This window comes from Pan paniscus, chromosome 4, assembly GCF_029289425.2.
Source record: "Pan paniscus chromosome 4, NHGRI_mPanPan1-v2.0_pri, whole genome shotgun sequence".
Taxonomy (NCBI): domain Eukaryota; kingdom Metazoa; phylum Chordata; class Mammalia; order Primates; family Hominidae; genus Pan; species Pan paniscus.
In genome coordinates, this window is record NC_073253.2 from 22,076,194 (window position 1) to 22,148,282 (window position 72,089).

The window sequence follows — 72,089 nt, forward strand, 5'->3', positions numbered from 1 at the left end:
CTTGCTTCCCCTTTGCCTTCCATCATGATGTAAGTTTCTTGAGGCCTCCCCAGAAGCAGAAGCCTGGACAACCCACAGAACCACAAGCCAATTAAACCTCTTTTCTTTATAAATTACCCAGTGTCAGGTATGTCTTTATAACAGTGTAAGAACAGGCTAGTACCAGAAGTTATTGCTCTCAGGATCTAAATTGGGAATACTCATTCACACACATCTATTCAGAATCAGCAGTGGAAGCAACCATTCATCATGACCATCCTATCTAGGATATGGTAAGGACAAGGCATCTTGGCTGAACACTGATAAGCGTGGAACAAACCTCACTGGTGGGCCTACAGAAAGGATCAGTGTCAATGTCCCTGAATGAAAATCCTTGCTCATGTGGGACCAAGTGACCTCAGTGGCAGGCAGCGTTGCCAGTTCATGGCCTTCTTTTATGAAGCAACACAATGGCTGCGCCATAGTGGTTTCTGTACCTGGAAACAGTTGAAGCCTACTCACTTCCAAATATACAAAATGGTGGATACTTCTCTGTTGCCAAATCCTTTTTTTTCCCTCCCCTTGAGGGATACCCATTTCTCATTTTTTGTTCTTTTTCCTTCATATAGATGCCATATATATATAGCAGTAGAATGGGGGAAAAAGCACTATATATATAGTGAAAATAGTAATCACAGTGATATACGTATATGTATATATTTCTTTTTCCCCATTTCTACAGCCATATATATATATACACATATATATATGGCACATATATATTTATATATGGCATGCCATATGTATATATACCCACACACACACCATATATATATGGCTGTAGAAATATATATATTTATATATATGGCATGTCATATATATATACACACATACATATATACATATGACACCTCCTGTTTCTCAGCCAGGAAGCCAATCAGCCAGCCTCTGAATGGGGTACCATATATATTTCTTTAACAACAATACTATGGGAACCTGGAAGGAAGGAATGTAAATAGATTTCCAACATGACCACATCATGTCATCTTAACATGCAGGAAAAGTATTTCTATATGCATAGCATATGCACTGTAAAGTTTCTATAGTATTAAACACTTAAAAGTTATGAAAAAATCTGTACTGAAGCAGACATGAAGAATTTTGGTGACCATCACAAGTGAAACCTCAACTCTGTAGCATGTATGTATTTTACTACCTGGGCTAAATACCCACTTGCTGGAGTAATATAAAGGAACATGTGCTATTCTTCACAGCTGACGGTTTATTCTTAAAGCACTTAAATACAGTTACATGTCACTTAACAGGGATACATTTTGAGAAATACATTTTTAGGTGATTTCATAATTGCGCGAACATCAGAGTGTTATTTAGACAAACATAGATGGTATACCCTACTATACATCTAGACTATGTATAATGCAGCCTATTGATCCTAGGCTACACACCTGTATACGACATCTGACTTTTCTGAATACTGTAAGCAATCGTAATACACTGGTAAGTATTTGTGTCTCTAAACACACCCACATGTAGAAAAAGTACAGTAGATATACAGTATTTTTATCTTATGGGACTGTCATCATATATGTAGTCTGTTGACCAAAACATGGCTATACAGCCCATGGCTATAATGGTTTAATTCCTAATGACTATTGGTTGGGATAATGTAGGCACAATGGCTTTTTCAGAATACTATGGACAGGCATAATATTCATATGATGATAGTAGTACCATTGATTTTCCTTATTTTATTTACTCTCATTGGTTTTATTTAGCAGATGCCACAACGTAGGCAATTAATATTAATGGGAGTTTTGAAAATTTGAAACTGGGCTTTCAAGTCAACCAGCTGGTTCAGAAATGGTATTTATGTACACACGCATTCTATGTGATAACAAACCTAATGCAAAATACATTTTTTAACAATGTAAAATCTCACCTAAACCTCTACTCTTTAAATAGCTATCTATTGTACTGTGGAGATTTAAAAAAACATAAAACAATTCTTAAGCACTAGGTCTTACTATGAAATACAGTATGTATTCATTAGAAACTCATGAGGCTTAATAAGGGTTACTCCCTGTTGGATCAACAAAACAAAGATTCTTTAGTAATCTTGGACATTTGCAAACCAGGATAGGTGTATTCACCACAGCAGGAGCAAAGAGTGTGGAACCAAGGTGGTTGCCACCAGCAAGGTTCTAGGCAAAACATGCAGCAGGCCTTTGATTAGTCATCCTCTCACCTTCCTTTCTTTACTCCTTCCTCTCACCAAGTCCACCCTCCTCACACCACCCCTGCTCTGGCTGTTGGTCTGCCTGCTTACTGCTACTTTCTTGTTTTTCCCCTCCTACAAGCTGGGATACTTTCGCTCTCTCTTCTCTATCCTCCAGTAGAAAATACCCATTCCTCAGCAAATATACATTATTTTGAGGAGACTGTTAAATTAGATAGTGAATGCTGAGTTCCCAGATATTCATTGTATGAAACGTACCCTGTAATTGCATTTTGAAAAAGCAGATTATTAAATGAAATAAATATAAATTAATATGGGAATGTTTCTAAGTAGGAAGAGATTTTTGGTATTTTCCCCCTAGTTTGGCCTACTGTCAATGTGTTTTCAATAAATTTAAAAAATAGCGCTCGATAAGCAATAATCACTTTACTTGGAAACTTCGCAGACTCTCTCCCTGGCCAAAAAAATCCCAGTGAGGGTAAAAAGCTGTGCCTTCAGAGGAATTAAGCAATTCAAATAAATAAGACTTAAATACCCACCTTTTTCTTAATAGTAGTTGTATTTCCATGTTATTAGTTTCTTGTGCAGATTTCCAGAGATTTAAAAAAGTTTATGTAAGCAAATGCTACACACATTCATTTCCCCACTTTTTAAACAAATGTAGCATACAATACATCTTTCCCCCGCCATTTAACAATGTATATTACACATTTTTACTTATCGGTAGCATAGAACTTCCTCATTCTTTGAGTTTCTTTTTTTATTGTGGTTGAATAGTATCCCATTATTTGGGTGTGCCATAATTTATTTAAAGTTTTTTATTGATGAACTTTTAGATTGTTCCCGTCTTTTGCTATTGTAAGAACTGCAGCAGTAAATAACCTTGCACATTCATGATTTTGCCCATGTGTGAATATATCTGTAGAAGAAACTCCTAGAATTGGAACTGCTGAGTCAAAGAGTATATGCATTTGTAATTTCAATAAATATTGCCAAATTGCCTTCCAGGATGATTATACCTATTTACACTCCCACCAGCAATGAATCACTGTTCCCATTTCTCTCTATCTTGCCAACCCTAAGGGCTGTCAAATTTTTGGATTTTTACCAATCTGATAGTGAAATATGGTATCTCGATGTAATTTTAATTTGCATTTTTTTCTATGTAGGAGTGATTTGAACATCTTTTCATATATTTATGAGTCATTTGTATTTCTTTTTCTGTGAACTATTACTCACTTTCTAATAGGGTTTTTTTCCCTCTTTGAATTCTATTTTCTCCTTATATATTAGACTGTATTATAAATTGCAAATAGTTTTTCCTAGTTTGTTGCTGTCTCTTAACTTAAAAGAGCTGTTTTAAAGATCAATATGGGTAATTGCATTAGTGTTCCATGTTATTTTTGCCTACACACACAGCTATGGATGAGGATAGAAAGATAGATAGGTACACACAGTTAGATAGTGTATGCATGTGTATGTATATGTGTGTATATTTATATATATATATATATATATATACACACACATACAGGCCCTCTTTTTTTCTTGAAGCATAAATAACACCATGCGGACAATGCATGCATCCACATACAGGGCCAACCTTCCCCATAGAAAAAGGAGGAAGGCAAACATATTATCCAAAAGTGGTTCAAAGTGTTTACTGAGTTGCCTTCTAAGCACTATACATTGACACTGGCACTAGGGATGGGAAAATGACTGAGACATAGTAGGTTTACTCTAAAAGTTTATAGTTTGGTGACAAGGATGGAGAAGTTAGATGTGTAAAGAAATACAATAGGGTAGAAAACATAAAAATTAACATGTGAGTAAATAATTAAAATAAAGCAGATGAAACGTGTATATAGTCAGCTCTCCATATCTTTGCATTCTGAATCTGTAGATTCAAACAACTGAGGATCAAAAACATTTGGAAAACAAAAAAGGATGGTTGCACCTGTACTGAACATGTACAGGTGTTTTTTTTGTCTTATGGTCATTGCCTAAACAGTACAGTGTAACAATTATTTATATAACATTGACATTGTATTAGGTATTATAAGTAACTAGAAATGATTAAAGTATATGGGAGGATGTGCACAGGTTGTATGCAAATACTATGCCATTTTATGTAAGGGACTTGAGCATCTGCAGATCTTGGTATCCGCAGGGTCCTGGACTCAGTCCTTGGAGGATAACACAAGAGAATTGTATAATTATGAAGGCAGTGATAAGGAAGAAGGGATGGGATGAGTGACTGTAACCTATAGTGATCACTAAGTCACTCTATCAATCAAAATTCAGTGCAGAAAAGAGAAATTGCTCTGGGAGCTTCAAGCAGAAAGAGTTTAATACAGGGGATTATGAATTTACAAAACCATGGGGAGAGATGGGAGGAATGGAAGTCAGGTTGCTGACATCTGATTTCCGGTTTCTTGTTGTTCCTTTGCTGCAGCAATTGAGTGGTTAGAAAAGTGCTGGCCACTACCCCCACGGCTTCCACTTCCTGGCGGCCTCTCCCTGAGGACACTGGTGAGCAGTGAGGAGGATGTGGAGTCCAGAGCTGCCAGCACAGGTGACTGTCAGAGCTTGTTTGGCAAGTGCGGCTGCCACTTGAAGATAGCTTCTCTTGTGTTTCAGATTTGTCACAAGTGCATCTCTTTGGCTGCATCCAGAATACTCACAGAACAGCTGCAAGGGAGCCTGGGAAATGTAGTTTTATTCTTTCCAGTGCCTGTAATTCAGAGGGTGGGAATGAATGCCAAGAATTAATACTCAATTTCAGTCACCTTGGAATGAATTTATCAGATTATCAAGCATAAAGCAGGTGACTGAAGAATGGGTACATTAAATTGATACATTTTCACTAGGTCAGGAAGAAGGGATTCTAGAAAATAGGACTTCAAGGAGCCCACTTGGCAGGAGACCTGGAGGTTGAGAGTGGAAAGACCGAGGACATGCAGTTATAAAGCACGGGCAATTTATCTTGAGGAAACGTAAATTGTTTTTCATTATTATATAGGACATATAAAATAATGCTAGAAATACAAATAAAAACAACAAATGATATGATGATGAAGACAGTGTATGTGTAAATGTCTGATCAACTCTAAAGCCCTGACATAAATAATACTGCTGGTAGGTGTTATATTCTCAAGGAAACAGGTTTAGGAAAGTTAGCAACTTGCCCAAGTTCACTCTGCTGCGTATTAGAACTTGAACCGAATCTTTCTCTATTCCTCCTTTCCATTCTTCCTTCCTCCCTCTTTTTCTCCTTCCTTCCTTCTTTCCTATAAATTACTGAGCATCTACTATCTGCTACGGTCTTTGCTTAGATGGTCAAGACAAAACCCTTTCCCTCAAAGAGGCAATAGCCTTCTAGCTTGTCTGATGTTCATTCAGGATTTTTTTTTTCCATTTCATAATACGTACCTCCCAGAATTATATTAGGAGCACTGGACTCTGTTAGGAAACTAGCCCCTTTTATCTTTATTAAGAAGACAGAAACCAAGGAATAAGCCAGTTTTAACCATGAGGCAGTAGAATCTATATTCAGATCTTCAGGACTCAGTTGAGGCAGTCAGTATGGCCTCCTTGTTGGTAAATAGATCATGTGGATTTTATACAGGATCATGTGTAAGGGCTATAGGATTTGACTCATGGGAAAAAAACAAAATGAAAGACTAAAAATGGCTTCAAAATATCACCAGGGTATTAAAGTGAAGCTAACCACATAAAAGACACATGACATTTGCCTGTGAATAGATAGACTGAGCATTTCAGTTCTTATGCTAGTTTTTAGCTGCCAGTGATTCTCGTGGCACCGATCCAAGTTTTCAGGACACTATCACATTTTAAAGTTTTCCTAATGAATTATAATAACATTTCTGTAGTTTACATCAAATTGTGTTGAATGGCATTTTTAGCAAATTGTGTCACTTTGTGAATTTCCAAATTTTACAAAATTTCTTGTGCCAAAAAATAATCAGTGAAAATGATTTTGTGTGAAACTTTTTGAAAGCCAAGTTTAGCTGATTTTGCTAAACAGCACAAGCAAACAATTTATTCAATCTTTCTCCAAGTCCTGTTTCTGTGCCTTGTTCTCTGCTTCTAGGCCCCCCTTCTTTCCCCCTTACTAAGCTTCTTTCACTCTGTTTACTGGCCTTTGTTTCTGCTCGGAGTTTGTCTTTCTCTAACATTATTAGCCCTTCCCATACCCCTCAACCCCTAACTATACCAAGCCTTGGGCGATGGTTTTGGGTTGAGGGTCACAGAGGTCATGGATTTTCCACTCAAAGAAAGAAAGAAAAAAGGGCAAAAGAAATGGTCACTTTTGCTCTCTCTTTTGCCCTTGGTGCTGAGAAATTCATTTGTGAGTACCCTAGCAAGCATGGTTACTGTGGGTTTGAAACAAGCATAGTACTCACCGCAAGAGATGCCATAATAATGCTGCTTAGGATAAAAGAATGTATTTATATTTGTCTGGACTCATGTTTTAAGAACATTTCATGTGCATGGTTAGACTACCTAAGTAGAATTTTGAGCTTGTCCTTCTGATTTATTTCCCAAAGATGGAGAAAATAACGGGGAGTGCAAACAACATAGATTTTGGAGGCAGTTTTTGGATTTGAATCCTGGCTTTCCAACCACTTAATCTTCCTGAGTGTCCATATTCTCTGTTACCAAATAGGGAAAACAGCAACTGATATAACAATAATTAGAACAATAGTTACCATTAGTCAAACAATTATTATATGCTGGGCAATCTGCTAAGTACTTGTATGTATTATTCCAAACCGTGTACAACACTAGGTAGTAGCATTATTATCCCCATTTTATGGATGAGGAGACTGAGGTAAGGAAGTGTTAAATTACTTCTAGGCCACTTAGGTAAGAAGTGAAGATGGGTTTTGTCTAATTCCAAAGCCCAGTTTTTGAAACGTTATACCAGATGGACATGTGTTTTAAATGATACAATAGAGTATCAGATATATAGGAAGGGGACATTCTTTTATTTTGTTTTGAGTTGTTTTAAGGTTAGAAATTTCAGGAAGCATAAGACAGCTCCATTTCCTGCTTTGGCGTCTTTGGAATTTTCTCTACTTATCTCCTGTATGTGGGCACAGACTGGATCACAAGACGGTGGCTGAAGGCTGTGACCTAGACCATGGGAGATAGCCAGTCAATTACCAGCTCTATTTCTTTGACCACATAAAAAATGTGGTAAACTGTCTGGAAAATACCACAACAAACTGCAACTGGGGCACTGCCTTGTCTCAGATCAAAGATTGTAAGAGGATGTTGTGCCCCGAAGGAAGGAATACTCAGGGGGTGGAGGGTGGAGAAGGGGATGGGATTGAGACCAGAAACATCCCCGCCGTCAATTACTCTTCATTATGTTCCTAATGGAAGCCACAGAAGCTTACAGTGACTATTGCAGAAAAGCCACATAATTATAGAGCAGCAGTCTTGTGGCTTCCATGTGTGTTTTTGTGATCCTAGGCTGTATCTAGCCCACGTGCTAATTTCTACCTGCTGAATACAATTTGGTTTGCAATAAGCGATGCTTTCGAGAACTTTCTCAGCAACTCATCTTAAGGCAGGATTTTTGTCTAAACCACGTGAAGCCAGAGAATTCTCACAAACATTTGATGGGTATGTTTTGCTTAAGGAGAATAATGAGACTTCTGCAGAAAAAGTCGTCTGAAATGAACTGTGGCAAGTGCTTTAGGTATGTCTGTAAATTTGGGCTTCTGCGAATTTAGTTATGCCTTTTAGATCACAGTTTGTGAAATCACAGTGGGTTTTTTTCCCTGAGGTTTCAGGATGTTTTTGATGATTTCGTGACCTTTTCCCTAAATAGCACCTATTACTTTGATACAGAATTTTTGAAGTGCTTCACAATCTTTTGCTATTCCCTGGGGTCTAGGCCAACATTCTTATCGTCTCTATTTTAAGATGAAACACAGAGAGTTTAAGCGACTTGCCCATGGGCTCCCAGCAAGTGGGTGTCTGTGCTGGACACAAATTTCTTAAGCTTTTGGCTTTAGATGAGTTCACTGAGCTACGTATTTCTCCCAGCAATTATTTATACACATTATGTGTCTGACCTGGATGTGCTGGTGCTTATTTTCCATTTGCATAATGAGGAATACATCAGGCATCCAAGAAGGAAGGTGGCCTCAACATAAGGGGCTGAGTCCTAATGTGGACCCAGCTTTCTAGGTTCAGGGAGGGTCAGGGAGCACGGGCACCTTGTACTTGGCGCAGGACTGGAATTGAGCATTCTGGGTAGAATCTAGTCAGAGCGAAGTGAAGCCCATGAGCTGGCTATGCCTCCTGACAGAAAAGCAGAGGGGTTGTTTTCTTGCTGGGTCTTTCCAAATGTAAAATACAGTTCAACTGTGGAATCCTTTTCTACCTTTTAGGCAACCAGAGAGGGATCTTTGAGAAATACTGTGGGTAATGAAGCTTATATTCAGGTACAACAATAAATATAGGATCTAGGTGAGGAGAGAAACCTGTTTTTTGTTGTTTGTTTTTGTTTTGCCTCTTGAACTCAGGAGGATATATCATAAAAGGTATTTTTAAAAATATGCAGGGATAATTAAATATCATAGTTTGGTAAGTTATTTCTTTTTAATTGACTTTTATTAATCATTTTTTAGGTTATAAAATGATCTTGTCCTATTATAAGCTAATTCAATAAACTTTAGGAAATATAAGTAGAGGCAATAAAATACAATCACCCTGAATTTCACAACTCAGGGGTAACCTGTATTAACATTTTGGCATATTTTTCTCTTTTTTAAAAAATATGCCTCACTTTGCATCAGGCCCTGTTAACAGAAAGGTGGGGGAGCTGACTTTTTTCTTTTTGACAATAATTATATATTTAAATAAATTATATAATTTATTACCTATTTTATATACACATAGGATTATACTATGCATATTGCCTTATAACCTGCTTTATAAACTTAAATTTAATATATTTTGAATATCTTCTCTCGTTATTAGTCTTCCCCAGTATCATTCCTGATGACTGCATAGCACTTCATTGCATAATCGTGTCATCATTTGTTTAACCAATTCCTCATTGCTAGATATTTATGTTGTTTCCAAGTTTTCCAGGTTATAGACAAGCTATGATGAAGATGTAAATCTTACTTATAACAGCATCAGATCATATATTTTATCTGTATCTTCTGGAAGACCTGAAACATAAGGTTGTCAGCAATATTAATGCTGTATTAATCTTTTAACAGGAAAACTTGAGATGAAGAAATGGCTTTGAGTCTAGCCAGGGCTAAGGTGATAATATGTCAAACAGTAAAGTGCTCATTCTCATTGACTAGAAATGCAGACAAACTCAATAAGCTAAGAGCCATATGTGGCTAAGGAAATATATTTCTCATATAGCAGACTAGATAATGGTAGACTAGTATTTAATTAAGATACTGAATACAACCCTTAACAAGTGTTAAAAAGTAGGTAACTTATTTGTATACATTTAAAGTGTGCTGAAGTAGTTGTCAGGACATAAATGTTTCAGTTCAGTCATCTTTGAAGTGGCCTTCTCAAGGCACATTTCCAAACTAAAAACCAAACTAAACAAACAGAAAACCCCCAACTCCCAAACAATAACTACCAGCACAAAACCTCCCAAAACTCCACATTTTGTTTCCTTCATTTGATTTTCCATTAGTAAGATCTGATTCTACCTTTAAAAATTCTGTAGATCTCACTAAATGTTTTTAAAAAGATCAAGTTACCTCATACAATTTTTTCTTGTATAGGTCCGTATTGCTAAAGAAACACACTTTTTTTTGTATCATTTATTTTAAGCTAAAACACTTTTGTGAACATTAAAAGAAGCCTATTTAAATTTTACCCATTCTTACCTCAGCTTTTTTTTCTCTCCAGATTATTATTATTATTATTATTATTATTATTTTTTTTTTTGCACATATATTTTCTCTGACTTTCAAGCCAGGACTGATGATGACTTGACTGGCAGACATGAATGTCTGGGCTGAAGAGACGTGATCTTAGCAAATTGCAGCAATTCTATAGACTGAAGTAATCAAAAGCATGCATTTTTGACAACTCAGACATTTATAGTTTGTATCTTCTATACCAGGACCCAGAAGTGACATAATGATGTCAGCTTTCCCCCCAGATAGTTTGGATGGCTCTGTGAACATGGTTAGAGAATAACATGTTTTGTTTTCCTTCTCCTTGGGGTGACCATTGTCTCCGGTTAGTCCTGTGCTCAGTGAGTCATTAATTAAACCCAGAATCTTTATAAGTGACCTGTTGCGGCATTGAGGTTTATTCCCAACTTATTCTGCTTCACCGCATAATATTTGGTCAATGTGCCTTGTTTTTACTTTTTAAAAATTTCGCTTGTTCTTCCTTACACCACGAGGATTCATTTTTGAGATGGAGAGCAAAAGGCTAGGTTAAGAAAAACATAGCCACCTCCAGAGTGCAAAAACTGCAATAAACCCATCACCTCTAACAACAGCAGAGCATGAAAAGATAAAAAACAGCCTGCCAAGAATGTAGTAACCACCCATTCACTTTTAAATGCTCTCCACACTTCAGTGCACAGACCTAATTACTTTTCTGCATTCCCAAATCCACTTTGCCCATACTGCAATCAGAAACCTGGCGTTAAAATATTTTAGACTTGGAGGATCAAGACTAATTATGGGCCTTAGCTGCACCTTTTGGTTTTTCTCCCCCATTCCCCCTCCTCTTCTTTGGGTTACTTTAAAGCACGCTCCACTGGAAGAAAGGCTGCCCAGTCCCAGTTGGGGGTGAAGCAGCGAGAGAATAAAACAAAGAACAACTCAACTCAATTCAGTAAGCTTCAATGAAGCTGGTATATTTAATGTGAGCCCAGGGTTAGCCCACAGAATTGTGGCAGAATGCAATATTCTCAACAAAAAAAGATGTGTTTAAGGTCGGGTAAGGCCCCATAAGGCTGTTGTTGGTGTTTAAGCAGTCCACTGAGGTATTTAGCACCAAGGGTTTCTAAACATTCCAGCTGAGAATTAAACCGCAGCTTTACAGTAGCTGCTTAAAGGTTTGGGGGGCTGGGAGCGTCCCCTCCCCCTTGTATTGAAAGGTCAACAAACAGTAGGAAAGATCATGTCATAACAAAGATGAAGTCACCTATTATTGAGTATAGTGACAGCTAATAGCACTATCAGAGGAACTAATCCAAGGTATTAAATAGTGTAATTGTTAAAATAATATCATGGTTATTAGAACACCCAAGCATGAGACGTTCTTCATGTTATGTAACATGAAAGTTTTACAGGTGAGCTTAACTTTCCCATGACAGGCTCTTGCTATAAATATGTAAATATTAGAAAATTGCCTCCGTACTACAATTTTCCTGTAGCATACAGAATGCATTTTTGATATGCAGATGTAATGTTTCATGGCATTTACTAAACTACTTTTGGGTAATTATGCCAAGACTTACACTCTTAAAAAGCTTTCATTCACACAAAATAATTTACTGTGAAAGTTGGTGTTAATGTTTTACTTTGTTCAAGCATTTTTAGTTTCACGGATTTAATAAGACAAATACGCACAAAAAGCACAGTTTCTCTAAGATGAATTCCTGAAACAGCTAAGGGAGGCTGAATGCTGATAGAATTAACTTCATGGAAATTTCAGCTCTAAGTTTGAATTCCAGTGTTATGATCACCTTGAAGGAGTACAAATGTCACAAAAACAGAGGAACCCTCAACATCAACTACCAAAATTCTTCTCTATTTCTTTTAGTTTCCACTAGTAAAGAATCCAGATCACAAGTTGTGTTGTAGGAGATGGTTAAAACCAATAGGATGCTTCAGGTAGTCAGAGCTTGCAGGACACTTAAAAAAAACAATGCAGGCCGGACACGGTGGCTCACGCCTGTAATCCCAGCACTTTGGGAGGCCGAGGCAGGCTGATCACGAGGTCAGGAGATCGAGACCATCCTGGCTAACAGGGTGAAATCCCTCTCTACTAAAAATACAAAAAATTAGCCGGACGTGGTGGCGGGCGCCTGTAGTCCCAGCTACTCGTGAGGCTGAGGCAGGAGAATGGCATGAACCCAGGAGGCAGAGCTTGCAGTGAGCTGAGATTGCGCCACTGTACTCCAGCCTGGACGACAGAGTGAGACTCCATCTCAAAACAAAAACAAAAACAAAACAAAAAACAAAGAAAAGATGCAAGGGGCACATCCATTGGCTCACAACTACCAATTAACCCTTCTTGTTATATAGGTAATTTATTCCTCTCAAAGGCATTAAATATCAGAGAAATCACAGGCCAAAACAGTAATTATCTGCAGGGAATCCAAAGGCTTGAAAGCCAATAATTCTGAAAAAATAAAAACAGAGTTCTTTTCACTGTATAGACTTCATCTTAAAACCTATAATAAGAGCCAGACACTGGCTGTGAACCTTTAAACTTCAAGGTTAAAAAAGAGGTTGCAGAAGGCAAAGACAATAATCATGGGCTTTCTACATAAAACTCTCTGGAAGTGGAGGTCAAAGACCAAACATTCTGAGCACCCGCTCTATTGCACAGTGTCCTGATCCAACGTGGAAATGAAGGGCTGGATTGACCAGAAGTGGGAATGGGGGAAAATATTAAATTATGGAGCTAAAGAATACGACAATAAACTCCATTTAAAAAGCCTAGCAGTTTAATTTGAATTTTTAAAGCTTGAGTGAAATAAAATAATCTTTTCTTGGATAAAAAAGTAATCACAGAATTTCTTAAATGTCATGGCAAACTCTTCTTAAGAAAAGCATTTATTCTTAACATCTCATCTCCTTTATGCTACATTCATATTTTATAAGGTCTAGTCTTGGAAATCTATAGCTAGTGGATTTGGGTATTGAATATTTGACAATGATGCTCTCTTTTAATTGTACTTTCTCTTAATTGTACCCTCATTTTTTTTTACCTTTTTCTATGTTTTTTGCTGTATTAAAAAGAAAAAAAAATGAAGGCCCTAACTCAACCCTGTAATAAATCATTTAAGTTTTATCTAGATATTCCTAGTAGAAATGTACTAGCATTTTGTGTTTCTACCCTTTCAACTCATGGCTTCTTCATATTCTGTAGGGGGTCTTGACTTTTACACATTTACTACCAGTTTCATAGAAATTCATAGTGGTAACACCTACTTTTCACTTAACAAGGTCAAGGCACAAATCCACATGCCTAATTTAAATGATTCCCTTCTTTTTTTTTTTGCATCATTATAAATCCATACCAGATGTTAGGGAAGAAAGAACGTAATTCCTTGTAGTTCAGTTGCTCTAACTACCTCTGATGATTCTCTTGTGGACTTGGGAGACCAGATTTGTGTTTTCTATAGTAAGCTTTCCCAATGCAATAGAACTTTCCAAGATTTCTGTTTTTGTCCTAAGTTAGGTTAATGTTAGAATTGGACGCAGCTGCTGTCCATGACAATCTAAGATACCAAATCAGGTCACTTTGCAGACTGAATAAGAATAAGGTTCTTGGGTGATGTTTGAGGACAGTTGACAAATTTATGTACAAGTAATTGTGCAGCCCAGCTGCCATCCAGCAGTGACTTAGTGGACACCTCCTGGTATGTCCAAGGGGTTCCAACTCCAAGAGATTGGGCTAGATCACTTTGATGCTCCCTTCCAATGCTGAATGTAGTGCTATAATCTGTCCAACTTAGATCAAGGCATTTTATTATACTTAAGAGAGCACTTTATTTTCTGACTTTAGGTGTGTAACAAAATTCTTAAATTACATTTATTTTAGTAATTAAATATAAAATTGCCTGTATCTCAGCTGGCACGAATATTAAAATTCTCATACAGCCAATGCTGAAGTGCCATTTTTAGCATTTCAAATCACTTAACACATTTTAATTCTCTCATGTGTTCCTTTTTCAGGGGTTTCAGCAGAGAAATAGTGGCTACTCCTATTCAAAAATGGAAAGCAAGAGCATAGATAATGAGAATGCTCCTCACAGCCTGCCTGCTCCTCAGAAGTCAGATACTGAACATTTTGTTATGTTAACTAAAACAGAACAAGAGATGAACAAAGTGAAACTCCTCTTGTCGACTTGTGGACAGGTAGAACATCTCAGTGGCCATTTAAGCTACTTAGTCAAATGACTCACTTTCTACCCTTTTCTCTAAGTTGGTGACTCTCATCTTTCTGTTTTCATTCCTGCCCAAAGGTTGAATCATTTTGTACAACTCTCTGCAGCACATTGTTACTTGTATGTCCTAGTGTCACATGGAGCTCAATAAACTTAGAATTAAACTCATTCGGTTTCTCCGTTTGGCACCTCCATTGGGGTGTTTATTTCCTTCCAACTCAAAGGTTTTGCTGGTTTCTGTCCCAGATCTGGATGCCCATCTTCCTTCCTGGCTCAGCACTTACAATTACCAGCGGTATTGCCATTGTCTAAGTTTCCCACATTCAAAGCCCTGAAGGCATTTTTAACTCATTGCTCCCCTTCATGCTTCAAATTATTACGTTCTGAAAATTTTTCCTTTAGAGTTAGTGCTGTGATGTTGTTCCTTTCTGTTCCACAGTAATCAGACAGCCCCAGACACTTGTCATCCCTTACCTGAATTAATGCAGCAGTCTTCCAGAAGTTCTCTGTCTGCCTCTCCCCTCTCTAATTCTGCTGCTAAACAAATGTTTGTAACACCCACTCCTCTGCTCAAAAGCCTGTAATGGCTGTAAATTTCCCAATATCGTGCCTAAACTCTGCTGCTTGAGTTTCTTCTTCCATCTTAATTCTGGAATCATCTTTACCAGGATACCCAAGTCTTATTGCTGTGTAGCCTGGCCTGTCTTGGCATTCTTGATTTTACTAATTCTCAGCTTTCTACTGTGGTCCTTTCTCTTCCTGTTTACTTCCTCAAATCCTAACCACTGTCCAGCCTCTTCCCTGTGAGATTTTTCTGCTTGTTTCCATTCACTTTGATTCCCTTTCATTTGTACTACTACGTCGCGTCTTGTCTTTAGATTTGATGATCATCATGGCAGCTTAGGTAGAATGGAAAGAACCCTGGATTGAAGGCAGATAAACTCAGTTCCAAAACAGATTTCAACAATATATTAACTCTGAAGCTGGAACAAGTCATTTCACCTCTCTGTGTCTTTCTTGCCTTTTCTATAAAATGGGGATGTTAACAAATGAGGTAGAAAATGATAAGAAATGTGAAAGCACTGGCATGTAACAATATCATAAGTGTTATTTAAATTTGATTCTTCAAAATTGTTTTCAACTACTTTATATCTGTTTGTATGTCTTCTGAATTTGGCTTCTGGAGAGTGAGTATTGTGTTTTATGTTCCTCTTGCCTTCTAAAAGCCCTGGATATTGTTATGTAAAAATTTGCAGCCAATAAATAAATCTGGAATAAAACTTGTATTTTGGAAACTTGGCCGAGAGTTGTCCAACAAGACATGTGAAAGCTAGTTCAATCTCAGACTTTGAAAATACCAACAGTAGAAACAAATGAACAAACCACAGCCATCTAAGACTTAAGTCTTGTATAGAGACATCTCACCCACACAGATTCTTTGGACAAAATGTTACAACTTTATATAAACTATTAGACCTGATAAAAATATAAGATATCATTTACTGAATAGTTCATCCAGTTTTCTTATAAACTAAATATATCAGTTGTAAAGAAATAAAATAAAGATCTGAAGACATCCTAACCACCTCTACCCAGTGTAGTTTCTAATAAATATTTACTATTCCTTCATAGATTATTCTTTTATTTATTTAGCATATATATATTATTTTTAACTAAGGGCGGGTGTTGTTCTAGCACTTTACAATTATTAATTCACTTCATTCTCACTATCTACGAGGCAGACAGTGTATTATGGTTTTTTACTGATAAGAAAACAAATGCACAGAGGGCTGAGCCATGTGTCGAGGGTTGCACAGCTAGGAAGGTTGGACCGAGATTTGAAACCACGCAGGCAATTGGCACCCAGAGTCTCATCCTTTCAACCAACAACCTGTGGTGCTTCTTTTGAATCTTTTATGTTTTTGTACTTTTCTCCTTGTTTGTATTACTTTCATCGACCCTTGAATGATAGCTAGCAAAGCTCTAGGATACCATAAATATTACTCACAGTAATCACACTCTGCTCTATGCCTTGACCTGTTGGGTTGGAGGTGGGGCTCTCATACTCTCAGAGGAAAAATCTTCACAGGTTTATGGGGTTGGATAATTAATTTCTCTTTTATGGGAGGGTAGAGGTTGTTCCTCTCATACACAGAGGGTGTTTTGCTTTGCCCCAGAAATTAAGAAAGGAAAGGAGAGTTGACTCAATTGATAGTCATTCTTCTGGTTACCACCAAGAATTTCAAAATGTGTGTAAATGCAGTGTCAGAACAGAATTGCCTCAGGCAACATATTTCAAAAGGTGGATTTGATAGCAGCAAATTATATCAAGTTGGCCAGTTTATTTAAGTATATTTTGCCAGTACCAAACTAGTTGCCTGAATTGTAACTTTAGATTAGAAGCAGTTTGGCAATTCCTAAGGAGAGGACTTAAAATGGCCAATGTGTTCAAATAGCCTATTTTTCTAGAGCTTTCTCATATTTAGGTCGTGGGTCATCATGCCACTGATGTCACATTTTTTCTCCTTTTTTTTCTGTTGGGATATTTCTACCTGCTTCTATTTCACAGTAATATGGATGCTGCAATTTATCACTCAGGTGCTCAGAGAAGTTACCATTACTTCTGATGTTGTTATAGTTTAGCAGGTTTCTTACCTCAGCCTAATTAGTTTGGGCCTCTCATGTAGAAGGGCCTGCTAATTTCTTATTAGCCTTTGCAGTCACATTGTATACTCATAGGAGAACTGATATGGTTTGGCTCTGTGTTCCCACCCAAATCTCACCTTGAATTGTAATAATTCCAAAGTGTCAAGGGCAGGACCAGTGGAGATAATTGAATCATGGTGGTGTTTCCCCCCATGCTGTTCTCATGATAGTGCATTAATTCTCATGATATCTGATGGTTTTATAAGGGGCTTGCTTCTCCTTTCACTCAGCACTCATTCTCTATCCTGCTGCCTTGTGAAGAGGTGCCTTTCACCATGACTGTAAGTTTCCTAAGGCGTCCCCACCAATGTGGAACTGTGAGCCAATTAAACCTCTTTTCTTTATAAATTACCCAGTCTTGGGTATAGCAGCATGAGAAAGGCTTAATACGAGAACCTAGCTCAATGAGCCATTTTTGTCTGCAAAGAATTTTATAAGCAAATAGAGGCTGGCTACTCAGGAGGCTGAGGCAGAGAACTGCTTGAACCTGGGAAGCGGAGGTTACAGTGAGTCGAGATCATGCCACTGCACTCCAGCCTAGGCGACAGAGCAAGACTCCATCTCAAAAAAAAAAAAATAGAAAATAGAGGCTGGGTGCAATGTCTCACATCTGTAACCCCAGCACTTTGGGAGGCTGAGGTGGGCATATTACTTGAGCCCAGGAGTTTGAGACCAGCCTGGCAAGAGGGTGAAACCCTGTCTCTACAAAAGAAAAAAAAAAAAATCAGCCAGGTGTGGTGGCGCATGCCTGTAGTCCCAGCTACTTGGGAGACTTAAGTGGGAGGATCATCTGAACTTGGGGAGGTCAAGGCTGCAGTGAGCCATAATTGCACCACTGCACTCCAGCCTGTGTGACAGAATGAGAGCCTGTCTCAAAAAACAAAAAGAAAGAAAATAGAAATACTTTTAATTGTAAGAAGTATTTTAAAACCCAGATTCCTGTTTTACAAATGTAGATTCTAATGGGGTTTTAAAAGTCACTGTTTTACATTTGCTAAAAATAACCCATATGAGTTATTGGTAGGTTTTCAGTCTAGGCCTACACTTTACTCTTCATAAAGGTAAAAGGGGAGGGTTGATACCTTTTCATTCTTCAGTACATGGAACGGCTGTTGCTTTCATTAATTAAATATCTGTGTAATTCTCAAGGTAAAATGGCTGTTAATAAAAAGCATAGTAGAGGGTATCATTATCAGTCTGCAAACTCAGATGTGGAGGAAATATCGTATTTCTTTGTTTCTTTGGGATAACTACCATCCATCCCCTAGCCATCTTGTGAGCCTGACAAAAAGGATAGTCCCAGATTTAGGGTTTTCTCTTTTGCTGTCTCCTATGTTGTGCAAAGGCCCCAGATGCACTGTGTACTCTCTGACCATCACTGGCCTCTGAGGTAATTACCTTTAAGACATCCATTCTGTCAGTCTGGATATTCACTGCTGATCAGGAGGGTTTTTTTTTTTTGCCTTACTTCTGTACCAGGAATCTTTGCCAAGCCTATGAGACCCTGTGTTTGCAATCTGGTCTTATAAGCCACACAAAGCCCTCCTTTCCTCATCAACCTGGGTCTTGACCTTTTGCAAACACTACCATGGAACAGTGCAGGGATCCTACTCCTCGCAGTAGCCCCTGGGCTTTGACCTCCTTGCATTGCATGGGAACTCGCCCTCTTACTCTTCTCAAAGCCATTTCTGTCTCTTCACAATAAGTTCAAACTTTCACAAAAGACATGAAGAGCAATTGTCTTCTGCAGCTTTTGCTTTTTGCTCTGTCACAAACCAACCTAGAGTTAAGAGAGCCCAAAACCTGGCCCCTGGTAGGAATGGCAGGGGAATGAGGGTGGGAAAGATAAATGAAGAATTAAACCAAAATGATTCCTTGGTTAATAATTCTACCACCCTATGACGTAAATAAACAAATGCTCTTGTGCTAGGCTTCCCTTTACTTATGTTATGTCATAACATCTCACCTCAGTCCCACGAGGACAGATTATTGTCTCCATTTTACAGATGAAGTGTTGTTCAGTTACCCTCCTACAGTGAGCCACGAGGCTGCTGAGGACTAGCCCAGAGTTTCAATTCACTGTCAGACTCTAATGCTGATACTCTCTTTAAAAACATGCCTCAAATGTGAGACTGACCCAGATTTTTCTTTCAGTTCTTTTCTTTTTGAAGAAAGCATTTCCATCCCTAGGGTATTTCTGCCATATTAATAATGTAAATGGAATCTGATGGTCTCTTTTGTCTGGGCTTCTGTGGGCTGCCTGCCTTCCTGAGGCATCACTTCGAAGTCCTAGAGAGGTTTATTCTGCTAATCCCTTTAGGGCAGAGTTTCCCCAAAGGATGCTTCCTGAAGGGGTGTGTGGTATTTCAACCTGTGCTAGGTGAGTGTTCTTAAATGTCAGCATGCTTCTTGATCATCTGAAGGTTTGTTAGAACACAAATTTCTTGGCCTCACCCGCAGAGTCCCTGATTCCATGAGCCGGAGGTAGGGCCTAAGAATTTGCATTTCTAACAAGTTCATAGGGGATCAGAAGCTAGTGGTCCAGAGAACACACTTTGGGAACCAGTATTCTAGGTGGTAATGGCATCTCTAATTTAATTTAATGGCACGAACATGTGCAGTCCAGTAGAGTAAGATGAGTGTTCTCAGGCCTCCATTACTCAAGGGATTCATCTCAGCTCCATATTGATAACTACTGTAGAGGTTAAATATTATCCAGTTTAAAAAGGTTTCTCTCCAACATAGATTATTTAATTTACACCTATAATGAACTGTTCCTTAAGGACAAGAAACCCACAAAACATAAGGATACTGAAATGCAACAAGTTTGAGGAGGAGTGTAGAAATGATAATTATTCTGCAAATTTTCCTCAAGATACTCTTCGACAGTTGCATATGTTGTATTCATCTGATCAAATTCTTGTACAGGAACCAAAATTAGTTTAGTACTGTATTTAAAAAGCTAATGTTAAAAAGAGAAAATATAGCTTTCCAGTTGACTTTTCATTTACAACAGCATACTCCAGTGTAGTTTAATTTCTATCCACATTTAACTGTACTCATATAAAAACATGTTACTTTAAAATTGTGTTACTCAAGAAAATCATGCTCTTTACTACACAGATTGAAGTTCATTAAATAACATAAATTTCTTGTTAAATGTGAAAAACTAAAAAAAATTATTTATATAAAATAAATTGTCAAATAATTCATTAAAATGAAATATATAACACTAATAACTCACTAATCTAAAATAAAAATATACCACTCTTTAGGATATAAGATGCAAAAATTATTTATAATATTGCTAAGGATGCTCAAGAGGGTAAATAATCAGACTTCTGTCCTCTTAATACACGCTGAGCTCTGGCTACCACCCTGCTGATTTTTCTTTGCTATCTTTGTGCCTCTCCCCTGACCAGGCATGCCATTCATGAGCATTTTTTATCTTCCAAATCCTCCTTCTGTTATGAGAATGAATATTTTCTGCCTAGTTAAATTGTGCTGAAATTGACACTTGTTTATGTAATGTGTATTTCTGCCACTGAATTGTGAGCTCTCCGCTAATCATCTTTGTGACCTCCTTATTTAAGATAGTCAGTGTTACACTTTTAAAGAAATGGAGTGCCTTCAGGTCTATTATTCCATTGAATCCCCATAGCAATTCTGTAAGGGTGGTATTTGGCTTGTACTGAAAGCAAAGTGACTACAGAAAATGTCAAGATACATTGCATAGCGGCACTAAGGAGAATTGCAGAACTAATAGGAAACCATGGCATCGAGCCAAAGCAAATTGACAAGCAAAATATAGGTAAAGAAACAGGCTTCACAAAATGATTGTTGCTACAGACTAGGGAAAGGTCATTCCTAGTAACTGGGGTAGCAGGGTCTTCTGGCATACATTTTGGGAGGATGTATCTATGGATGGAGATGCCGTGGGTAGTGATGTCTTCTGTCATCTGTGAGGAAACCTGCCTGTCTTCTGAAGAAAATTGCCTTATCTGTAAATAGACAGATTAATGCTGCACAATTATGAAGGGTTGGTTATGGACACTTGCAATGGGTTGGTTTCATTAGGATGACTTATGCTAACTAGTGCTAGGTAGAAGAGAACAAAATCATGCAAGTAAAAGTCAAGGCAAGCTAAGTTTATTAAACTTCACCAAAGCAAGACTTTTGATATTTATATTTCTTTCTTTCTAATGCAGGGAGACGGTGTCCTGGCAAGAGCCCCAGGATGCCCTGACTTTGTCATCTCTATGACTTTGAGTAAACTTCTTCGTTTCTTAGGACCTCATATTCAAAATGGATTAATGAAATCTGCCCTGTATGGGGTCTTGTGAAAATAATTTGAGGCTGGGTACGGTGGCTCATGCCTGTAATTCCAGCACTTTGGGAGGTTGAGGTGGCCAGATCAACTGAGGTCAGGAGTTCAAGACCAGCCTGGCCAACATGGCGAAACCGTGTCTCTACTAAAATACAAAAATTAGCTGGGCACGGTGGCACACGCCTGTAATCCCAGCTACTCGGGAGACTGAGACAGAAGAATCTCTTGAACCTAGGAGACAGAGGTTGCAGTGAGCCAAGATCAACAGAGCAAGACTCTGTCTCAAAAAAAAAAAAAAAAAAAAAATTTGAAGTAACTTGTATTAAAGTAATTGTATATAAATAATATAAATAAAACACTGAATTATTTATTTTATGCTAAAGATATAACACATTCTAATAACTTAAAATTATATTTTTATTGCTTTGTTTTGTTTTTCTTTAAATACCTACTTCTTGTAGACTAAATTTCTGCTCTGGTCCTCTCAAGTTCTTCCTAGGTTTATATTTGAACATAACTACATGGGTTCTCATGGTTGGGACCTGGCTGCTGGCCTCCTCTGACATCGATAACTTTGTATGCTGCCTGCTATGAACTGAATTGTATTCCCTCAGATTTAGTGTGTTTAAGTTCAATCCCTAGTCTTTCAGAATGTGACTGTTTCTGTATTTGGAGGTAAGGTCTTTAAAGTGGTAGTTGAGGTTTCATAAGATCATTGGGGTGGGCCCTAATCCAATCTGACCGGCATCCTTATAAGAAGAGGAGATAAGGACACAGAACTAGAGAGAAAAGACACAGAAAGACAGGCATCTGCAAGCCAACTGCACTGAAACCTTCATCTCAGACTTCTATCCTCCAGGACTGTAAGAAAATAAACTTCTGTTGTTTAAACCATCTAGTCTGTGGTACTTCATTATGGCAGCCCTAGCAAACCAACACACTGCTCATGTCACAATACGTCAGCAATCTGCCAGGATATACATTTATAGTCCACAGAAGGAAGTTTTGGAGGTACCGACCTGTCTTGATTTTCTCCTATTCTCTGTTGCTGGGACCACTCTGGACTTTTTTCTTTGGTATATTTGGTTTCCGGGCCATCTTTTCATTGAAACTTGAAATAGGTCCAGAGGATAAAAAGTCTATCAACATTAAAAAAACATTTTCCCCAACATTATATAGTGAGTGTGAAACTAAAGAAACCCAAGATTTGGGGAAATTTCTAAGGTCAAGGCAAAAATGTCCAGGCATAGGAATAAGACAGATGGGACTATCCTGCAGAATGATAACAGCATCTCATGAAGAGTTTATCGAAAAGTAGTAGCATCATTAACTTTCAAAATCTACATCCAAATAATATTATACTATTGTATAATAGTGTAAGAACTTAAACAATAACTTCTATTTCCTCTCTTCAATTCTTTGCACTATCATTGTCATATGTTTCACTTTTACATATATTGGTAAATCCCATAATACGTTGTTAATATTTTTGCTTTATTCAATCAGTTATCTTTGAAAGAAATTATCAAATTTAAAAAGTGTGTATATTTACTACTTTTTAGCACTTTTCATTCCTTTGTGTAGGTCCAAATTTGTATCTGGTATCATATTACTTTTATTGGAGAAACTTCTTTTAACCTTTATTATAGTGTAGGTTTGCTGGCAATGAAGTTTCTCATTTTTTTGTTTGTAGGAAAGAGGCTTTATTTCTTTTTCATTTTTGGAAGTTATTTCCCTGGATATAGAATTCCGGGTTGGCATAAAAAATTTTTTAGTACTTAAAAGATAGCATATTGTTTTCTTCTGATGATCACAGTTTCTAAAGAAAAGTGTGTTGATATTGTTTCCCAGCATATAATTTATTTTTTTCCTCTAAATACCCTCAAGACTTTATCTTTGATTTTCAACAATTTGACCTATAATGTATCTATGTATTCACTCCCTCACTCCTTTCTTTCTCTCCTTTTTTCCTCTTCCCTCCCTCCCTCCTTCTCTTTCTCTCTTTCTTTTTTTTTTTCATTCTGCTTGGGGGTCTCTAATATTCTTGGATCTACAATTTGTTGTAATTTTTTAGCTTTGGATCATTCTTAGCCATTATCTCTTTAGATATTTCTTCTGTTTTTGTTTTTTTCTGTTTTTCACTCTATTTTTTCTCTTTGTGTTTTAGTTCGGATAATTTCTATTGGTCCGTCTTCAAGTTCACTGATTATTTCCTCTGCTATGTCCAGTTTGCTGATACAACTGTTGAAGGCAGTCTTCATTTCTGTTGCCATGTTGTTATCTTAGCATTTCTAGTTGGTTTAAAAAATAATTTCCATCTCTCTGCTGGGATTGCCATCTATTTGTAAATATTGCTTACTTTTCCTACTAGATCCTTTAACATAATAATCACATTATTATAAAGTCCTTATCTAGTAGTTCCAATATTTGGGTCATCTCTAGGTCTGGTTCTGTTAATGACTTTACCTCTTGACAGTGGGATTTCTTTCCTTGCTTTTTTATGTCTTGTATTTTAAAACTGAATGCTGAATATGGTATGCAGAAAAACACACAGTGAGGTCATCAGTATTTATATTTAGAAATGGCCATATCTCTTTTTCAGTCAGAACATTAGTATGGGAGGTTTAATCAATCAGAAATAAAGTTTGATTTTTGTTGCTGCTATAGTTAGCTGTCTGCAGTGCAACACAGTCTCAATTCCTCCAGCATCGAGCTTCTACCTTGTTTATAGGGGGCCCAGAATCTGGAGAGTTTTCATTACTGTTCCTGCTCTACTAGCAGCTTTTAACAGGCCTTGCCCCCCTGTGCCATAGAGTGTCTCCTATTGTATTCTTTCCGCTCCTTTAATGGAAGACTGCTATTCTTGTTATTTAATATGAGATTTGTGGTAGGAACAGCAAATTCTTGGTTCTACTGGTCCATCCTCATTCTTAGGCAAGTCTTGTGTTCTTGTACCTCAGTGTGGGGCTTCTCACTCTGCTTTGTATCAGAGGAGGTCTTGGGAAAAAGAATTTGCTGCCCCTCCTCCAGTGGTAGCAGATCTCACCACTGTATGAGCCCAAAAATCTGAGCCAGAGCAGATTTTATGCCTCTCTCTTAGGGACATACAGGTTTTACTTCTATTTCTCCTTCAGTGGTAGTGTACTTTTGCCTGGAGCCAGTGGAAAGGATGGTACCCTTCCCTTAGTGGGCTTTACTTAGTTCAATAGGCCTGATCATGGCATTTGTGGGGGCAGTTTCTTGTCTCTTTGTTAGGGGCAGACAACTTTTGTTTCTATGTTTCTACCTTTTCATTAGTGAGAAGTTTCTTCTTCTTCTTCTTCTTTTTTTTTTTTTTTTGCCTGGGACATGGGACAAGGGCATTTTGGACACCTCTCCTAGAGACAAACAGTGGATCTTTGCCTGGGCCCTGAGAGGGGGCAGGGTTTCCTGTCCCTCGTCTAGAGACTGAATGCTTTTGCTTTCTATGAAATAAGTTGCTGAGGGTTTGGGGCCTCTACTCCACCAAGGGTGACCTCCTGCAGATTTTCTGCTTTGCTCCAAAGCTTTCTCAGGAGTATCTGGTATGGAAAAGAGCTTCCAAGTAAGTGCAGACTCCTCTTCTATCTAGAGCTCCCAGGATTCCAAGCTTTCATGTTAGCCCACATTAGGCCTTTAAAAATTTGTTAAAATTTTAGCTTTCTTCTCACTCACTTTTATGTTTGCCGCCTCTTTCCCCCATGTTCTGCCAAAGGCAAAACAATTCATGTGTCCTGTTTATCCTCAGAGAGGATTGTCACCTTTTAGAATCAGCTACTTCTAAAGGTGGAAGTTTGTCTTTCCAATTCAGTTTTCTGGTGAGATGTAGATGACTCAGCTTTTTCCCATTGTTGGAGTAGGAGCAATTTTTCTTGCAGCATTTACATCCTAAGCCTTACCCCAAACTTGGATTGGGATTTCAAAGGCTGAGTAGCAGACAAGAAAATAGGGATGGTAGGGCAATGGAAAGCATCCTGAATGAAGGCATAAAATGTGAAAAGGTAAAGAGGCGAAAGCAAAAGTTTCTGTCTGTGCAAAATGATTCATCTTTTCTAATTTATTTTGGGAGTCAATGGCAACATGGAATTTAGTTTATAGATATTATCCTACAACCAACTTGACTAGTCCATATCTATCTATGGGAGAGAAAACTGTATTTTTATTATTTAGGATTGTTTTAGTATGGATATACTTGACTTTGATTAATTTGGGGGGCTGTCTGAATTATTGTGCAGTAATTAGGTTGATTGCTGGGTACGGCTTATGGAATCAGTCTTGTTGGTCTGAGCATATAAATTATGCTTCAAAACCATTTTCAGAATTAAATTGAGGTTTTGGTAAGACACATAAACTCTTTGAGGCCAAAGTTTCAGTGTGACAGCTATACTCTTAAATTTTCATGTGTTAATTTACTTTTTTATGCATCTAAACCATTTCTTCCTAACCCAGCTTAAAACAATAAAACAGCAGCAGCAGCAGCAGCAACAACAACAATCCCTGAATTCAGTCTTACGTTTTATTCTTTGACTTACTCTTAGGTTGGGAATAGTAGGCTTATATTCCATGTGACATGTGACATATAATTTGTTTCTATATTTAGACTTTTCTATGACTTTCCTTGTTAGTTATTCTCTATTTTACAGGGAACACTAAAATTGGTCCTGAAAACTGGTGGTTCCCAATAAAGAAATGGGGCACAGCGTATGCCTTTTTTTTTTTTTTTGAGACAGAGTCTCACTCTGTTGCCCAGGCTGGAGTGCAATGGCGCAATCTCTGCTCACTGCAACCTCCATCTACTGGGTTCAAGCAATTCTCCTGCCTCAGCCTCCCGAGTAGCTGGGATTACAGGCGTGTGCCACTATGCCTGGCTAATTTTTGTATTTTTTTTTTTTTTGGTAGAGATGGGGTTTCACCATGTTGGTCAGGCTGGTCTCGAACTCCTGACCTCGTGATCCCCCTGCCTCAGCCTCCCAAAGTGCTGGGATTACAGGCGTGAGCCACCATGCCAGGCCATGTATGCCCTTTTAAGGAAAATTTATTAACAAGATGATTCCAAAATGAAACATTTTGTTGTAGTGGATCGAAGATGGCCACAAAATCCTTGACATTTTTCCTGTTCAGAGGTAGGTCTGTGTCCCCTAGGCTTGAGTCTGGGTGATCGCTGTGACTGCTTTGACCAATAGAACATATGGAAGTGCTGCAGTGACAGTTTCTGGGTCTAGGCCTTGAAAGATTAGAAGGGTATACTTCCTGCCGCTTGGAATTTCCTCTTTTGCAGCCCTGTTCTACTGTGTAAGAAATATAATGATTCCGAGATTGCCCTGCTATGAGGAAGCCCAAGCTAGCCATGTGGAAAGGCAGCAAAAGAATTGCCCAATGTGAGACCTGTACTAATTTCTGACCTACAAAATCATAAAAAATAATAAAATGGTAAGTTACAAGGTTTAGGGGATAGTTTGCTCTGTAACAATAGACAACTAGAACTTTAATCTTAAAAGCTTATGTAATAATGATGTAAACGTCTTTAAAAAATCCTTATTTATAATCATGTAAAGTTAATTTCTGGCAATATCTAGAACCTTCTAATTTGAGTGACTTGGACAAATTTAACATTCTGTTTGGGTATTCAAATTTAACTATTCAAAAAGTGAATTTATATGCTTATATCAAACATAAATGTTAAATTTCTTTAAAAATGTATTTTTGCTCTCTTTTTAAAAATAAACTAAATGAGTTTGACATGGTATTATATTGTATTTTTCAGTAAAATGTAATGTAACAATGCCACAAATATAGATCTTTTCATTCTGTGACTTGTTTGAACAAAAATTTTATAATATATAACATGGGATTTAAAAAGGAGAATGTGGATAATACAGAAAGGCTTCCTCCTTTACTGATAGTGCTTTGGACACAAAAGGAATAATTTGTCCAGTTTATATGTTCATTTTATAAAGCTAAAATATCCAGATATATAGAGAAAATAATTATTTCTAGATTCCCCTCTTTGAATGGAAACATAAGATATTAAAGATCAGTTGATGTCACATGTCTCTATCAGTGGATATAAATTAAAATTTAGTTTACAATGTAAGTGAGACCTTACAAAATATAGAAGAGCATTTTCATGTGGAATTAAAATGTTCCTAGAGTCTTCATTTGAAAAATTATTCTTAAGCATATAGGAGCTAATAAAGAACTGTTTTCATAATGAACATTTTTCTTTTCTTTTTCTGATATTTATGTCAATGGAAAAGAACCCCCCAAATAAGTGGTGCTCCTTCCTTATCGTGCAAATGTGATTCCAGAGCGCATTTCTCTGTCTTAATCACTGAAATTATTTGGTTATCAAAGCCATACACAGTTCATGATTTGACTTTCATCCCTTTCAGACTTATCCATGATATTGGTCTGGCCTTGAAAACATTAAAATGGCCTTTGTTTGATATTCAACATGTAATTTCAGAAAGACGTGTTCATTTTTAAAATTGAGACTGAGTATTTAGTGTGATAGAAGAGTCTTAACAAGGCCTGCAAATAGAACCACATTTTCCAAGGGTCGGGGTAGGGGTGAGGATAGGTTGAGTAAACAATAAAATGACTGAGGGTGTATTTGTGTGTGTGTGTGTGTGTGTGTAGAGACAGCATGTGCAATTGTTGAGTGTGTATGTATATATGTGTGCACACATTCAACTTTCTTCCCCAAAGTGGCTAAAAGACATTCTTTAAAATAGAGGGTATTTAGAAAAGAAAATATTTAAAGTCCTTTTTAATAGAATTATTCTAAATTTGCTAGTTTGGGAAATAATATCTTCCAATCTGCTGTTCCTAATAAAGAGGCAAGAGGCCAGATGTTCTGTGACAAATCAGAATTGTTTTGACAATGGGAGTTGCAGAACCTGGTTTGGAAGCATCTGGACACTAAGAGATTAGATGTCACCTGCCCTCTGTTAACCTAGCCCTTCTGTATGAAGGTATTTTTCTACATTAAATTCATATAAGAATAACATTATTTGATGTTTTCAAAATAGAAATTAAGTTACTTTCTGATCAGTGTGTCCAGGCTTTCATGCTGCTTTCTGACATCATCAGTGAGTGAATAGTTTTTGTGCAATTTCTGCACGTGGCTTTTCCTACAGAAGCAGTTGTATTTATTTGATTTCTTTTCTTGCTCTGGGTCTTGGGAGGCACGGTGATAGGGCTGGTCTTTGGGGACTCCTAAATGTCCTGGCAGGGTGTCCTAAACTAACATGGGTCTTAGAAGAGGAGGTGGTTTTCAGAAGGCTCCACCGTGCCAGATGGCCCAAATTCACTCCATGAGACACAGTGTTCCAGGGGTTGTCACACTGTCCTTGACACTGAGTAGACCTTACACAATATGAGAGAGCACCAAGATTTCTTCTGGCCTCAATGAATAATCAATCTAATGACATTTCAGAGTATAAAATTGATAGATATTTCTTAGGGGAAGACATCACATACAAACTCAATTTATTAACAAAAATATCTTTTACCCTTGAACTTTTTCAGGACTGCTCTATTAATATTTGTGTTCACCACCATGGCACGTGTATACCTATGTAACAAACCTGCATGTTCTGCACATGTATCCCAGAACTTAAAGTATAATAATAAAAAAAAAATTTGTGTTTACAATTCTGATGTTTGTGTGTGAAACAGTTTGCCATTATGCATTCTTAAGAATGCCTTCCCCAAATGTTCTTTTCTAACAAATGAATATGTTTGTGCCTCTGCCTAAGAAACCCTTTGAAACAACCTGGCTTGATACATCTCTAGCTGAAAAGCTGATGAACCTCCCTGACTCCTAATCATGTTACCCCTGCCCATGCTCCTGCTTCTATTTTTGCCATTTTTCTTGGTGCACCCTCATGACTGGTACCCCCTCATGCTAAACTCTGGCAGCTGTGGTCATGCAATCAGACCACGGCCACCTCTTTAGCCTTATGCTGTCAGGAGTGTGCTCCAGGGACCAGTGATGCTGAAGAATTCCACAGGTCATCCTCACTGACCTAGAAAACTGGAGAGGTTCTAGCTTTTGCCCACGGCTTGCGGCAGTGACACAGCTCTGTTTAGCATGGCTAAAGCATTCAGCAGCCCAAGACATGGTTAGAACGGCCACCTCAATGTCATGATGGTGTAGGAATAGAAATCTGTGTTCTTAAATGTAACATAAAAAACCCAAGTCACCCCAACTGCCATTTTCCCCTTTTGCACTTTGATGACAAAGCTGTAATGCTGTGATTCTGTTGTGGGAAATCCACAATTCATTCCAAATTATTTTCCAAAAGGTAGGAGTAAGCAAATAGCACAGACATCCTAAAGGACCTCAGCCAGTCAAATGTGGGTTCTCTTACTTCTTGTTTGCAGTTCCTCACTTTGATAAGAAAATCAACTAAGACACACAGACAGAGGTTAATTCCCTCACCTCGAAGCTGAGCTGTAATCCAGGCTATTGTTCTTCAGTGAGCTCGCACTTGCTGGAGACGTGTTAATGTCTTGATGAAAGGCCAGGGAAATTATCACTCACTGATTTGTGTTTTAAAATTTGGAGTTTCTAAAGTAAGACTACTTAACGATACAGGCATGCCCATTTCCAGGACTGGATCTGCAGCTCCTGCATTTGATGTGTAACCTTGAGGGCTTCCTGTGAGGTAATTATCGTGCTGGGATGAGCTAATCTCCCATAGAAGAGTACACCTGCCTCATTCTGCTAACAAATAGGCCCCTGCCTTCTAAAGACTGCCTGAGCTGACTTATTATATCTCCTCCATCAGCAGAAAGACTCATATCATCACTGGGCCAAAGGTGAATTGCCTAGAGACAAAGTTGGAATGAATTTTTTGCAGTCCCATTTCGCCAGACATTCAAACCACTTCATTCTGAAGAGCGGAGACCTTTAACTCTGTCACATATTTATATATGCTTATAAGGCCAGGGAAGGGTCTTTCTGCAGACCTGCTCCAGATGAATGTATCAAAATAGTATTCCAGAAGAAACTGAGTCTGCCTCACAAACCTTTGTTCCCCAATGTTAATACTCTGAGAGAAGAGAAATACAGTTGCTGGCTTGTTTGTAGTTTACTTGCATTTTGGAAGTTGGATGTGTATACATTTGTCATGTGGTAATGGGCACAGAATTTCAAGTCCAAATATAATATGGAGCTGTGGTAGGAGTGAGGGCCACATGAATGTCCATTTAATCCTGAAAAACGGACTTTTTAGCTGATGCCTGTTTTCCATATAAAATGTGGCTTTGTTTTTTTTTAATAGTTTTTCTTATTCCCTACAGCAAAAGAGGCTAATATTCATTTAAAACCCAATAACAATTAAAACCCCCAATAACAATTAAAACCTACAATGAACAACTGCTCTAGCTTTGTTTATTGCATGCATAAATAATCATACTTCAATGAACATGTTAGTATCTATGATCTCTTCCTGGATTAAGGTTGCCTCGAGACTGCTTGCTTTGGCTACTGTAAATGTGACATGAATTACGCTCAGGAAAATGTGTCTAACATGCTGGGTTTGAAGTAAATTATTTTCTTCTAATATACCTACACAACTGTCACAAGGAATTACACTGCAGATTTAGTGATGTTAAGTGTCAATTGTAATTTGGTGACAGCCATTTTATTGGCTATGCATACTGCTCTGCTAGGACTGCTTCTCAGTATGGAGGCCACCGTATCATTAAAAACCAGTGATCCTTCACTGATGACATAATTTGACTGGCAGAGAGAGGAGCAGAGAGGGGCTTGCTTCCACCTGCACAGAATCTGCTGTATGTCAGAGATGAATTTGCCTTCAAATTAGAAACAGCACTGCAGATGAGGGGCTGTGATTTTGCTTGAGTTCTTTTAAGGCGTTTTTCTGGAATGGTTACTGAGCAGCTGATAGAAGTCTCCTTTAATATGTCAAACATATATATTATGCAGCCTGTAAACATTTCAAATATTTTTAGTCATAGCTTACAGTGAGTTATCTATAAAACAGTTTCAGCTGAATTGAGCCACATGTATTTCTGCACACTCATCCATCCATTCTTTTGTCTATAACTCTGTCCTTGGCATAGGTTTCAGGAATAAAATTTATATGATAAAGTGGTAACCAAAGAGAAAAAAAAAAACCCTAAAACCCAACCCAACACACAAAAACAAACCCTAACAAAAAACAAGCAAGGTTTCATATTAGCCCAGTGTTTCAGCAGGTGTGATAAATCATTGGAGCTATGTAAAAATCTACAGTAAGAACAGAACTATAATCATACATTCTGAAAATTTTATAAACTGGCAATTCAAGTTATGTGTTTTATGCTAATATACATTGTGGTAGGTTCTAATAAACTGTGACTCACTCATAAATAGTAGGAAAGCTGACAGCATTCAAACGCGAGCACATACATAGACTCACACACACTCCACACTTATGCAGGAAACAGGAAATAGATTCCAATACTTGCTTAGTGAATTTAAATCAATATAGCTGCATTCCATTTTCAGTATTTAAATTAAAATTTTTTTTTGCTGCAAGGCACTGTAAGGAACAAAGCAAAGTACCTTAAAAGAAAGTGTATCGCTCGTAATTTTAGCTCATTTCACACCTATTTGACAGCTTCTCTTAGCCAATTGGTTTCATTCAAAATGCTGAGAATATTCACCTATTAGAGTCCTGCCCTTCTATGTGGGGACCATTCCTCTTAGATACACTTTATTAGCTTCCAACATGGAAAAATAACTTTTTCCCTCCTCATGTGACTGACATTTACCACTATTTTCCTCTTCTCTTAACACAGCATTATTTATTTATTTATTAAGAAAAGAAACTTTCCAGAACAATAAATAGCATAAATTATTCAGCCAATTTCAGTCCAGCCACATAAATCATACTCAAGCAGACAAGCTACTTGTGACAAATGCTTTGTCTGAGAGAAATATACCACTGAAGGTTTAATCAGAGGCTCTAAACATTTCAGACTTCCCCATTTTTATTCTTGGCCAGAAACTCTATTTCTCCATCTACAGAGGCTCTTGAGAATGTTCTTTTTTTTTCCCATGAGAATATTGTGACCATTTTCATCCACAGTAGGGAAGAGGGTGTTAATAAAAGTGCACTTTTCTGAAGAAAAATTCAAATAGGGGTTGGCAAATCTTCTCAATTCTTGAAAGCATATTTCAGGGCCAACTGTGGCTATGTTAATAGCTTTTCATATGACGGGCCATCAAGTCCTACTTTTCATGACTGGTCAGAGGGTTCCCACATTGACCAAAGAAAAAGTAAAAATTTGGAAGCAGAATGAGTCCAGTCTAGCTGGCAAAATCGGGAGACAGGGGTTCCTCTTTTGTCTTGTCATGGACTCTTAAGGCTTCTGAGACTTCAGTTTTTTTTTATCTGAAGCTTCCTCCTTTACTGCCTTATTAATATAAATGGGATCCATAAAAATGCTTGATTATACCATGGTAGGCTAAAATATGCCCATAAAACTTCTTTTTTTGGTAAGCTTCAAATAATGGTGATTTTTTTTTTCCAGTAAGAGGAATGAAATCTTAGTTCCCCTAATACTTTAATTGCCAACTTCTTCCTTTCATAATGTTTAACCAATTCCTGGACGGTCAATGATTCAAAGCATTTATGTTTCTGGGGACATGCACTATTCAAAAATACCTTGAAACTTAAAAAATATATATACATTGTAAGTCCACGCCTGATTTTAATAAGCATTTACTCTGAGGGAAAGGAGATTGTGTTGTCTACTTTTAAACCATTAGGAAAAATTGGGAGAAGGTGGGGATAAGCTGGCAGTGGCAGTGGCAGTGGCAGTGGCAATGGCAGAGCATTCAGGGATTGTGGTGTGGGGGTACAAAGGCGGGGACTTGTCACAAAAATGTGTCTACACCTATGACACCCCCACAGTTGGTGTGGGAAGGCAGTCTCAGCAGGCCAGCACCCCCAGCGTGTGTGAAGGCACCCTCAGGGACCCCAGAAGGAAAGGCACCACCGGGACATCCCTGGGGGCCTGTTTCTGCAGTGGTTTCAGGATTCAGCCTTGCTTACCTTACAAGCTCTGAGTGAATTGTGGCCCAGGCAGCTGTGGCCATGGCCCACGTGACCAAGTATTCGTTTCTGATGCACATGTGGCATTTTGCCATAAAAAGGTACAGCACATGGATCTCCGGAGGAACATGCATCAAGTTTATTTTCTGACTAGTAAATGAATAAATTTTTCTGACTCAATTGGGAATGAAAGGAAAATAACCTGCCTTTGGAGCTATCCCAAGATCTGATTCCTTTGGAGCGGTTCATGTAATTTAACAACAACAACCCAGTCATCAGAGAACTGCAGCGTAGTATACAGCCAACTATAAGCCTCGCAGATGAGGGAACTCTGGATCCACAGGGGCTAAGAAGAAGTAGGTAGCTTTGAGCAGTGCTCGGTGAGATAATTTAGCTCAGGAAAACGTCAGTAAAATTCCAAGCACCCTGTTTTAGATAGACACATTTAAATCCCCAGGTTTTTAGAAGATAATAGTAGAATGGACTCTTAGAAATACTTTGGTTGTGAATATTGTCTGTCCAGAGTTTGTGTCCATTTGGTTATATTTGTCATCTATTTTATCAGGGTGAGTATGAAAGAAGTTGGGGAGAATCCATAGTAGCTTAGTGAAGATGCTAAAGAAGTCAGCTGCAAGAATTGGGATCTTATCCCAATAAGATTTCAGAATTTTTTAAATAAAAGGAAAAAAGTCAGTTCAATGCAGAATTTTATGAAGTTTTCAGTGACCAACTGCTCATTCTGAACTTCATTTCTCTTAACTAAGTTATCATTGTCCAGAAGTAGGGTGAACCTATGTCCCAGTTTGCCCAGGACAGTCCCAGTTTATGTCTAATGAGCAGGCTTAATTATTAAGAGTACCGCCTTTTATTCTCAAAAGCGTCCTGGTTTGGGAGATAAATTAGTCACCCTAACCATAAACAAAGCTCTCTTTGAAGTTAATAGATTTATATAAATGATGAAAGCTGGAAAATTTTGATTTGTTTTTCAAATTTGGTTTTCTAAAGTCATAGATTGAGCAGGCAGGGTACATGGAGACCAGAGCAAACCATGCGTGGGTGAGAACATGCCTAGGCGCTGTGTCTTTCTACCAATTGCTCTCATTCTGTTTTGTATTTTTTTCTCAGAACTTCTTTGAGGATATTTTGAAATGTTTTCAGATAAACTATTTAGGACTTCAAACAAATTTCAGATTTTCTTTTTAAGTTGTAATATTTAGAAAAAAAACCCCTGAAGAACTGGTGTTTATGACTTGCTTAAATTTTTGTAGAGTGTTGGGAATGGAATCAAATTTAATTTTACTTCATTATGAGAATTATCTTGGGTCGTATGTTAGAATAGATTCTAGTCTTCTGAGGGCAATCAACAGTGAATTATAAGTAGGGTATGACCAACAGATTCATTTTTTATATGGCATGGGAGAAGTTCTGGTTCTGCCAAAGTTAAAAAAACTGCCAATGAGTTAACTTAAGAAACAATATGATTAAAAATATTTGTAAACAGGGACACTATTTTAAAATATTTGAGCAAGATTTTTCATAAAATTGGAAATCTCAGTTAATCATATTATGTTAATTCCTTAGATGTTAAAAATTACACTTCATTGCTTGACAGACTTTTATGATTAAATACATACTGGTTAATGTAAGGTTGCTGTAAATAATGATTTGTGTGTGTTTTTTTTTTTTTGCAAAGCATGCATTAAATTAATTACTTTAAAATGTATACATGAAGTGATTCATTCAAGGTCTTTGGGAAAACAGGAAATGTAGAGTACTGGTATGTTTTGTTAGGAATATTAGCTTCCATTTTGGTTCACTTATTTTCTGTGTAACAAAACTCTAAATTGTTAATTGAGGAAACACCTGTTTTACCTGATTTTCTTAAGTGCAGTGGATGGATATTGAATGCCCTGAAGCAAAAGTCTTATTAAACCAAGTATCCCATGATATGGGCTACAATGGATGGATTATTGCATCCAAGAGAATATCATACTAAAACTTCACTGCATCATGGTCCTCAGGGGCTTTGCTATAGAATTACTTGTAAATGGAACCATTTTATAAAAACATCCTTCTGATGCTTCAGAATGTCACAGAATTGGATCAGAAGAGATATTTTGTTATAGATAAGAAATTGATTTGGAAGAGAAAAGAAAGAAACAAATGGCCATTTCTTGATGTGAAAGAAAAGGAAATGACAGGCCACATAGAGTCCATTATATTTAACCTCTCTATAAACTGCCTGGAGAAACTTAAATGATAGAAATGTCCAAACTGTGTGCTGTCATTTTCTTGGCCCAATCATCATGTTATACTCCTCTGGCATAGCCATAGGTGTGTGGGCAGCATGGGACCTGAGCCAGCCCAACAAGAGGACTTTGAATACTGGACTAGAAACACTTTCTCTGAAAAAGTTTGAACTTCACTTATAGCTGAAGCCATCCGACTTCCCCCAAGGGAAGCCAGCTTTAGGGTAGTCTGTTGGACACTTTCAGGGTAATGTTACTGATAAATTTGCTGTGAGGATTTAATATGGAGATGCTATATTGTGAAATTTTCAAGCTTTATCATGACTTAAAAATATGGGCTTTTGGTCAATAAAAAGTCAAGCTCATCAGAACAGGTTGAAGGAAGATTTTATAACCTAAGCAAGTAGCTCTTACAAGCAACGACTCAATAAATGTTTGTTTTCTTTCTCCATTGCTGATCAGTTTCCATTCTCTGACTTGTCTCCACCCTTTCAGTTTGATACATGGATTGGTTTCCTTCTAGGCTCCATGGCCCAGTGCTTGGGAATTCCCTATCTATCTACCAAGGGGCATGAGAAAACCCCATTATCAACCTTCGTATGTTATTGCAGCCAATGAGTGAACAGTACCCGGCTATCCCATGTTATTAGACACAGCAGTTTTACCTAATCACAGAGTAGCTGGACACTCCAATCATTCCTTAGTTAAGTACAAATTTCCTTTGAGGAAAACCTGATTCAGGGGCACAAGCTGCAGGAGCTTGTATATTCCACAAATGACCACAACAAGATTTTCCCTTTAGCATGATTTCCAGAACTCTGCCTGTATTAGTTCGCTTTAACACTGCTAATAAAGACATATCCGAGACTGGGCAATTTACAAAAGAAAGCAGTTTAATGAATTTACAGTTCCACATGGCTGGGGAAGCCTCACAATTATGGCAGAAGGCAAGGAGCAGCAAGTCACATCTTACGTGGATGGTGGTAGGCAAAGAGAGCGAGAGCTTGTGCAGGGGAACTCCTTTTTATAAAACCATCAGATCTCGTGAGACTTACTCACTATCATGAGAACAGCACGGGAAAGACTTGCCCCCATGATTCCATTACTTCCCACCGGGTCCCTCCCACAACACGTGAAAATTAAAGATGGCATTTGGGTGGGGACACAGCCAAACCATGTCACTGCCACTCCCCCAACAAAAGGCAGAGTCTAGGTCTCTTCCCCTTGAAGCTGGGTGGGCTTTTGTAACTGTTTCAAAAGGAAATAGAGTATGACAAAAATGATGCTATGTGATTTCCAAAGCTAAGTAAAAAAGAGGGGAGACAGCTTCTGCCTGGCTTCCTCCCTGTGGACGCTCTCCATGAGAACCCAGACAGTATGCCTCAAGGAGGCCCAGGCTATGTGGGGAAGAACCTGAGCCCCTTCCAGCTAGCAACTGGCACCAACTTCGTGCCCTGAGAGTGAGCTGTCTGTCTTGCATGTGGATCATCCTGCCCTCCACTGGGCTGTCCCTCCTGATACTGTGTGGAGCAGAAATGAGTTTTCCCTGATGAGCCCTGTCCAAATTGCAGATTTGAGAGCAAAAATAAATGACTGTTATTGTTTAAATCATTTTTTTTGTGGTTTGTTATGCAATTGATATTAATCCTCACCAGTGTATGAGGTCGTGCTGCCATCATGCCCACTTTATAGAGAGGAAACAAAAGCATCCAACAGGTGAATAACTTGCCAAAGTCACCCCAGTGATAAATGCTATAGGCAGATTCTAGAGCTGCCCCCACAGTGCAGCTTTTCACAGAGGGTAGAGCACTAGTGTATCAGTTATGACTCACAGTATGGTGGTAAATAGGGTGAGCTCTGGAGACAAACCACTGGAATTTGAGCATATAAATAGTGCAGAGCACTGCTCTTAGATCTTGAGGGAATCAGTGTGGAACAAAACAAACAGAACTCCCTGTCCACATGGAGCTTCCTTTCCAGTGTTTTCGGGATAATAGTAAAGAGTCCTTAGCATATGCTATGGTTTGAATATTTGTCCTTTCCAAAACTCATGTTGAAATATAATTGGCATTGTAACAATACTAAGAGGTAGGACCTTTAAGAGATGATCAGGCCATGAGGGCTTTACCCTCATAGATGGAATTAATGCCATTATAAAGGGCGAGTTTGGCCCCCGCTTGCTCCCTCCTTGCCCTTCCACTTTCCGTTATGTGATGGTATGGTGAGAAGGGCCTTGCAAAATGTTGGTGCCCTGATCCTGGACTTCCAAGTCTCCAGAGCTGTGAGAAGTAAATCTCTGTTCTTTATAAATTATCAAGTCCCATGTATTCAGTTATAGCAGCACAAAACGGACTAAGACAGCATATAAGGCATTTAGCACAGCGCCTGGCTCATAAATGAGACATGAATATTGGTTGTTGGTATAATTATTGAACATTAAGAGAGTATGCTTATTATTTGTGACCCTCATGTTATGAACAGTGCCGCTTGTCCATTTTAGCAGCCAAATAGCTTGGATGGGTAACAACATTTGATTTGTGTGAGCAGAATGTGAATTTGAAACTGACTGAGATCATTCTAGCAAGTCATATAGTACCTGGTATTTAATATTCAAATGTTATATTATGGCCTCTAGGACTTTGTGGACCTATAAAAAGGGGATTATAAAAATAATTTTATAGATATTGAAAAAGAAAGTTCAATAGAAAAATAAAGTAAAATATGGACGATCTGTTGTGTAATGGTGGGCAGGGACTGTGTTGATGATTGCAGTCAACCGATAGCTGTCAGCTTCTCGGTCTGTCAAATCTTTTCCCAGAGCTGCGAAGCAGCAAAATTGGCTGGTTTAAATTTCACTTCCTTTTATTGCTCCCACGGAGATGCTAATGAATAATAGACAAGGAGAGGCAGAGAACCCAGGTAATTAGTCTGTTGTGGATGTTTAGAGTTGGAAGAGACCTTTGCGACTCCTCTGATCTAGTTGCCTCATTGCAGAGTTTAGGAAACTGAGGCTTAGAAGTGCTAAATGTCCTCATGACACGTGACTGGTGAGTATCAGAGTGGAAACAAAGTCTTGAGGCTTTGGCTTCCGGTCCTGCACTTTGTAGCTTTTCCTGTTTTTCGCTCAAGCTTCCCCTCTTCTCTCTTCTCCTCTCCTCTCCATATTTTCAATTCTTTTTTTTTTTGAGACGGAGTCTCGCTCTGTCGCCCAGGCTAGAGTGTGCGGTGGCGCGATCTCGGCTCAGTGCAAGCTCCGCCTCCCGGGTTCACGCCATTCTCCTGCCTCAGCCTCCCGAGTAGCTGGGACTACACATATTTTCAATTCTTAATCATCTGGGGCCTATGCACAAGTAACTAAGTGAAATTAAGATTTCTTTTTTAATATTGTGGTCAGTGAACGAAGGACCAGAAAGGAGCCAGGATTTTCCTTTAGCCAGAGACTAGGAAATCCAGTCTCTGTGCATGTGCTTAGGCAACTGACTCCTCCTGGAGTGCCCAGTGCCCACTTTATTCTCACCCACCTCTTTCCCCACATAAGGAAAGCCTGTTCATTCTCATAGTCTGACTGTGATGCCATGAAGTCTTCTCTGACCACCTGGCTGAGCTATTATGATTTCTTTCTCCTTCTAGCTCGTATTACAGCCCTACATAGTTGCTTCTATTCTAAATTGTAAGCTCCTTTAGGGTAGACAGGCATTACAGCAGATGGGATAATGTAGTAGCAGCCATGACTACACCAATCTGTATGTGATATGATATGTATTGCATGTTCTTCCTAGTTTGGTAAGAAGTTTTCAACATGTCCCTCTCAGCACTTCGTAGTTAGCCACCTGTATGTTATGGTCATATTTTCAGAGTGCTAGTAGCAAGAGTAATGAGGTAATAGAGGAAAGTACTTTTTATCACACAATTACTAATATGCAGTTAGCATATTAAATGATTGAATTTGTTCACTTTATAAACACTTATATCACTAAGTAAAAGAAAGCATGTTAGGTGTTGTTTTAAATAAAAAGTGGAATAGTGGAATAAAATTACAGTCTTTTCTACTAGTGAATAATAACACGTCCAAATCTTATTTTCTATAATGCTTTTTCTATCCCTTCCCATAAGGAGATGGAAGTCGAAACAGGAGTTGGAGAGGTAGGTTGTTGTAGTTTTATTTCCCTTTACAGCCGCTCATTGGAAACAAATATAGAGAAGCAGCTGTGCTTGTGTAACTTGTAACATATGTAGCCAGGATTAAGAACCGAGCAGTCAATTCTTTAGGGTTATCTTTTCTTTTTCTTGCCACCTTGGGCATCAGAACCTTGATTTTCATCATAATTTGTGTCCACCTAGCTCAGATAGCTAGCTGAAACAATATTTGAAAGGGCTATAAAATTGCACAATTATAAAGAGAGTTGAAAACCTTAATTGAATAAAATAGACCCTACACAAGACACAGGAATGTGTGTGTGTGTGCGTGTGTGCGTGTATTCTGAATATTTGAGATTAATTTAATTTTTCTCCACTAGGAACTAGTAAACTAGTAGAAGGTAGTTTAGAGAATTTTTTTTCTTTTCTTAGATGCTCTAAAGTTATCTTCTTTTTTGCCCAGCTGTATTAATTAGGTTACTCGAAGAGTCAAATACACAATCATTTCAATAAAATGTGGTAACTTCTACAACTGAGATGTATATAAAGATCACAGGGAAGGAATCCCGAATTTGGCCTGTGGGAACCAGAGAAATTTCTTCACAGAGTAAACTTTCAGTGGAGCGCTGAGAATGAGAAGGTGTTTTCTACATGTGCAAGTGGGAGTGGGGAATCTTAAACTGAGTGAATGGCATTGATTCAATTACTTACCCACTGAACAGGCATTTATTGACCATCTTCTGCATGCCAGAAACTTCTACATGTGGTGGATGCTGTGGGTACAAAAATGAAGATATAGTCCCAGATATCAAGAACTTGCTTGGGGAGAAAGACACAAGTAGATGATTATAAAATAAGACTGTGGGCCGGGCGCAGGGGTTCATGCCTGTAATCCCAGCACTTTGGGAGGCCGAGGCGGGCGGATCATGACATCAGGAGTTCAAGATCAGCCTGACCAACATGGTGAAACCCCATCTCTACTAAAAATACAAAAATTAGCCGAGTGTGGTGGTGCCTGCCTGTAATCCCAGCTACTCGGGAGGCTGAGGCAGGAGAATTGCTTGAACCTAGGAGGCGGAGCTTGCAGTGAGCCGAGGTCACGCCTCTGCACTCCAGCCTGGGTGACAGAGCAAGACTTCGTCTTAAAAAAAGATTGTGCATGGATGCTGGGTCAGTGGCTCATGCCTGTATTTCCAATGCTTTGGGAGGCTGAGAAAGGGGGATTGCTTGAGACCAGTGTTCAAGACCAGCTTAGGTGACATAATGAGACCCCATTTCTACAAAAAAAAATTAAAAATTAGTTGAGCATGGTGGTGTGTACCTGTAATCCCAGATACTCAGGAGGCTGAGGTATGAGGATTGCTTGAGCCCAGGAGGTCAAGTCTGCAGTGAGCTATGATTGCACCATTGCACTCCTGCCTTGGTGACAGAGCAAGACCTTGTCTCAAAACCAAAACTCAAAAAACAAAAAAATGTATGTTCAGAGAATCAGAAGTATAATGGAAAAATAAAAAATGCGGTGAAGGTAGGTGAAAGCCAGCTTGGTTTGGTATGAATATACAAATTTATGAGGAAATTTGAATGCACTTAAGAGATAGTGGATTTTATAGTGTCTTTGATGGGAAACTCTTGAGAAATTTATGCAGTTAGGTTTGCTTTCATTTAATATAACAATATCACTTCCAACAATGTGAAGGGGACACATAAGATATGAGATGACTGTAGTAATTCAGGCAAGAAATAACGTACACCATGACTGGCAGAAGCAGTGAAGATGGAGAGAATAAAATATTTTATTCACTGATTTGATATAAGGTTAAAGGAGAAAAATACTTATAGAATAAATATAAATAAACACCAGGTTTCAGGTTTTGCAATGGATGGGAGACAGAACATGTAGACCAAATACAGTTTTGAAAGGAAGATGATGATTCAATATCCTTTGGCATTTTCAGATGAATATAATCTGAGAAATTAGAGTTAAGAGTCTGAAGATCAGAATAGTGCTATGATCAATTTAAGTTGGAGAGGTAGAAGAGAGCTGGTGGTAGATGATAACACTGCTTGATAAGTGTATGTAGGATGAGAAGAAAAGAGAGACAAGGATAGAATTTGGAGAAGCTTCAGAACTTAAAAGGAGGGTAGGAGATGCTGAGCTTAAAAGGATGCTAGAGAGCAATAGCCATAGAGAGAGAGGAAGAGAAAAAAGAGGGTTTCATGTTAGAAACCATGAGAGGACAGTGTTTCAGTGAAGGATTTAGCAACAATATTAGACTCCAGAGAGATCAAGTAAGGTAAAAGCTAAAACTATGGGATATTCTTTTTTTTTTTTTTTTTCCGCATCAGCAAATGCTCAGGCTTTATTTACAATGCCGACACTGCAGGGAATGAACAGCCTCCATCTGGGCCTCTCTGGTCAAAACCACCTTTTTGAGTCAGAGGCCCAGGCCCAGGCCTCCCAGATCATCGTCCTCTGCCCCGAAGCCCGAGAAGCTGATGGGCTGGCAGGCCAGGCTGGGCAGGTTCACGAGGCAGGCGGTCTGCATGGCACTTAAGTCAGGGATGGTCACCAACAGCCAAAGCTGGGGGTGCTGCCACAAAAGTAGACATGCGGGCACTCTGGGAAGAAGAACGGGTCGGTTTTGCAGAAGGGGTAACAACCTAGGGTGTCAGGGGTTGTGGGACTGATGTGACGGACCCGCAGTGTCCACTCCAGGATCTCCAAGTGATCCTCCATGCTGCTGTATCGGAAAATGTCACTCATGTTCTGTCCTGATGTCCCCAGGAATCTGACTCCATCAATGGTGGCCTGGTAAGGTTTGATGACTAGCTGGAGTGTGGAGTTAGGCAGTGGCCAGCAGGAACATGCAGGGGTGGAGGGGCTGCTGGGGGAGTGTGTAGTTGGTGGGATCAAACTCGCCTGGCATCACGTCCACAGGCACTGAGGAGCTCAGCTGCAGGAGGATCTCATCCAGCATCTTCACGGCCTCCACGCTGGCTGCCTGGGTTTTCTTGGTGAGGTACTTGGCCTTATCGATAGAATCTCTGCTCTGGGTGCTGTGGCTGAGGAGGTTGCCTTCAAGGACAACTCGGGAGACGTGGGCCGTGCTGAACTGCTCCCCTTCGTCCCTAAGCTGCCCCGTCACCACGTCCACCAGCAGCTGGGTGCCCAGCAGGCTCTCGCCTCCACCTCCACCCAGGCCCAGGCCAGACACCAGTAGCAGGAACCTATCTGCGTCAAGCAGGGGTGCGGGCTTGTTGGTGTGAGGTCAGCAAAGCAGTGGTCTTCCACCAGAAACTTCCCGTCGTCCCTCACGGAGCCAAACACGGCCAGGATGGTCCCTGTAACCAACTTTGACACGTCAATGGTGCCTTTTAGTTTGATACGCTGCAGTTCATCTTCCAAGACCAGCACGTCATCTGGGTGGATGTATTTGCTCCGAGGAGGCTGCGGGAGCAGGTTGTGCTCCTCACTGATCTCCTGCAGGATGGAGGGCTGCAGCGGCATGGACTTGAACAAAGTGCCCACCACACAGCGCTTCTCCCCGGGCTGCAGCTCGCGCAGCTTCTTCACTACCGCTCCACTGCCCCAGTGCTGCTGGGCCCGGTTCTCCAGGTAGGATCTCATTTGGATGAGGCGGGTGGCATACATATGGGCGTTCTGCGGGCTAAAGCTCTGTTCTCCGCGCGGCGCGCCGCATCCCCAGCTATTAGATATTCTAAATGGATCATTGATGGACATGACAGAAGTTCCTTTCTGCAGAATTCTGTGCACTTCTCTTTATTCCTCGACCCATTGTGACTTTCTGTGTGTTATAGTGGGTCAAGGAATAAACAGATATGCAAAGTTGAGATTTTGAAAGTGAATTTCCTTTCAAGTTATAGAAACCTGTAGGCAAACAGAAGAGCATATTTAGGGTAGTGCCTATGGGGTGTTTGCATGATTAAAGAAGACTCTTTTTTTTAAATTATACTTTAAGTTTTAGGGTACATGTGCACATTGTGCAGGTTAGTTACATATGTATACATGTGCCATGCTGGTGTGCTGCACCCACTAACTCATCTTCTAGCATTAGGTATATCTCCTGATGCTATCCCTCCCCCCTCCCCCCACCCCACAACAGTCCCCAGAGTGTGATATTCCCCTTCCTGTGTCCATGTGTTCTCATTGTTCAATTCCCACCTATGAGTGAGAACATGCGGTGTTTGGTTTTTTGTTCTTGCGATAGTTTACTGAGAATGATGATTTCCAATTTCATCCATGTCCCTACAAAGGACATGAGCTCATCATTTTTTATGGCTGCATAGTAGTCCATGGTGTATATGTGTCACATTTCCTTAATCCAGTCTATCATTGTTGGACATTTGGGTTGGTTCCAAGTCTTTGCTATTGTGAATAATGCCACAATAAACATACGTGTGCATGTGTCTTTATAGCAGCATGATTTATAGTCCTTTGGGTATATACCCAGTAATGGGATGGCTGGGTCAAATGGTATTTCTAGTTCTAGATCCCTGAGGAATCGCCACACTGACTTCCACAATGGTTGAACTAGTTTACAGTCCCACCAACAGTGTAAAAGTGTTCCTATTTCTCCACATCCTCTCCAGCACCTGTTGTTTCCTGACTTTTTAATGATTGCCATTCTAACTGGTGTGAGATGGTATCTCATTGTGGTTTTGATTTGCATTTCTCTGATGGCCAGTGATGATGAGCATTTTTTCATGTGTTTTTTGGCTGCATAAATGTCTTCTTTTGAGAAGTGTCTGTTCATGTCCTTCGCCCACTTTTTGATGGGGTTGTTTGTTTTTTTCTTGTAAATTTGTTTGAGTTCATTGTAGATTCTGGATATTAGCCCGTTGTCAGATGAGTAGATTGCAAAAATTTTCTCCCATTTTGTAGGTTGCCTGTTCACTCTGATGGTAGTTTCTTTTGCTGTGCAGAAGCTCTTTAGTTTAATTAGATCCCATTTGTCAATTTTGGCTTTTGTTGCCATTGCTTTTGGTGTTTTAGACATGAAGTCCTTGCCCATGCCTATGTCCTGAATGGTAATGCCTAGGTTTTCTTCTAGGGTTTTTATGGTTTTAGGTCTAACGTTTAAGTCTTTAATCCATCTTGAATTAATTTTTGTATAAGGTGTAAGGAAGGGATCCAGTTTCAGCTTTCTACATATGGCTAGCCAGTTTTCCCAGCACCATTTATTAAATAGGGAATCCTTTCCCCATTGCTTGTTTTTCTCAGGTTTGTCAAAGATCAGATAGTTGTAGATATGCGGCGTTATTTCTGAGGGCTCTGTTCTGTTCCACTGATCTATATCTCTGTTTTGGTACCAGTACCACGCTGTTTTGGTTACTGTAGCCTTGTAGTATAGTTTGAAGTCAGGTAGTGTGATGCCTCCAGCTTTGTTCTTTTGGCTTAGGATTGACTTGGCGATGTGGGCTCTTTTTTGGTTCCATATGAACTTTAAAGTAGTTTTTTCGAATTATGTGAAGAAAGTCATTGGTAGCTTGATGGGGATGGCATTGAATCTGTCAATTACCTTAGGCAGTATGGCCATTTTCACAATATTGATTCTTCCTACCCAGGAGCATGGAATGTTCTTCCATTTGTTTGTATCCTCTTTTATTTCCTTGAGCAGTGGTTTGTAGTTCTCCTTGAGGAGGTCCTTCACATCCCTTGTAAGTTGAATTCCTAGGTATTTTATTCTCTTTGAAGCAATTGTGAATGGGAGTTCACTCATGATTTGGCTCTCTGTTTGTCTGTTGGTGGTGTATAAGAATGCTTGTGATTTTTGTACATTGATTTTGTATCCTGAGACTTTGCTGAAGTTGCTTATCAGCTTAAGGAGATTGTGGGCTGAGACAATGGGGTTTTCTAGATATACAATCATGTCATCTGCAAACAGGGACAATTTGACTTCCTCTTTTCCTAATTGAATACCCTTTATTTCCTTCTCCTGCCTAATTGCCCTAGCCAGAACTTCCAACACTATGTTGAATAGGAGTGGTGAGAGAGGGCATCCCTGTCTTGTGCCCATTTTCAAAGGGAATGCTTCCAGTTTTTTCCCATTCAGTATGATACTGGCTGTGGGTTTGTCATAGATAGCTCTTATTATTTTGAAATACGTCCCATCAATACCTAATTTATTGAGAGTTTTTAGCATGAAGGGTTGTTGAATTTTGTCAAAGGCTTTTGCTGCATCTATTGAGATAATCATGTGGTTTTTGTCTTTGGCTCTGTTTATATGCTGGATTACATGTATTGATTTGTGTATATTGAACCAGCCTTGCATCCCAGGGATGAAGCCCACTTGATCATGGTGGATAAGCTTTTTGATGTGCTGCTGGATTCGTTTTGCCAGTATTTTATTGAGGATTTTTGCATCAATGTTCATCAAGGATATTGGTCTAAAATTCTCTTTTTTTGTTGTGTCTCTGCCTGGCTTTGGTATCAGAATGATGCTGGCCTCATAAAATGAGTTAGGGAGGATTCCCTCTTTTTCTATTGATTGGAATAGTTTCAGAAGGAATGGTACCAGTTCCACCTTGTACCTCTGGTAGAATTCGGCTGTGAATCCATCTGGTTCTGGACTCTTTTTGGTTGGTAAGCTATTGATTATTGCCACAATTTCAGCTCCTGTTATTGGTCTATTCAGAGATTCAACTTCTTCCTGGTTTAGTCTTGGGAGAGTGTATGTGTCCAGGAATTTATCCATTTCTTCTAGATTTTCTAGTTTATTTGCGTAGAGGTGTTTGTAGTATTCTCTGATGGTAGTTTGTATTTCTGTGGGATCGGTGGTGATATCCCCTTTATCATTTTTTATTGCGTCTATTTGATTCATCTCTCTTTTTTTCTTTATTAGTCTTGCTAGCGGTCTATCAATTTTGTTGATCCTTTCAAAAAACCAGCTCCTGGATTCATTAATTTTTTGAAGGGTTTTTTTGTGTCTCTATTTCCTTCAGTTCTGCTCTGATTTTAGTTATTTCTTGCCTTCTGCTAGCTTTTGAATGTGTTTGCTCTTGCTTTTTCTAGTTCTTTTAATTGTGATGTTAGGGTGTCAATTTGGGATCTTTCCTGCTTTCTCTTGTGGGCATTTAGTGCTATAAATTTCCCTCTACACACTGCTTTGAATGCGTCCCATAGATTCTGGTATGTTGTGTCTTTGTTCTCGTTGGTTTCAAAGAACATCTTTATTTCTGCCTTCGTTTCGTTATGTACCCAGTAGTCATTCAGGAGCAGGTTGTTCAGTTTCCATGTAGTTGAGCGGTTTTGAGTGAGATTCTTAATTCTGAGTTCTAGTTTGATTGCACTGTGGTCTGAGAGATAGTTTGTTATAATTTCTGTTCTTTTACATTTGCTGAGGAGAGCTTTACTTCCCAGTATGTGGTCAATTTTGGAAGAGGTGTGGTGTGGTGCTGAAAAAAATGTATATTCTGTTGATTTGGGGTGGAGAGTTCTGTAGATGTCTATTAGGTCCACTTGGTGCAGAGCTGAGTTCAATTCCTGGGTATCCTTGTTGACTTTCTGTCTCATTGATGTGTCTAATGTTGACAGTGGGGTGTGAAAGTCTCCCATTATTAATGTGTGGGAGTCTAAGTCTCTTTGTAGGTCACTCAGGACTTGCTTTATGAATCTTGGTGCTTCTGTATTGGGTGCATATATATTTAGGATAGTTAGCTCTTCTTGTTGAATTCATCCCTTTACCATTATGTAATGGCCTTCTTTGTCTCTTTTGATCTTTGTTGGTTTAAAGTCTGTTTTAGCAGAGACTAGGATTGCAACCCCTGCCTTTTTTTGTTTTCCATTGGCTTGGTAGATCTGCCTCCATCCTTTTATTTTGAGCCTATGTGTGTCTCTGCACGTGAGATGGGTTTCCTGAATACAGCACCCTGATGGGTCTTGACTCTTTATCCAATTTGCCAGTCTGTGTCTTTTAATTGGAGCATTTAGTCCATTGACATTTAAAGTTAATATTGTTATGTGTGAATTTGATCCTGTCATTATGATGTTAGCTGGTTATTTTGCTCGTTAGTTGATCCAGTTTCTTCCTTGTCTCGATGGTCTTTACATTTTGGCATGATTTTGCAGCGGCTGGTACCGGTTGTTCCTTTCCATGTTTAGTGCTTCCTTCAGGAGCTCTTGTAAGGCAGGCCTGGTGGTGACAAAATCTCTCAGCATTTGCTTGTCTGTAAAGTATTTTATTTCTCCTTCACTTATGAAGCTTAGTTTGGCTGGATATGAAATTCTGGGTTGAAAATTCTTTTCTTTAAGAATGTTGAATATTGGCCCCCACTCTCTTCTGGCTTGTAGGGTTTCTGCTGAGAGATCCGCTGTTAGTCTGATGGGCTTCCCTTTGAGGGTAACCCGACCTTTCTCTCTGGCTGCCCTTAACATTTTTTCCTTCATTTCAACTTTGGTGAATCTGACAATTATGTGTCTTGGAGTTGCTCTTCTCGAGGAGTATCTTTGTGGCGTTCTCTGTATTTCCTGAATCTGAACGTTGGCCTGCCTTGCTAGATTGGGGAAGTTCTCCTGGATAATATCCTGCAGAGTGTTTTCCAACTTGGTTCCATTCTCCCCATCACTTTCAGGTACACCAATCAGACGTAGATTTGGTCTTTTCACATAGTCCCATATTTCTTGGAGGCTTTGCTCATTTGTTTTTATTCTTTTTTCTCTAAACTTCCCTTCTCGCTTCATTTCATTCATTTCATCTTCCATCGCTGATACCCTTTCTTCCAGTTGATCGCATCGGCTCCTGAGGCTTCTGCATTCTTCACATAGTTCTCGAGCCTTGGTTTTCAGCTCCATCAGCTCCTTTAAGCACTTCTCTGTATTGGTTATTCTAGTTATACATTCTTTTAAATTTTTTTCAAAGTTTTCAACTTCTTTGCCTTTGGTTTGAATGTCCTCCCGTAGCTCAGAGTAATTTGATCGTCTGAAGCCTTCTTCTCTCAGCTCGTCAAAGTCATTCTCCATCCAGCTTTGTTCTGTTGCTGGTGAGGAACTGCATTCCTTTGGAGGAGGAGAGGTGCTCTGCTTTTTAGAGTTTCCAGTTTTTCTGTTCTGTTTTTTCCCCATCTTTGTGGTTTTATCTACTTTTGGTCTTTGATGATGGTGATGTACAGATGGGTTTTTGGTGTGGATGTCCTTTCTGTTTGTTAGTTTTCCTTCTAACAGAGAGGACCCTCAGCTGCAGGTCTGTTGGAGTACCCTGCCGTGTGAGTTGTCAGTGTGCCCCTGCTGGGGGGTGCCTCCAAGTTAGGCTGCTCCGGGGTCAGGGGTCAGGGACCCACTTGAGGAGGCAGTCTGTCCATTCTCAGATCTCCAGCTGTGTGCTGGGAGAACCACTGCTCTCTTCAAAGCTTTCAGACAGGGATATTTAAGTCTGCAGAGGTTACTGCTGTCTTTTTGTTTGTCTGTGCCCTGCCCCCAGAGGTGGAGCCTACAGAGGCAGGCAGGCCTCCTTGAGCTGTGGTGGGCTCCACCCAGTTCGAGCTTCCCAGCTGCTTTGTTTACCTAAGCAAGCCTGGGCAATGGCGGGCGCTCCTCCCCCAGCCTCGCTGCCGCTTTGCAGTTTGATCTCAGACTGCTGTGCTAGCAATCAGCGAGGCTCCGTGGGCGTAGGACCCTCCGAGCCAGGTGCGGGTTATAATCTCGTGGGGCGCCGTTTCTTAAGCCTGTCGGAAAAGCGCAGTATTCGGGTGGGAGTGACCCGATTTTCCAGGTGCGTCCGTCACCCCTTTCTTTGACTCAGAAAGGGAACTCCCTGACCCCTTGCACTTCCCAGGTGAGGCAATGCCTCGCCCTGCTTCGGCTCGCGCACGGTGCGCGCACCCACTGACCTGCGCCCACTGTCTGGCACTCCCTAGTGAGATGAACCCGGTACCTCAGATGGAAATGCAGAAATCACCCATCTTCTGCATCCCTCACGCTGGGAGCTATAGACCGGAGCTGTTCCTATTCGGCCATCTTGGCTCCTCCTCCTAGTTCATGTTCTTTTTTTTTTTTAAATTATATATTTTTTATTATATTTTAAGTTCTAGGGTACATGTGCACAACGTTCAGGTTTGTTACATATGTATACATGTGCCATGTTGGTGTGATGCACCCATTAACTCATCATTTACATTAGGTATATCTCCTAATGCTATCCCTCCCCTGTCCCCCAACCCCATGACAGGCACCGGTGTGTGATGTTTCCCCTTCCTGTGTCCAAGTGTTCTCATTGTTCAATTCCCACCTGTGAGTGAGAACATGCGATGTTTGTTTTTTTGTCCTACGGTGATAATGTTCATAGGTTTGCATAGTGAGGGAGAAGGAACCATGGAGAAGGGAGGCTGAAGGGTGAATAAAGGAGTGGGGATAATTGAGTGAACAATAGCTCAGAGAGGCAGAGGGATAGAGAATGAAGTTGCTGATTCGTTTTTGCTTGTCCCATGCTGTTCTTGTCCCATAACACACTGAACTGGGCAGGACGCCTCTTTGTAAAACCTGAATATTAACTTGGTTTCTATATTTATCTCTGCAGTGTTGAATTGAAAGAAACACAGTCTAGCCACCAAAAAAGTAAGTATATTTTTTATTGGTGTCCCTCTAAAAATACCCAGGGCAGGGATAGTACCATCCTAACTTTGAGCATCTCTTTCCCTTAACAATTTTTTTTTCACTTATTACAGCTGCATTTACTACATTTTTCCATAGTGTATTACTGGACAACAAAACAGACTACCCTTCCTTTTTCAACCTTTGTCTCTCTTCCCAAAGTCACATGCTTTGAATCTGGCATAAAAATGTCTCCTGCTCCCTCTCTACTTTCCAAAAGAAGTTTGCCCTGTTAGGGTGAGGACTTGATGATGGGATGGAAGAGAGCAGAGAGGCACAGGGAAATAAGAGGAATTAAAGCCAAAAAACTGACCCACTAGTTGTCAAACTTGAACATTCATCAAAAACACCTGGACAGCTTGTTAAAGCACCTGTTACTGAACTGTACCCCCAGGGTTTCTGATTCACTAAATCTGGGGCGGGGCCTAAGAATTTGCATTTCTTTACATTTCCATGTGTTGCTGATGCTTTGGGGGACCCACTTTGAAAAAATCACCCAACTAGTTCACTTAATAGGCAGCAAATCAGAGCAGACTCGGGAGCAATGGAATAAGATTACTAACATGAAGTATGAGACACAGTCTTTATTACAAACAAAAGGGCAAGTCTGCTTATTAGAAGACCTGAAACAAGATCTGCTTGATGCTGAGCTCCTGACTGGCCCAGGGTCATTTACGCCTTGCAGGGCTTCACTGGGTTCACAGCTTGAGAAAAAGGTACATATAGGAGTGGTAGCTGGCTGAGCCAGGTGTTAGGACTGGAGGGATTCAAAGATGGACAGGGAGGCAGACTTTTACAAATTATTTTTACAAAGGACAAGCAACTGAGGCAAGTGAGGTAAAAATTAGTATTTCAATATTTTCCCCAGAGAGTCTCAAGAAGTTCTGTGACACATTCGAATGTAGTTTTGCAGCCAGACATAATTTTCTGACCCTTTAAATGACTTTTTTCACCTACAATGTATCTATTTACAAGGTATCTATTTACAAGCAATTATGTAGTTTATGAGTCTAATGTCTATGTTAGCTTTACCAATATTGAGAAGTAATAAATTCCCAAAGGCATGTCTTAATCTATGTAATTATATATAACTTTAGTGAAATTGAAGCCATACATTTCTAATTCAAGTTAAACAATCAAATTTCCATATTGTTGAATAGCTAAACAGATTTTATGCTTATGATATCCCTTAAGAACTTGTTAATGTACATTTTACAATGTTGTGTTCCACAGAAAACATTGACTTATGTCCAGGTAAACAGATGCCAGAGCAGGGAAGAATATTATGGGAACGAGTCTTTATTTTCATAAATTCTCATATAATTTTAACACAGGTGAAAAAACATGTCTCATTTCCCTTAAGATTTATCTTTTCTAAGTAAGTGGTATTTAGAATTCCACATCATGTTGCTGTATCTATTGCTATGCAGTTGAGCAAGTTAGATTGTAAGGAAATAACTGTATTGGAGAGAAGAAAAAAACAACAGACACATAATCACCTAAACTTTGGACAAATCTCTGAAATGGAAGCCAATCTAGCAATGAAATCACAATGAAATTATAAATTTATGGAGGAAAAGCTGGGAGGTTAATTTTACCCCTTAAAACCTCAATGAAGCACAAAATTCAGGGGAAAAACTAATAATTATGACTAAGAGTTGTAAGATTTGGAACATCAACTCAGCAAATGAAGACATTACCACATGGCAGACATTAGCCAATAAAAGGCATCCAATCACTCTAAAATGAGCTCGTAACACAAAATGTGAGCACTGTGGATTTCCAGAGAGGTGGTGCATTTATTAAAAAAAAATCCATTTATTACTTTCTACAACTGAACTCATCCAATGCACATTTACTGAGCATAGACAATGCGTGAAGAGCACAGACAATGGGCTTGCACTTTGTGTGAAGTGCTTAGGATGATTAAAGAATGTGTTAGATACAGGTCCTGACCTTAAGGAGCTTACAGTTTTTTTAGAATGTGTGACTGAACGGAAAAGAGATGAATAAATAACCATAAGATAAGGTGAGACACCAAAGATGAAAAACAACTCTTATAAGAAGGCAGAAAAAGATGTGTGTGAGAAACTGGGGAGGAGGCGAAATTTAGGATGACCTTCAGGGAGGAGAAGAAACTGAACTGAGCTTTATGGCATGCATAATAGTCTTTGATTTTTTTATTTTTAAAATTTCTTAAAGCATATGCTATATCACTACACTGAAAGTGCCACAAAATACACTTACAAGTGGCAATTTGATGTAAAACCAACACACTTTAACATGTGAATCAAAGCATATTATATAGGAGTATAAAAAATTGGTGGATATGGGTGGTATACCAGACAGAAAGTAAGTTAGTTTATGTACCAGCAACAAACCTCTCCTGTATCTCAGTGGCTTAACATCTTTACAGTTTATTTATTATTTATACAAAGTTGGCTGCAAGTCTGCTCACTCTTTAGCAACTGTTTGCCATGCAGTGTCTCAGGGACCTTCTCTCTGGTATTATCATAGAGCCTCCCCTGTGATTGCTGTATCAGGAAAGATAGTGCTAGTGGATTCATCTTGACCCTTAAATACTCTGGCCTGAAAGTGATATATGTGGCAATGAGTCACAGGACATTGGCCAAAATTAGTCACATAGCCGTGAGTGTCTTCAAGTGTTCAGAGAAGTGTAGTCCTCCTGCATCTTCAGATGGTGTTGGACGCAGGTGGGATGTGGCAGAAGATGAGGTTGGAATGTCAGGATTAAATCAGATTCTGAAAGACCTAATGTGGTTTGATAAGAAGTTTCACCTTGGTTTTATATGTAGTGGAAAAACAAAGGTTTTGAATAGGGAAGATACAATAGGCACTGTGTAGAAAAATGACTTTGGTAAAAAGCACAGAGTTGTTTGGTGGTAGGCAGAATCTTTAGAAGACTCATGAAGAAGCTGGAGCAAGTAATAGTGTTCAAACCAACACAGTATTAAATAGCAGCATGCCTGGAAAGGATGAAATGGATTCAAGAAATTTTCACAGGTAGGTTTAATTGGAACTACTTGATACAATGACTGAAGGAGAAGGAAGAGTTAAATGTAATTCACCTTTCTTTCTTGGTTTACTGAGTGGGTGGTGATGTTAACTGATGAGATAACCATTTACCCAGAAGCAGCAGAAGGCTTGGGGTAAACTTGATTGTGATCCTTGCAAGAAAATCACCTGGAGATACTGACCAAGCAGTCACAAATACATTTTTGAATCAAAGAAGAGAGGCTAGAGCTAGACATGGAGATATGGAAATACAGTAGTACCCCCTTATTCTTGGGGGATATGTTTCAAGACCTCTGGTGGATGCCTGAAACAAAAGACAGTACTGAACTCTATACATACTATGTTTTTTTTCCCTATACATATATGTCTGTGATAAAGTTTAATTTATAAATTGGGCACAATAAGACATTAACAATAATAACGAATAATAGAACAATTATAACAACATACTGTAATAAAAGTTCTGTGAATGTTCGCTCTCTCTCTCTCTCAAAATATCTTAATATTTCCAGGCCGTGGTTGGCCATGGGTAACTGAAACCCTAGAAACCAAAACTGCATATAAGGAGGGGCTACTGCACTTGGCCTCAAGATGACAATGGAGGCTGTGGGGTTTCCCGGGGAGAAGAGGCTGAGGATGAAACTCTGGGAAACCTTCACTGTGTGAAAAGGTGGATGCAAAGCCCAGGTCTGTTCATTTCTAGAACAGAAGCTTTGTATTAGACTAGGGCTGCTGTAATGGAGTACCACAAATGGGGTGGCTTAAACCACAGACACTGTCTCACAGTTCTGGAGGATAGAAGTCTGAGATCAAGGTGTTGGCAGAGTTGGTTCCTCCTGAGGGCTGTGAGGGAGAATCTGTTCCATGCCTCTTTCCTGGCTTCTGGTGATTTGCTGGTGATCTTTGGTGTTCTTTGGCTTGTAGCTAAGTCACTCCGATCTCTGACTTAATCTCCTTGTGGTGCCCTCCCTGGATGCATGTTTGTGTCTGCATTCACATTTCCCCTATTTATAAGGGCACCAGTCAGATTGGATTAAGGCCCGCTCTAATGACCTCAGTTATCTTGATCATCTGCAGACACTATTATTAAATGAAGTCACATTCACAGGTCCTGGGGTTAGAACTTCAACATATGAATTTTGGGGTAACAAATTCTATCCATAAAAGGCTTCTTCTACCCCTCCTTCTAGCATGATTTGGAGTAGGGAGAAAGAAGCCAGACTGCAATAGGCTGATAATTAATAGGAGATTTAAAAAAAGCCAAGGCTGGGAATGTAAACTATTTATTTGGAACTATATCCATTACAAGTCAAATGATGAGGGCAGGGGCTCCATGGTTGATACAATTTCCAGAACAAACTACTTTACAGTTTGCCAAAGAATCATTCAAAGTCTATGGTATATTAAGAGTGCTTGCTTGCTGCAAGATTCTTTCTTCAAACTAAAACACATGGGCTTGCTTGTTTGGCAAAGAATGCATATATCCCTAGAATATGAGCTAGTAATCATTTGCTTTGCATTTAGTGTAATGTGCTCTTTTCTGATGAAACTTGGAAGTTTGAGTTTGAAAAATGATGTGTCTAAGAGAGTATGGACTAAGCAATTTTAGATATGGCAGAGCAATAAAAAACATTCTTGCCATAGATTCATTGGAGGTGCAAGGACACAGATTAACCTTGGGAGGTATATTATAGCATTTATTTTTTCAAAAGAATGGAAAGACTTGGTATTTAAATTCTTGCTTTCATTTGAGGAAGGAAAAATATAAATCTTGGGATGTCTGAAAAATATTAAAATGTTCACAGAATTAACCATCAGTGATAATATCAAATGTCACATTTCTACTCCATCACGTATTGGGAAAAACTAATGTAACCCAATGGTGGCATATCAGGATTTTCCCCTAAGCATTATGGTGTGTTAATTTTCTACCAAAAATTTTGGGTATTAATATGGGTATACAATTTTGTTTTGGGTCTTAGACGAGGTGGTTTTGTGATTTGCAGTTGGATTTAACATAAAAACAAAGGAACTGAAGTATTTTTGTAACAGAATTTTAATAGTATCTATCTTTCAATGACATTTGTTTACCCTCTTTTTTTTGTTTTAAAAATGAAACATGTTGAGAGAGAAACAATTGAATACATTTTTCCTAAACATTATACATTAAAATCAGTGATGCTTCTACAGCAATCATATTCTGAAAGAGCACTTTCATATCTTATGGGTTCTTTTATACAGTTCATATGAGTGGAATATACTGTTCTTGGGAAAAAATAATGAAAATGTAGACAGATATTGAACTTATCTCTACTCTGATGAAAGTTCAGTGCTTGTAGCTGATTATGTATGATACGTTTTCCATAAACAGGCACAGAGTGACCCCATTGGAAATTGAGCTTGCAGGGTAATTATGCTCAGTATTGTTTCCCTATCATGCATGCCTGATTATTCTTCCTCCAGTTGGTCTTGGAGACTTCACTGTTGCTTCTGAACCTGGTACTAGGTACCGAGAGCTTTCTTTTTGGTTTGCCTTGTTTCGACAAGTGTAACAGCATCCCTCCTTATTTCACCCACACTTCTACATTATTCTGAAGGCAAAAGGATTAAAACTTGTTTTATGAGAAAACACTAAAAATGTTAACTCAGAAGAAGGTCTGTGAAAATAACACTGGACTTGGGATCAGAAAACTTAGAATCATTTAGGTGTTATTTAGCCTTGTTAGTCTACTTACGCGCTGCATTCTTGGACAAGATATTTGACTCCTTAGTAATTCATTAATTCAGTAAGCCATTAACTCATTCATCTACTCCTTTTCACCAAGCATTTATTGAATGTTCCCTGTGTATTAAGCACTGCGTTAAACTCAGGATGGTAAGATACAAATCAGGCATTCCTTTAAAGGTGTTCACAGATAAATTAGGAGGATTCAAAAAATTATGATAGGAATGATATGTTATAATAGAGATAATCATTAGTAGAATGGAATGATTTCTATTGCTCTTTTTACTTTTATAAGTTTATGGGTCTAATTCTATAAAAGTTCTAAAAGTTATTCACATACCTTTTGACTTTGGGAAAAAAACAAACCTAGAGATACAAAGATAAAAAAGTAAACCTGTTCCTGTACTTAATGGGCCACTGGTTTAGAAGGAAAATGGATGGGTAACTGAATGCCTGTGTGTGTGCATGTGTGTGTGTATACCTCATTTGTGTCTTTGGAGTCCTTGGCCTACAGCATTCCTCCATTACTGCAGGCATCCTAGCTTGCTGGACTTTAATTTATTCAAAGTAAGGAATTTGAAGTAAGTGAGTGGCAGCATGTGTGGTGCTAGGTGGAGTAGGGAAAGAGAGACAAAACTTTGTAATTCTCATTTCCACATGTGGGTCAAAATGGCAAGGGACATCAGAAGGGCCAGAAAGCAATGAGACTCCAGAAAATTACTTGGTATTCCTTCCTTAACACAAAGAAAATTTATAAAAAGTGTAGGCAGTCCACGCTTTACAGAAATATATGGCCAAAAAATGAGTCATAATAATGAATGTTTCTTGTTTTCTAAATGGCTATAGATGCCATTTAGGCCCTAGTAGAGTAATTACCTTATAAGACTGAAAATTCTCTTTAGACAGTCTTGATGGTTAATACATACTACTCTAGAAGTCTTCTTCAAATACTTTTCAACCATGGTTTTAACAAAAAGAACTAATAATATTTCTACAGGTAGACTTTTCAAAAATGTAATAGAGATCATATGATTGACATATTTCCTGTGTTTAATCACACAAACATAATCCAACTGAGGAATTTCAGAGTTAATACAGTGAATTAGTTTCAAAGTATTGGAAGGCTGGGGCACTGATTGAGTAAGTTTATCTAGAAAGTAGTACCTATATTAAGGCACTACTACCCATAGGCCTAGAAATCCAAAGGAGAAGGTAGTGTTACCTAGACTCCATATGCAGGTGAGATTGCCGAAGTTGAAATTGGGTTACCTGAGTAGAACTTGGAGCCACATATACCTGTCATTGTTACGGCTGCTGAAACTGCCATTAGAAGCTGGGAATAAAATGGCCTCTTTCTTTCTTCAGTTTTCTTCCAGTGCCTGCCTTCCACTGGCAAAAGCTAACAGAAAGTCAAGGGAACTTGGGAAATATAGCTTTGCTGGCTCCCTTTCCCTGAGGTACAAAAAAGGCAGAGAAGAACAAAGGAGGAGCCGGGAGACAACACCCCCTCCAGAACACATCTCATTGTCTCTTCTGTCTAATAATCTGTTAATTTTCCTGAAACTCTCCATCACTATGATGCAGTGAAGGGAAGAGTGAGTTACACTAAGTGAAGGAGCAAGATGTAACATAGCGACAGCTCCTGAAAGAAGAGAAAGGAAATTAGGCAGAAGGGTCTGAGAAGAGGGAAAACAGAAAAGGCATATGAATGGCAAGGGGTCAGATAAGAGTTTCATCAAATGTATGCTTAATAGGGCTCAAACCCTTTGGGTTGGAGTAAAATGAAGGCTAACAGAAAAATCTAGCTAAAATTGTGGGGTTCATAGATGAGCGGAGGGGTTAGGTTAAGCTTGATACTTGCTTCAGTTTCTATCTTGAGAACTTTTCAAATTCCTTGAAGAAGTCCCATGTTTATCATGGTACAACACCAATATGGCAGCACATGATTGGTCAATTAGAAATGCTGAAGGAAGCATTAGTCAAGTGGATTAAATAATGCCCCTGGCTGCCCATGGCCCATGAGGTTATCTAGGGATTTCATAATTTCTGGAGTCTCCTATTATTAAGGGAATCAGTGCAATGCAAGAAGCCTGGGGTTGGGACATGGATGCCACAGAGTACAGGGAATGTGATATAGGAGGTTACCGCAGGATCTAAGGACTTTGGGAATAGTTGCTACCATGACCCCCACTTCCCCCTTTCCACATCCCCAAAGCACCAGGCAGTACAAAGCACAAAATACTGGACACTAGAACAGGGTGCTCGATAACCTGATACAGAGGGGAACAGACCAGCAGAGGCCAGCAAAGACCCAGATGCTAGTATGTAAGTCAGAGGCCCTTTCACCATCACCATGAGAACACAGGATTATCCTTTTATACCCAGAGAGGATCTTGGGAAAGAGAGAAGGAGGTAAGATCACCTGAGAGGGAGAGAATCAGCTTTCGTACAGAGTTTTAAGCAACGTTTTTATTTAAAAAAAGAAGAAATTGAAGTTCAAACTGGAAGATTAAAACATGGGTACACAAAGCAAGATAAGGTGAGTTACATGGCAGTGGGGGGAATTCATACTGTAGAAGCTTATTCTTTGTCATGTCATGTTTCTGATATTATGAAAGATGTACTACTTATAAGTACATAATTGGTTATAATGAAAGTTAACAACATTTTTCCAATTGAACCCTTTTTAGAATAGAAAGTTTAAGATTTCAGGCTGGGTGCAGCGGTGCCAGCCTGTAGTCTCAGCTACTCAGGAGGCTGAAGTGGGAGGATCATTTGAAGCCAGGAGTTCAAGGCTGTAGTGTGTGATGATTGTGCCTGTGAATAGCCACTGCACTCTAGCCTGGGCAACATAGCAAGACCCAGTCTCTAAAAATAAACAAATAAAAGATTTCAAACGGTCTGTGATATATAAAGTAGAATAGTCCCAGAAAATTAGTTACTTTCAAATTATTGTTATTTATTATTTCCTGTGATATAACATAGTTAAAGCTAATTTTCAGGAGGAAAGTTTCATTTTGTAATTATTCATTATTTACACTCTGATGGGGATGGGATTTGGTATTCTTAAGACTCTACAGAAAACATGACCTTTTGTTCCGAGAAGCTCATAATTGAAAGTGATTCATTTATTTGCAAACATAGGGTTATTGTAGGAACAAAAGGATAGTCTTTATTAAAGTTTATAAGCCAAAGGATATGAGATTATTTCCATCCATCCCCATCTTTCCATAATGCTTTTGTAATGGGAACGAATATTAAAATGATCCATTCTTGTCTAAAAAGGTTATATTCAGATTTGGACAACTTAATAAATAATACAGAACTCCTAGGTAACCCACCAACCATGGGATCTTGACCCCAGAGGTGTCAAACCACTTTGAAGTAATCCAAAAGCGCATCAATTGTATTTTTATATATTTTATTTATGTTAGTGTGAACTACCATATTAAACTGCATTAAATAACTACTTAAATAAGTAAAACAATAATTTAGAAGTAAACCCATTTTATGTTTGGGCTTAGACTCCTCTAAGCAATCAATACAGAGTAATTATTTGTGTCCATAAATGCATGATGATCTCAAAATGAATTCATTTATCGTTTTATGCATTAACTTCTCAGGCTGCTTGGGTATCATTCTCTGCTGGCTATTATATTATTGGGTCACCATTGTGCTAAACTGTAGGACATGTTAGCTGATAATTCCTGAAAAGTGCTTACTTTTGAAATAAAAAGCAAAGCAAAAACAAAATCAAGCCACAATGCTGACTGAAAAAAAATTCATATTTATATTAAAGCCCTTAGCTAGATTCTCAGACACATCACTGCTTAAAATGCAGTCACCTGACAAAAACAGTTCTAATTATTACCCCCTTGGGCAAACATTTTTCAGAGTGACTGGCTAAAATGCACTCCAGCTCATAATTTCTGTCTCTGACAGTGGAAGACATAACCTAGTTTCCTCTAATGCAAAAGTCTCTAATCTAGAGGGCAAGACCCTGCTCAGTATAACACTGAAGGGAGAAAATGCAATTTGAGCACAAGGAAATTGCACACGTAGTTGGATAGTTCTACCACTCTCAGATTTTTTTTTTTCCTCCTCGGGTTTAAATGTCTTGTTTTATTTTATACTAAATTATGACCTGGCTGAAATTGCTATGTTTTTTTGGTCATATTCTAAAAACCTCTTACTATAAAAGTGAAGGTTATGTGATAGTTCCATACTTTCATTTTTTAAGGGGGTGGGAATGTTCACATTTTGACAGTTCAGCAGTGAAAATATTAAAAGTTACTATGCTTGCTACAGCAATATTTTTTTCCTTTGAATAATAGCTCTTTTGTCTTGGCAAATGGGGCATATATACTGCATTAGAAAAAGGTAATTAAATCTTTTTGCAATGACAAAAGTGCAGATTTTTTGATCTGGACTAATCAGTAACAATTTCATTGTTGAACCTCTGAATGAACAAACTTTTATGATTGTTGGGAGAGGTGAATTAACCTCAAATTGTTCTGGTTCACTTCACAGGCGGTGGCTGAGTAATACATCGCCCTGAAACAACTGATAAGCCAGAACGAAAGAAGTTTCAGGGAAGTCAGTCAGAAGTCTTGGAAGGAATACAGCTATGGGAGGGCATTACTGGGAATTTTCATGAACAATTTTATTTCTGTGAATTGGAGAGTCATTGCCCCTTTCCCATCTCTTTCTGCTGACAGCTGCTGCTTACCTCCTTCCTTCCAGCTGGGAGGGCAGCCGCATGGCTGCGTATGCCGCTGATGCCAGGATGGCTCCTTAGTGAGCAACCAGGGCATCAGTTTCCTCCTGGAGACTGCACATGTCACCTTCACGTCTCATGCATCTTCCATCATTTATGTGAATATATCAAGAGGCTCTGGTAGAAGGCACTAGGCTATGAAAGTGCAGTCTAACCGGTGACTGAGAACAAAGGCTGCCTTCAGCTAGGAATGATTCGCTACTGTGGTAAAAAATACTTTCTTTTTTCCTCCAAAATGACTTTGAATCATAAAGATTTAATAAATAGCCTTCCTTATTCAGGAAATAAAAGTGAAAGGATAGCATAGAGAAAGGGTTATTTAAAGAAACTGATTTTGATAAACATTTATAAAATAATGGTATACAAAGGCTTGACAATATCACAGTATGAACTTGTAATTTCAGGAGGAAGATCTGTCCCCAACAATTCTCAAGCATGTCATCATAACTTATTGCTCCTGAATTCCTCAGCTTCCATCAGACAATAACACAATCTGATCAATCTTATCACTAAATACTGGGTGCCAGTTTGAACAAAATTCAGGTGAATTATTTAAAAGGTGATGTGACTATAATCTAACAGGTATCTTAAAATACCCTGTGTGGCTCATCAACCTGCTTATTCCAGTGAGTTAATAAAGAAATTTTATAGTACATCTCTAGAAAACAGAAACATCTATCTTAATTTTTCAATTATTAAATTATAAACATCAAACTTTTTTCTAAAAGATTTGTTTTCCTAACACTCTATATTGTTTATGTCCTTGGGAAGCAAAGGAATTAGAAACAGGATTGGGAAGTAATTTGTGCTGAACTAACCCAGAGATGGTAGTGAAACACCCCCACCTCTCCCTTCCTCTGGCCTATCTAGGAAATTGGCCTGGTATCTACCAAGGTAGCACTGAAAATGTAGATAAATAACCCAGAAGCCAAGAATGGTTATTCTTGGTGCCAATTCACTGAAGCTCTGTTGGACAAAATTTTAAAGAAATTCAGTTGTTAGACTGTGGACACATTTAGCCGTTCCTTCTAGATACGAAGAGTATTCTATTTTAAGAATACTCTTAAAAAAGAATATCTAATATATTTAATACTGTATTTTAAAATTAAGTTGTCACTAAAGAATACGTTTTTTGAATGCAAGAAAATAATTCATAGTGAAGAATAATTATATACTGAATACAATGCTCTGAAACTATTTGAATATTAAGCTTATCATTATTAATATTATTTAGAGTCCATAGGAATTTGTCACAATCTATTCTTTGTTCTATTTTAACCTCACAATGTTTTCCCTAAAAGAATTTTAGAAATAGTATATCAACAGGCTTGCTTTTAAGTGGTTTAGTCAGACTTGTCTTTCATAAACTTAATAGTTTCTAAATATTTCCAGGTTTGGCTGTCTGAATAGACATAATATTGTCAGCATAATTATGAATACTTTTAGAAATACTGTGTCAACAAGGTCTTGGATGTTTTTTAACATGCCTCTATTAACTGCTTTAAAACACATAAAATTCTAAAAAGAATTTAAAAATTAACTAAAATTAATGGCCAATCCGTCTAGTACTAGTTTCATACCTACCATTTATTGAGGGCTTACTGTATGCCAGGCACTTTTTCAGTATTATATGTGTATTATTTGGTTTAATCCTCAACATAATCCAATGAGAAAGTTAGCATTATTAGATTCATTTCTCTAGAAGAGGAAACAGAGCTGGAGACAGGATATGTAACTTGTGCAAAGGCATGTAACTGGTAAGTAGAAGTAAGTATAAAAACCTAGGTAGCCTGATACTGTGTTCTTTGCACTTTTATTCTGTTTACTTCTCCTTGTTAATATTGACTCAAAGGTATGTTAATATATGAAACTTTTTGAAAAAAATGTAGGAGTAAAACTCAGTGATAGGAAAAATAAAAATGGCTTTGTAATCCAATGATCATGGTTTAAATTTGAAGCTTAAATTTGAAGCTTGGTAACAGTGTGGGAATACATTGCACCTTCCTAAACAGAGCCACAGAATATGCCATTTTCATGCGGGAATGCTAAGTAAGAGACACAGAAGTAAGTGACTCAACAGTTCCATAGACAATGGGAACGTTATATTTTTTCTCCTGCATATTAATGAGATTTCTATGTTAGAACAAAACAACATAATACATTTAATTAAAATCCTGACATACTGATACCAAAGCTAATATTATATACTGAAATTATTTTTTAAAATAGATTTTTTTTTTTGAGAAATGAAAACATGGCTTTTTTGGAAAAATACGTATTGGAGTTTCACTTTTTGATTAAACTAATAAATAAATTCCATGATGAAAATTACTTTGATAAAACTGACCTAAGATGTAATTTGAAGAATTAAAAACTGTATGAATTATGAGTTTTCCAATAAGAATTTTATTTTGACCTAAATGATATCCAATAGATCAAGTTAAACCTTGGTACGTTTTTAACATAACAGAAGCACCTTGGCCTCTCAGCTGGTGTCAGACAAGAAATACTTTGTGAGGAGCCTTTATCTAACAGAGTTAGGCTACTGCAGTTGCCTGAGGTCTCCTTGGTCTACTCGTGACTCTCTACTACTGGCAAAGATAAAAGCACAAAAAGTGGAAGTTTCTTCTGAACAGACTATTTTCATTTGTAGACTTCATAAATGTCAGGAAGTAAGAGTAGAGGCAACTCATATCCCTGATTCTTTTTTAGCAATAACATGCAGCAACTAAAATCCTGCTAAAATTTTTGTCAAAAATGAGAAAACATGTATCGTTTCTCACATTTGTTCTTGGGGAAAAGCAATTATTATTTTGTTATTAGAACCTGTAAAATAAAATATCGGTGAAATCCATGTATACAAATCGGTGCAAAACAACACAAAATTTGCATAAATGTCCCATCAACGGGAACAAATTTCTCACAATTTCAAATTCACTTTCTTCAGTGAATTTTATCTTTCCTATCAGATCTAAATGGTCATGCTTGGGAGAATTTATTTTACACATATATGCACACATACATACAACAGAGAGTGGTTTGGGATTTTGATTAATAAAATGACCAACGCCAGCAATTACTATTTTATTTAGCATTTTACTTCAATCAAGTACTATTTGTGTTTTCTACTCACTTCTGTATAGACCACAGTAAACATGTGGAAGGCATTTTGCATGGCAAGTTTGTGTATTGCAATTTTTGAGCAATGCAAACATCCCCCTTAAATAAACGAAAACAGATCCCAGAAAGGGTATGCTTCCAACACATTCCCCAAAGATCTGAGTGCCGCTGTGCATTCTTGCTCAATTTAAACAAACTAAACTTCAGTTAGTCTCCCCTCCCCTAATGGGCACCCCCACTGGGAACATTGTTAGGTTACCACCATGGACAAGGCCTCAGTACAGCTGGATATGTAAACAAGACCATAATCCGCATGAAAGAACTCTCAGAGTTTTGGCAGCACTCACAGTGTTGTTAACATATTGTGCCAAAGCAATAACAAAGCCATCATTTTTAAGTTTGTTCACGGATTTGTATTAATCAAGAAATTTTCCAGAAATTACTTCTAAATGAGGAAACTTCCAGAAAGTTACCATTTGGCAAGAAGGCTTCCAGATGCCTTTTTTTGCTTATCTGCAACATATTTTTCCAAATAAATTACAAATTTGTGGACGTTCAGTTGAGACAGAAAACACATTGCTGCTGTGTTGGCGGAAGGAGGCTCTCTTCAGTTCATTCCCTGCCTCATCAAAGCCTGGCTAGTGCTTAGATCATTTTTTCTTGTTAAAGAGGAGGTGGCCAGGCCATCTAACTTAGTATTCTGGCAATAAATATTAAGTATTGATATTTGAATCAGAAAAGCAATGATTAGATTACAGTTAGAACTGCAAACTAAGCACTTAGGAAAAGACCAAGAGAAGGCTGCCGGACCTTTGTTAAAATTTAGTTGTTGGTTTTTATTCACATATTAGGTGACTGATCTCTCAAATCCAGTGTTTTTCAATGTAAACTCTATTTTCAAAAACTGTGCAGAAGCAAGGCTTCTGTGAACAACTGTGACTGCTCTGTAGGAAAAAAGAGGCAGGGATAACAGTACAATTAAAGATGGCTAGTAGGACAAACCTAAAAGTTTCATTCTTCAACACTGTATCCTTCTTTAAATATTTACAGTAGTTTTTAAATGTGGTTTTTAAAATCCTGGGCAAAATAAACTTTTAAAGTGTGCTTAATATTTAAAATACACGTGCCTTACAGAGGGCACATGTGTGGCTCCAGTGATGGTTGCTGTATGTGGGCTCACAGACTTTGTGTTGAGAGTTGAAGATTCATGAGTGGGTTTTTCACCAGTGGTCTTGGAAATTATGGGTCACTTCAGGAGATCCAGGTCAGTCCACCAAAAGCTAATCCAAGCTCGAATGGCCAAAGTGGCCCATGCAACTGGGCAAGCATGTCTGGCTTAGCTTCAAGTCTGCCCAGGAGTCTTCAGGATCCAAGCCGAAAGAAGTTGCTTGCCTCAGGTTTTGATGGTGTTTAATCATTTATTCATGCTTATGATACCCTCTGGATGACACTTTTATCATAACAAAAGAAACTCTTCAAAATAATAACTAATAGTAAATAAGCTCTTTCTCCAGCTGAAGACCACCCCTAACTCCCAAACTAATCTGAACTAAATACATCTTTGTTTCTTTTCATGGTGCATTGTTTTAAGCCCCAATATAGTATGTTTATATTCTGCCTTGTTTTAAAGTTACTTGTGTTCACTTCTTACCTTTCCTTTGACAAATGTACTGTTCCTGGCTGTCTCCTCAAGTATCAAATATGGGGCTTTGCACATAGTGGACTTTGCATGAATGCTTATTTAACTGGTTTGAGAGTATTTGCTGTTTCTGAAAACAAAACTCCTTCTCCAAACACATAGCACTTGGAAGATACTTTAACTTATTGAGACTACCAGTGTTCTACTGGGTCAATTTCTGCTTCATTTGCGTTCGTGATACCCCAGCACCATCCTAGAAAACTATTTTACTTACTTACGGAGGGATCTTCTAGTATATGATGAGTAACAGGAATTGTAAAGATATGAAACAATAACAGAATCATAGCTTCAATTTCAAAGTTTATAATTGTTATTCAAGAAACAAAAAGGCTAGGTGAAGTCTTCATGAGCTTTTTGAGAATTAGCATTCTTTTCACAAAAGACATAGACTTGACTTTTTCTGGGTATCTGACTGTGCATTAGCTTGGTTTATCTCTGACGTGTTGATGCTGATTATTTTTTCTGTGTATGCAGTTGTTTCTCTAAGCAATATTTACTTAGTCTCTATCTTTGAATTAACTCCTCTTTGAGGGGTCCATTGCTATATGAAATTGAACTCATACACCTAATTCCACAAGACAGCCTTCACATGAGAAAAATACCCTTGTTTCTGCTATTTCTGAACCTGTGATGCGGTGGCTTTTTCTATTTATTTACTTACTTATTTCGCTTTTCTTTCCTATTAACAGCCAAATCACTTTACTCATGTGGCTGTATGGGCTTAAATCACCCAGAATCAGTTTTTCCAAATATTTCAAAAATTTGACTGAAGGCGAAGTATATCAGTAATCTGGAAGTTACTCTCTCTTTTGTATTAACAGAGACTTAGCTTCAGCACCAAAATCAATGATAAATAAATTAAAATATTATTTCCGGCAATAGGAGTTATCTTTAAAAAGGGATTTCTTTAATTTACATCCTTGAAATGAATCATATTTAATTTCTACCAGAAGCTACATCAAGGTGCATTCCAAGGTTGAATTCAAGAAACATACTGGAAAGAAAAATAGCTGGACACACATAGCAAATATGATCTAAATTCTACTAGCTGAATATTCTCAAAGCTGTGTGGATCAGGGGGCCCTTGTTGAAGATCCAGAGGAAGGATTCCCTGTCAGTGGGGAAGGCTAGTGTGATGGCAGATTGTCATTTAAGGTTTGAATCACAAAGCCTTTAGGGTTGCCTCAGCCATTTTTAGGTAAGATCTATTATTTACTAGAAAGAGAGATAAGAAAATAAATAAGCACTGCTCACAGTCAACCAATGTTAAAGAGGTTCTTCCCAGTAAACAACAGTTTGCAAAAGGTGTGAAGGTCTCTAGTTGTTTTTCATGTATTCAAAAAGCAAAAATGAGTCCTGAAAAGCTGAAAACTTTGACACAGTGATGTCAATTAGCAGAGGAAATGGCAACTTCCCATCTTAGTTATTTTTACACTCCTGGCATCCAGTATCCCTTCACAATTTCTACTTAAAAAATGCTTTCTGGAGTTTTGCTTTAAAAGTGATAACACAACGAAACAAATATTTGTCTACCTACTCTATCCACAATTTCAGGATAAATGTAAAAGATGGCCACTTTCTATAATATGTTACTGATTACACTGTTTGATGAAAGTTCTAAGGGGATTCAAGATTCTAATAGAAATGTCAAATTATAGAGGGAAATTAAAGTGGCAATTGTGGATAGTAAGTAGGAATAGTGGCAGGGATTGCAAACAGAAAGAGGGGGCTGCTCTAGGTGACAAAGTAAAAGTGTTGTGATGAGAAAACAGACACACACACAATACCACACACACACACACACACAATACCACACACACACTATGAAAACTATCAGTGCCTTAATCTCGCCAGTGGAAGATGAAATTTCTGTAGGCCAGGGAGGGAGGAGTCACTGAAGGAATGGATATTTAACAGAACTAACAAAACGGCAGGTTATCTTTTGTTCGGGGAAGGAAAGGCATTTAACTAGAAATTTGGAAGAAACTTAGATTTGTTGTTTATGTTATGTATTTTTTAATCAGTATGATAACTTGCAGAATGATCTGGAAACACAAGTTACTAATAAAGTATTTCTGTGATCACTGTCTTAGCTTAATAGCGTGCTCATTTTAATTAATTAACTGATTATTCAGTTAATACCTGCTATGTGTTCGGTACTATATTTGGGCAATAATTGGTCAAAACAGAGAAGGTCTCTGCTTTTATGGAATCTATAGTCTGTTGGGGAGTAAATAATAAGAAAATTCTATTTAATTAAAAATTATAATAAGTGCTAGTTTCATAACCTCTGATCTAACTCTCATAAGCTATAAACCAAGTAGTGCTTAATCTTGTGTGTGCCAAGTTCTTTTCCTCATTTATCATTATTTAACATTTATTCAGCATTCATGAGCACTGTGTTAAAATGCTTTATGCATTATTTAATTCTCACAATTAATTTACGGGATATGTACTATTGTATATACAATATATAGAACAGTTAAATAATGTTCCCAAGGATATACTGCTAATTGGAATAGGGACTGGATTCAAATCTAGGACTATTAGTCTGTAGAGCTTTTGCTCTTAATAGCTTTGCTTACCATCTCTCCGATAGGAGGATAAGAGCTAGAATTCAATATGTTAATATTTCTAATGAGTTGACACTTCGTCATATATATTTAAATCTATGAACATGCACAAGGAATTAGTCAAGGGAAGAGAATTTCTCCACCCAGGGTCATCCTTACTGTATTATTTCTCTTGTCATACAGCTGGGCTGTTGAATGTTGCTATTGAAAATCACAAAACTGTTCCGACTGGGATCCGTACAGAGTGATGCTTTCTAATTTTGTGGCTGCTCACAATTCTTTTGCTGACACCCTATCACATTTCCTACAGCAGCATTTCCACCCCATCCTCCATCTCAGCAAAAGCCTTTACTTCCGATTTGACTCAGATTAGTGTTTGTAAATGTGCACTGTTGGGGGAACCCTCTTCCTAGTCCTTGTTTCCATGTTTCCCAGGAATGAACACTAGTGGAGCAGCACTTCCCATTTCCCCCCACTCTTTACTCTTATCCCCCATAAGAGTAACCCTTACTCTAATATCGTGCTATTTTAACTCATTAAAATGAGTTTAGTTAGTGATTTTAAAATGAGCGATTTAGCTACTTGTTGGTACTGGGAAAATCTGACGTCCATAGATCCACATTCTTTTATAGGGCAGGTTGGATGTTTCAATTCACTGTTCCCTTTGGTTGCAACTTCCTCTATGTCTTCCAGAGTAGCCTGTTCTCAGAGTAAATGTATTATCTTCTTGCCTGCATGTGACAACTTACTGGGGCAGGCACAGCACCACAAAACATCTGTTTATTCAGCGTGTATCAGCATAGGCAAAATACATCCATGCAACATTTACTCTCTGGCACTTACTGAGCAAGGCTCCAACACGTGTACAGAAATGTCTAGGACCATTCTGGCCCTCAAAGATTTTACATACTGATTGACAAATTAAGGCAAATAACTATAAAATAAAGCCTATAAAAATAAAATGTGCATGTTTCTAAAAGTAGTGTAAACTACAATATGTGTAATTCTAGAGTAATATAAATAAGAGATGATCAAAAGGAGAGGTCACTTTCAATGGGATGATCAGAAAAATATTCCAAGTTCCATAATCTGAACTTTACAAACATCTTTGATTTTATACATCACCACTCCTTTATGATAACAGGAAATAGTGTCTTCTATGTTTCAATTAATTCTCACAATAATGCTATAAGGAGGTATGTTCATGTCAATTTTGTAAACACAAGGCCACCTAAGAAATTAAATTTTGAGAAGTTAAATGGGTTACTGAAAATCACATGGTTAGTAACTGGTAGAAAAGGAAAGCCCAAGTTTACCTATTTCGATGTCCATATTCTTTTCTTAAAACCAGACCACTTTCCAAACTGTCTGGTGTAGGATAAGAACACTGGGTAAGATTGAGAAGGCCAGGGTTTGAGTCCTGGACCCGCTGTATCCTAGATGTGTGATCTTGGACACTTCATCTCTCCTTAGTTTCTTAATTTTCATCTTCAGTTTCTTTATTTGTGAGAGACAGAGACAAAAATCCCTGCTGACTCCAAGAACTTTGGAAAAGTTAAGATAAGATAGGGCACCTGTTTGCTAGTATTTTGAACCAGAATTTTTTTTAGCTAGGAACTGTGTAGGTAACTATACCCTTCTTTCAAAAGCATGAAAGTAGATTGGGATCCTTGGAACCAGACTGTGAGATGGGAAGTTGCATGCCCAAGCTGAAGTTTTATTGGAGAGTGGTTTTGGAAGATAACTTAAAAAGAAGTAATCAGTGAAGTACTGGATAGAGTGAGAAGCTGAAGTGTGGCTGCAAGTGAGGTCTCCATGGATCTTAGCAGGAGCTCTGAGGTTAAATGGGCCTTCAGAGTTGACTCAAATAGAAACAAAGGTGCCTGGGCCTCTATTTCCCTGAATAAACTAATCATTGCCTGTGGGTTTCCCCTTGGGAGGGGCTGTAATCCTGTGCAGCTGCAGGCAATCACCCATGAGGGGTATAGAAGTTGATATTGTTAGTCCCAGCAGCTTGAAATGGGTGCATTAGTCCTGAAGAGGCTGGGTGGGTCACTGTAGGAACCACTACAACAACGTAAAACACTTAGAGCCGCATCACTTTCATCATGCTCTCTCTCAGTACTTGTGCCTGCATCTGAGGCCTTCTAACATTATAGTACACACCATTCATTTGGCAATTTTTTCCCCACCTAAACTGTGATTACAGGGTCCAATCTTACATCTTTGAGTTTTCAGGGTCAAGGAGAGTACTGACTATAGGTAGAAGCAGTTCAGTTGATGTTTGTTATTGGTGGTGTTAATGGTGATGATAATATGCCAACTACACTGCTGAGTACTGAGGGATCTGGAAAAGAAGATTAAGGCATGATCCGTTTTATTTGACAAATATATTAATCATAGATCAAAACTAAGTGATATGAAAGAAGTACTACAATAAGCAAAGTAACTGACACTCAAATAAGACCTCAAGATATTTGCGTAGAGCAGATGAATGAATGAATTGGATAAGAGGACAATCAGGAACAACAATGACTGCAGGCTGGCAAGTGAAGGATTGTTGAAGATGGTAGTCTTGAGCTTGGCCTTGAAGTATGGGTGGCATGGAAATTAGAGGAAGGTTGAAAGAGAATGCAGTGGGGTTGATAGGGGAATATTTTCAGGCAGGAAAATCTCAGACATGAGGGCAGATTTGGGTAATCACAGGGCCATGTGAGGACACTTACTTGCTTGGGGTGAAGTGTATGGGGGGGTGAACTGCAGGAAGCAAGACTCAACAGGGAGATTGGAATAGATTGGGAAGGGCTAGAGGAGTTGACGACACTGAATCATGATGGAGCCCTGAGTTGGGGAGTGAAAATAGAAAAATGTATTTTAAGAAGTGCAGTGCTCAGAAAGGATTGGAGGAAAAATCAATTAGAGGCAGAGAGACCAGAAAGGAGGTTGCAGCAGCATTTAAATATAAGTGATGAAAGCCAGAACAAGGGTGGTTGAAGTTGAAATGAAGAATAAAGGTAGAGTTTATCTCCAGGAAGGAAAGATAGGACTTAATAACACACTGATGTTTATCACTTCTTTATTCCTCAAATCCAAGGATGTTGCTAAAGACCAGTCAAAAAGAAACTTTGAGTTTCTGAAGTATTTATTATCTTAAAAAATACCATTATCCACAATGTCTATGATCCTAAAAACATTAAGACGTACCTATATAACACAATCTGAATGACTACTTTGACTGGACTGACCAGGTTAGTTAACTCCTAACCCAATCACTTCACTCAAACAATGAGCCAATTAGTATCTGCTGTCTGTATAACATTTCTCAGCATAATTTAAAATGTGAACACACTTGGCAAAGTGGTCAGTTAATAATGACTCAATTTCACAGAAACATTTAAGCCAATTGTTTAGCATTTATATATATGTAAATGTTACACACACACACACACAGGACCAAAGTTAGGTCACTAATTTCCTGATTTAATTTTGCAGTGACTTCCTGGTACCATATGACCTGGGTTAAAAGAGCACGTTCTTTGTAAATGCAGAAACAGATATATGATGTATATATACATCATGGCATGTATCATGAGTATGAAAATTTTGGCACTATTTTAGACGTCCAAAGTATATTAGACTAAATTCA

General features: G+C 38.5%; 1 pseudogene; it reads right to left on the reverse strand.

Annotated features, from left to right (window-relative positions):
- Positions 1-41,946: 41,946 nt before the first annotated feature.
- LOC100983675 (DNA polymerase delta subunit 2-like) lies at positions 41,947-43,649 on the reverse strand (annotated as a pseudogene).
- Positions 43,650-72,089: the final 28,440 nt, after the last annotated feature.